This window comes from Dasypus novemcinctus, chromosome 10 (genome assembly GCF_030445035.2).
Source record: "Dasypus novemcinctus isolate mDasNov1 chromosome 10, mDasNov1.1.hap2, whole genome shotgun sequence".
NCBI classification, from domain to species: domain Eukaryota; kingdom Metazoa; phylum Chordata; class Mammalia; order Cingulata; family Dasypodidae; genus Dasypus; species Dasypus novemcinctus.
In genome coordinates this window covers 97,865,489-97,937,577 of record NC_080682.1, presented here as the reverse complement: position 1 = coordinate 97,937,577, position 72,089 = coordinate 97,865,489, and the positions used below count along the sequence as shown (strand labels likewise).

General features: G+C 35.1%; 1 protein-coding gene and 3 pseudogenes across 1 annotated transcript; all 4 read left to right on the top strand.

Moving 5' to 3' along the window:
- Nucleotides 1-33,852: 33,852 nt before the first annotated feature.
- LOC101421618 (olfactory receptor 52D1-like) lies at nucleotides 33,853-34,791 on the top strand (annotated as a pseudogene).
- A 1,781-nt stretch (nucleotides 34,792-36,572) lies between these two features.
- Nucleotides 36,573-37,243, top strand: LOC101419428 (vasculin pseudogene; annotated as a pseudogene).
- A 9,146-nt stretch (nucleotides 37,244-46,389) lies between these two features.
- On the top strand, nucleotides 46,390-46,988 carry LOC101422064 (olfactory receptor 52D1-like; annotated as a pseudogene).
- Nucleotides 46,989-55,899: 8,911 nt separating this feature from the next.
- LOC101422511 (olfactory receptor 52E2-like) lies at nucleotides 55,900-58,851 on the top strand. The gene is made up of 2 exons (XM_004469988.2): nucleotides 55,900-56,812; nucleotides 58,805-58,851. Exons 1-2 carry the CDS (start codon nucleotides 55,900-55,902, stop codon nucleotides 58,849-58,851), a joined length of 960 nt encoding a protein of 319 aa, XP_004470045.2.
- Nucleotides 58,852-72,089: the final 13,238 nt, after the last annotated feature.

Here is a 72,089-nt window from a genome sequence, read left to right as displayed (position 1 = left end):
GCTTAGGTGTGCATAAGGGCAACTCCTCTGATAACCTCCCACCTCTTTTTGGAGACTCATAGCCATATAAACTCATTTGTCCTTTCCATTTCCCCCTTGATTCAAGTCAAAAAGCATTTTTAACTCCTGGTATTATATGTAGACTGAGATATTCTGCTGGTCCAAGTTGACCCTTTTATTCAAGGTCATGTTCTACTTACATCATCAGATGGTACTTGGTAGTAATCCTTCTGGCACCAGGGAGGCTCATCCCCAGGAGTCATGCCCCATGCTGGGGGGAAGGCAACACATTTACATGTTGAGTTTGGCTTTGAGACTGGCCACATTTGAGCAACACAGAGGCTCTCAGGAGGTAACTCTTAGGCACCCTGCAGCTCTAGGCTTTGTTCTTATTTCAGGTGTACAGGCTCACAAGCATAGTCATTAATAACAAGGGCTCATTGTTGGACCTTCATTCTTTTTTGGTCTTTGCCGTTGCACTTGGGAGATTGTTGCTGTTTCTTTAGGGACTGTGATAGAGTGCCCCTGGCTAGGAACTCAGCACTCCCTCAGCTGTTGTTTTTAACGTATCCACTATGAAAATATCCAAACATTTTTATGTACCCTGGATATATGCCCTGGAGAACTCCCTGCCAACCATGTGTCCCCAGTCAATAACGCCCCACACCAGTATTCCTCCGCTGCCATTGTTGAACCTCTCTGTGATCCAAAACTTCCTGAAAAGTGAAGTCCAATATATTGCCAGGTTCCCATAACAGTACAATGGAATATAGTGATGAGTTTAAAGATTAGATATACAATAAATATTAATTTGGAAAAATTATGGTAAAAATAAACTGGGATATCAAAAAATTTAAAAATGAAAAAGCTTTGATTTGATATTTTGCCTTCCATCACTGCAATAAGTGTTGCCCTGTATGCAAATTGCCAAGGCAACTACTACTGTCTTTTCCTCAGTTTCTACATCCTATCTATTTATTTTCTTTTTTCTAATTATTAAGCTTATCTTCACAAGAGTATTAGATCACAGTAATTCATATATACAATATAGAGTACTCCCACATATCCAACAAAAAACCTTTTCTCTTCCACAGCAATAACCTTTTTACATATTCATACAATATTTACTGAAACAGATGTACAGATATTGAGATGATAGCTTTCAAACAAGGTAACATTTGTGTTTACATTATGGTTTATATTTTAGACTATACAATTTTCTAAATTTTTAATTATCTTATGTTTTACATTATGATTTACATTTTAGCCTATCAGCCCCTATATATTTTTGGTGTAATTTTATATGTCTTATATCCATCCTGGTGTACTCTACTATTGCCCACACAGTTACATTGGTTCCATCTATTCAATACCTATTTCCCCCTCCCCTTAGGGCCCACAGTGACAGTCAATCTTCATTGCTTGAAGGACCATGTTTAGAGATACTTGCAACAGTGTTGAGGGCTTGACATGCTCAACTGCCCTAATGCACTGGGAGCCACCATTTCTCTTTAGAGATACGGTTCCCTCTATTTGATGGAATCAGTCCTACCCAGGATGTGGATACCTTCACTCTCATTATATGGGTCTCTATCAAATGATATAACCCACTATGGCAAGATGAGCATCCACATATTCCTTAAGAGCCTGTCTTGCATCAGATTATCCCCTTTAAGCATCTTAAACAGGTACCTTTCCTTATTATATTTTTGAAAAGGTTTTCTCAGTATTATACTCTCAACCAAATACTTGACAATCTCCTATGTTTGTATGTTGCCCCACCCTCCCCCCAATTTCTTGGGCAATATTACCCATCCTCCCATCCCTAGATCCCCTCAAGCCTGCAAAACCCCACCCATTTTATCCCTTTCTTGTACAAATACTTACCTCCAGCTTATCATAGATTTCACCCTTGTATGTGTCAGCTTACATCCTTCCTCTACCCCCCAATTTCCTGTAAGCCTATCATCCAGTCTCTAGATCTCTGAGGCAGCTTGGTTTACTTATTTCATATCATTGTGGTCCTGTAGTATTTGCCCTTCAATGCCTGGGTTGCTTCACTCAACATAAAGTTCTCAAGATTCATCCATGTTATCACGTGTGTTTGTAGTGTATTTGTTCTTAAAGCCAAGTAGTATTCCATTGTATGTATATACCACATTTCATTTATCCATTCATCTGTTAATGGGCATTTGGATTGATTCCAATTTTTGGCAATAGTGAACAATGCTGCTATGAACATTGGTGTGCATATATCAGTTTGTGTCCTTGTTTTCAGTTCTATTGGGAATAAACCCAGCAGTGGAATTACTGGGTAATACGGCATATCTATGGCTAGTTTCTTGAGAAACTGCCAAACTGTCCTCCAGAATGGTTGGATCCTTCTGCATTCCCACTAGCAGTGGCTGAATGTTCCCATTCCTCCACATCCTCTCCAGCATTTGTAGTCTTCTGTTTTTTTCATAGCTGCCAATCTTATGGGAGTAAGATGGTATCTCATTATAGTTTTGATTTGCATTTCCCTGATAGCTAGAGATTTGGAGCACTTTTTCATGTGCTTTTTAGCCATTTGTATTTCTTCTTTGGAAAAATGTCTGTTTAAATCTTTTTCACATTTTTTAAATGTGGTGTTTTATGATTTTATTTTCAAGATATAGGAGTTATTTATATATGCAGGTTATAAGTCTCCTATCTGATATATGGTTACCAAATATTTTCTCCCATTGTGTAGGCTATCTTTTCACTTTCTTGACAAAATCCTTTGAGGTGCAGAAGGATTTAATTTTGAGGAGGTTCCATTTATCTATTTGTTCTTTTGCTGCTCGTGCTTTTGGTATGAAGTTTATGAAGCCATTTCCTATTACAAGGTCTTGCATATGCTTCCCTACACTGCTTTCCAAAGTCTTTATGGTCTTGGCTCTTATATTTAGGTCTTTGATCCATCTTGAGTTGATTTTTATATAAGGTGTGAAATGGTAATCCTCTTTCATTCTTCTACATATGGATATCCTGTTCTCCAGGCATCATTTGTTGAATAGGCCATTTTCTCCCAGTTGAGAGGATTTGGTGGCTTTATCGAATATTATATGACTATATATATGAGGATCTATATCAGAACTCTCAATTCAGTTCCATTGGTCTGTGTGTCTCTCCTTGTACCAATACCATGCTGTTTTCACTGCTGTAGCTTTGTAGTATGTTTTGAAGTCAGGTAGTGTGATTCCTCCAATTTCGTTTTTCTTTTTCAATATGTCTTTGGCTATTTGGGGTCTCTTTCCTTTCCAAATAAATTTCATAGCTAGTTTTTCTAGTTCCTTAAAGAATGCTGTGTTGATTTTTATTGGAAGTGCATTGAATGTGTAGATCAGTTTTGGTAGGATAGACATCTTAATAATATTTAGTCTTCCTATCCATGAACAGGGAATATTCTTCCATTTATTTAGGTCTTCTTTGATTTTCTTGAACAGTCTTGTGTAGTTCTCTGTGCATAAGTTTTTTACATCTTTAGTTAAATTTATTCCTAGGTATTTGATTTTTTTATTTACTATTGTAAATGGTATTTGTTTCTTGATTTCCTCCTGAGCTTGCTCATTATTAGTGTACATAAATGCTACTGATTTTTGAGCATTGATCTTATAACCTGTGGCTTTACTAAACTCATTTATGATTTCTAGAAGCTTTGTGGTAGACCTCTTAGGGTTTTCTATGTATAGGATCATGTCATCTGCAAATAATGGAATTTTGACTTCTTCCTTTCCAATATGAATGCTTTTATATCTGGGTCTTGCCTGAGTGCTCAAGCAAGTACTTCTAAGACAATGTTAAATAGAAGAGGTGAGAGAGGGCATCCTTGTCTTGTTCCTGATATTAGAGGGAAGGATTTTAGAATTTCATCATTGTAAATGATGTTGCCTGTGGGTTATTCATATATACTCTTTATCATGTTCAAAAAATTTCCTTGTATTCCAATCTTTTGGAGTGTTTTTATCAAGAAAGAGTGCTGTATTTTGTCAAATGCTTTTTCTGTGTCTATAGATAGAATTATGTGATTTTTTCCCTTTAATCTGTTTATATTGTGTATTACATTGATTGATTTTCTTATGTTGAACCATCCTTGCATACCTGGAATGAATCCCACTTGGTCATGGTGTATAATTCATTTAACGTGTTGTTGAATACGATTAGCAAGTATTTTGTTGAGTATTTTTGTGTCTAGGTTCATTAGAGAAATTGGTCTGTAATTTTCCTTTCTTGTGGTGTCTTTGTTTGGCTTTGGTACTAGGGTAATGTTGGCATCATAGAAGGAGTTAGGCAATGTTCCTTCTGTTTCAATTTTTGGAAGAGTTTCAGCAGGATTGGTGTTATTTCTTTCTGGAATGTTTTGTTGAATTCACCTGTGAAGCCGTCTGGCCCTGGGCTCTTCTTAGTTGGGAGGTCTTTAATGACTGATTTTACTCTTTACTTGTGATTGTTGAGATCATCAATTTCTTCTTTCATCAATATAGGCTACTTATGTGTTTCTAGGAATTCATCCATCTCCTCTAAATTGTACTTTTTGTTGGAATATAGTTTATCAAAGTATCCTCTTATGATAGTCTTTATTTCTGTGCAGTCAGTGGTGATATCTCCTTTCTCATTTTTTATTTTGTGTATTTGCATCTTGTCTCTTTTTTTCTTTGTTAGTCTCGCTAAGGATTTGTCAATTTTATGGATCTTCACAAAGAACCAGCTCTTGGTTTTATCTTTTCAAGTGCTTTCTTATTTTCTATTTCATTTAGTTCTGCTCTTATCTTTGTTCTTTCTTTCTTTTTTCTTCCTGTGGGGTTACTTTGTTGCTTTTTTACTAATTCCTCCAACTGTGCAGTTAGTTCTTCAATTTTTGCTCTTTCTTCTTTTTTGATGTATGAATTTATGGCTATAAATTTCTCTCTCAGTACTGCTTTTGCTGCATCCCATAAGTTTTGGTATGTTGTGTTATCATTTTCATTAGTTTCAAGGTGTTTGTTAATTTATTTTGAGATTTCCTCTTTGACCCACTGTTTTTCTAAGAGTGTCCTGTTTAATTTCCATATCTTGGTGGGAAATCTGGGCCTCTGGCCCTTACAGATTTCCAACTTCACTCCACTGTGGTCAGAGATATTATTTTGTATGATTTCGATCATTCTGAATTCATTGAAACTTTCTTTGTGGCCTAGCATATGGTCTATCTTGGAGAATGATCCATGTGCACTTGAGAAAAATGTATATCCTGCTGTATTCAGGTGTAATGATCTGTATATATATTGAGATGTTCTGTCCAAAGTTGAGAGTGGTGTATTAAAATCTCCCACTATAATTGTAGAGGCATCTTTTCTTTCACTTAGTTTTTCCCAGTGTTTGCCTCACATATTTGGAGGCGCCCTTGCTAGGAGCATAAATATTTATGTTTGTTCGTTCTTCTTGAGAGATTGTTCCTTTCACTAATATGTAGTGTCCTTCTTTGTCTCTCACAATAGTTTCACATTTAAGGTCCATTTTGTCGGATATTAATATAGATACTTCTGCCTTTTTTTGGTTATTTTTTGCTTGTGAGATTGTTTTCCAACCATTCCCTTTCAACCGCCATGAATCCCTGCATCTAAGATGTGTTTCTTGTAGACAGCATATAGATGGGTCATATTTCCTTATTCAATGTCCCAGTCTGAATCTTTTGATAGGTGATTTTAATCCATTGACATTCAGTGTTATTACTTTCAAGGAATTATTTTTGTTAGCCATATTTTCTTTGGACTTGTGTTTGTCATGTTTTGTTTGTTTTTTTCCTTTTCTTTTTGTCTTTTTTAAGCTCTTACCCTCTCCTCCAACTCTGCCTCTCCTGTTTTTTTTTTTTCTTTCTTTCTTCAGAACTTCCTTTAGTATTTCTTGAAGGGCAGGGTTCTTGCTGGGCATCCATTTCTGTTTATCTGTGAATATTTTGAACTCCATCATTTTTGAATGCTAGTTTAGCTGGGTAGAGTATTCTTGGTTGGAATTTTTTTTTCTTTTAGTCTTTGACTATATCATACAACTGCCTTCTTGCCTCCATGGTTTCAGATGAGAAATCAGCACTTAATCTTATGGAGCCTCCCTTGTATGTGATGGTTCTCTTTTCTCTTGCTGCTTTTAGAATTTTCTCTTTGTCTTTAGCTTTGGATAATTTGACAAGTATATGTCTTGGGGTGGGCCTTTTGGAATTTATGGTGTTTGGAGTGCGTTGTGCTTCCTGCACATGCACATCCATCTCTCTCAGTAGATTTGGGAAGTTTTCAGCCATTATTTCCACCAACACCCCTTCTGTCCCCTTTCCCTTCTCTTCTCCTTCCGGGAGGCCTATAATATGTATGTTTGTGCATTTTGCATTGTCATTCAGGTCCCTAAGTCCTAGCTGGATTTTTTCTTTCTTTTTATTGATCCGTTCTACTATCTGTTTAATTTCAGATGTACTGTCTTCCATGTCACTAATTCTCTCCTCTGCCTCTTCTAATCTGCTGCTATTTGCTGAAAGTGTATTTTTGATTTCTTGAACTGTGGTGTTCATCCCCATCATATCTGTTATCTTTTTGTGTATGTCTGCAATTTCCTCTCCAAATGTTTTCTTTATATTGTTAATCTCTTCCTTTACTTCATTAAGTTGGTCTCTAATATATGTTTAGAGATCTTTAATTACTTATCCAATGATCTGCTCCCCTTCCTGGTTTTTAGTTTGTTCAGTGGATTCAGCCATGTTTTCCTGATTATTGGTTTGGTTTGTAGTTTTTGTTGCTGTCTTGTTATCATTTTATCTTGATGGGTTTAATCAGTTCCTTAGCTTCTTTGTCTAGTCTTGGGGATTAATTAGTTGTTGTTATTACATAAGTGTTATGTCTTCTCTTTGTCACTTTGTTCTTCTTATTCTATTTTCTTGTTGCTGGCTAAGTTCACTTTGAAGGAAAATATTAGGGCCAGGGAAAGCAAAATGAGTAAGAAAAGAAAATGTGTAAAGTAGTATTGGTAATAAATGTTAACACAACAACAATGTGAGATCTGGGAGAATGGATATTAGACTCATGTAAGTTGGTAGAGTTATAACAGTAAGTAGAGTACCTATAACGAGACAGTCGACTGAATATGGGGAGGAATATAGTATGAATTAAAAGGCCAGTGTTTTCATGAGAGAGGGAAAGAGAAAAGAAAGACAATAATATCAAGAGTGGATCAAAGACAGAAAACAGAACAATGGTATTAGAAATTAAAAGCCAGACAATTTTGGGGCCAAAGAAAGGGAGGTGGAATGTAAGAGAGACAGTAGATGATTGAGGATAGCAAGATGTGGGGGAAAGGGGATAGTGTAGAGGCTAAAATCAATTCACACAGAAAAGAGGAAATGGAGGATGAGAAAACACAACAAATGTGAAGCATTCCCTGCAACACCTATTATATAAATAAAATAAAATATGAAGAAAAAGAAAGACAAGAAAAAAAGAGAAGAAAAAGGGGGTGGGAAAAGAAAAGGAAGTGAAAGAAGCAAGAAAAGGAAAAGGAGAAAAAAAAACCTAAATAAACAAAAAAGGACTTTGGAGGAGAAAATGGGAGAAAAGACCAGGAGATAATGCAATATTAGCAACCAAGACAAAAAAAAAGAAATGAAAAAAAGAAAAGAAAAAAGAAAAAAAAGTGCCTAGGGCTAGGATAATCAAAGACCTCAGATGGACCTCAGGGCTCAGTGGATTCAGGGATGGGAAGTCTGTGATATTGCAGACTCAAGGTGTGTGAGTCTCTGAGGCATGGGCCACCAGGGTTGAGGGGACACAGAACTGGGAACCACGAATCTGGTTAACAGGGGGCCTGGGAGCACCGCAGTGCAACACAGCCTTCAGGGATCCTCGCAGCTGGGTGGCAGCCCTAGGGGGAGTGGTCCCACCTGCAAACTCTGACCTCCGTGTCAGAAACCCAAAATTCCACCTCTCACAAGGATCTCTTCTATCACTGTCTCACCAAATCGACATGCAGATACCTCCTGCCCTGCAAGCCCCCAAAACAGCCTGCTGGGGGTGCTGCTGCACTACAAAGTGTTCAGGGACCGCCACGGATGGGCCGCCAGCCTTAGGTGGAAGGGTTCCTCCTAGAACTTCTGACCTCTGTGTCAGAAACTGAAAGTTCCACATCTTGCAAGAATCTCCTCCATCACTGTCTCACCAAATAGACTTCCAGACACCTCCCACCCTGCAAGTCTTCGAAACAGCCCGCTGGGGGTGCCACTGCACTACAAAGAGTCCAGGGACCGCCACAGACAGGCTGCCAGCCCTTGGTGGAAGGGTTCCTCCTGGAACTTCTGACCTCTGTGTCAGAAACCCAAAATTCCATCTCTTGCAAGAATCTCTTCCGTCATTGTCTCACCAAATTGAGACACCTCCCGCCCTGCAAGCCCCCAAAATAGCCCTCTCAGGCCTTGGGAACTCCCCAGCACAACAAAGCCTCCAGGAATCGCCACCGCCAGGCCTCCAGTCCCAGGGGGAAGGGTCCCACGTAGAACCCCGACCTCCATGAAAGACACCCAAATTTCTACCTCTTACAAGAATCTCCTCTGTCACCGTCCCACCAAATCGATGTACAGATACCTATTGCCCTGCAAACACCCAAAACAGCCCGGTCCAGCAAGACTCCAACTCCACTCAGCCGCCTCTTTGCAGGAGAGATTATAAGGTGCACTCACTCAGACGCCATCTTGCCCCACCTCCAGGCTTCATTTTTAAAGATATTTCAAACTATAGAGAGGTTCAACTATGGCAGGGGAGGAACACTGGTGTGGGGTATTATTGATAGGGGGCACATGGCTGGGAGGGAGTTCATCAGGGCATGTATACAGGGCACATAAAAGTGTTTGGATATTTTCATAGTGGTTACAATTAAAAATGACAACGGGGGGAGTGCTGAGTTCCTAGCCAGGGAAGCTCTATCACATTCCCCAATGGAACAGTAACAATTCCCCAAGTGCAATGGCAAAGACCAATAAAGACAGATGGTCCAACAATGAGATGTTGATATTGATGGCTATGATTATAAGCCTGTGTGCCTGAAATATGAACTAGGCCTAGAGCTGCAGGGTGCCTAAGAGTTACCTTCTGAGACGCTCCATGTTGCTCAAATGTGGTCACTCTCTAAGCCAAACTCAGCTTGTAAATGCATTACCTTCCCACCAGCATGGGGCATGACTCCCTTGTGCCGAGGAATTACTACCAAGCACCAGCTGATAACATAACTAGAAAAAGACCTTGAATAAAGGGTTAACTCAGACCAGCAGAATATCTCAGCCTACATGTAATAACAGGTGTTAAAAACTGCTTTTTGACTTTGGATAAAAAGGGGAAGTGGAAAGGACAAATGAATATATATGGTTATGAGTCCCCATAAAAGCATTGGGAGGTCATCAGAGGGTTAATACTTAATGCACACCACAGCAGGGTACCAGAGACAGCCAAAGTAGATAGAAACCCAGTTACTGGTTCTCCTGTGGGCTACAGAGACCCACAGGTTCTATGATCATGGCAGATGTCTCTGGAGTTCAGGGCCTTATCAATTGGCCCTACTTTGGAGTTTGTTTTCCTGAGTATGATGGAGTTGGACTCAGATATGATCTTTCTACACATGTCTCTTCTGTTTCTTTTACTAGGCCTGTGGTTGGCACTGAGGTTGGTGTATATCCAGAAGATCTGAATCTCTTGACTGTCCATGTGACAGCCAGGCCCTGAACCTCAGGAGACTTGCAACTCCTACTGTATGATTTATTGGAATTACCTTGGACAGTCAACAGGGAGGTTAAAAAGGACAACCACCACACCAAGGAGCCAAGAGTGCCTACAACTGCAAGCAGGAGAATTGCATCCATCATCCATGTGGAATCTAAACCCCTCTTGATATAGAGGGGGAGTGGACATAACCATCCCAGCATCCACAGAATGGAGGAACAGAGTGAGCTTACTGATATTCTACTATGAAACTATTGTGATTAGTAATGGAAGAATTTGTAGCATTGATGTGGAGAAATTGGCCATTGTAGCTGCTGAGGGTAGGGAGAGGGAAGAAATGATATGATGTGGGGGCATTTTCAGGACTTGGAGTTGTCCTGGGTGGTACTGTAGGAATAGATGCTAGACATTGTATGTCCTGTCATGGCCCACTGGGTGAACTGGGAAAGAGTGTAAACTACTGTCAGAGTCGATGGACCCGAAGGGTATCGGGAATGAGAGACAAAGAGAGACTGGGTTCAGGGAATCTGCGATCATTGATTCCTCAAGCTCATCAGACAAGTTAATTAATCTCAGGGGCTTCTTTATATACCCCAAGCAATTGTGAGAACCAGCAATTATTCTAGCTAACTATTCCCATTATCTCATTCTAAATAACACAGTGCACAGTGGATAAGATAGTTACCAAAGCTCATAATGTTCTATTATATTATTGAAACAAATATACTCATTAATCTTGTTGCCCAGGTTACTTGAGATATCAAGTCTGGGTTCTGCTGGAATGTTATGTTTCCCACAAACTACAATGTAAACCACTATCCATGTGGTGCAGCAGTGCTCCAAAATGTATTCAACAAATGCAATGAATGTGCCACAATGATGAAAGAGGTTATTGATGTGGGAGGAGTGGGATGAGGGGGGTGGGGGGCATATGGGGATGGACCTCATATTTTTTTAATGAAACATTTTTTAAAAATAAAGAAAAAAAAGTTTAAAAGCCTGGAAAACAGGATCGAGCACACACGAATAAAAAGCATGTCAAATCCCAGAATTGTAAAACCTACAAAGAGACCATATATTTTATTGACTCAAATGTGTTCTGCAGCCAACTCACAATAAGAGTGGGCAATAACAAGGAGTTTAGAAGATCCCATCTTTTGTTTAGACTGGTTAATAGGCTATCCAGCACTGTGGCTCTGATTGCCATCACTACCTAATATAACCCAGTATGGAATGTGTAAGGATGATTAGATGCTTCAAAGGAACACAGGTGGCCTCATATCAGTTAAAGGCCATGGCCAACATGATGCCAGGATTTATGCACTACAGAGTGTGGATGAAGAAGTTTTGGGCTAAATAGTTTTCTGCCAGGAAGATAAACAAGGGCTGGTACAAAGTGTGTTCTGCAGAGATGATGATTTGTAAAATGATGTTTCCCAGTTGAGCCACCAGGCACACTATAGAGGAGAAAGCCAATCCAAAATTGCATAGGCTCTAGTTCAGGTATCACAATTAGAATTCTGGGGTCTGCCTATGACTCCAGACTTTTGATGGATGCAATGGAAGTTAATGATATCTCTTCTCACCACTGATTCTGATAACTGAAAGAGAACATGAATGGGAAATGAAAAGGCCACATTGGTCACTAACATTTCATACATATAGAGCAATGAACAAATTAGTTCAGTAATTTACATGGAAATTTGATCAAATGATACTGCGGTTCTATGACCCACAAGAAAATAACAGAAGGAAGCAACCCTGTAATGCTTCATTCAGTAAAACCATATATCATGGTGAGAAAAGAGGAGAAGGTTTCAGGATTTCTTACTTGAATGGAAACCATTTCTCACTTAAATGGAAACCATGACCCTTGGTGCACTGATCTTTTGTGACATCCATGAGCTCAAGGCTGAGCTGCCTGAAAATCCACCTTCGGGCTTTATGTCTTCACCAACTTGTACATGCCAGCCCAATTGCTCTGCAAGTGAAAATTTCTGTTGTCATGTTTGCTCATAGACCTACGAAAGCCCTCATTTTGAGTTAGACTGCGCTTTGACACAGATAGAGGGTATGCAATTATCTCTGAGTCTGTGGCATTTGTTCTTAAGTGGGATTTGCTAGGGTAGAGTTTAGTTTTCTTATATTCACTCATCCCTTCACCAAAATATTCAACAAGTCACTGTGGTGCCATGTGATTGTGGCCCCTTGGGATTGAGTGGTAGGAGTTGTTTTCAGAAACAGCCAGGTGGTAATGCTTCACAAAATGAGTTTAGCCCCATTTATATTTAAGGTGGATCCATTTAGCGGAATAGGGAGGGTGGAATACAGACATTGGGCAAGATTAGGTGATTACATAGGATTAGGAAATTTTTAAAAAAGAGAGGTTACAAAGGAAAAGAATTTAAGGAAAAGGGACAAGTTAAAATAAGATAATGTGTAATGCAAATCAGAATCTGGCTAGATTTACACACACCTACATTTGGGTTAGTAAGATTTTATTTCTTCCCACCCAATGTTTAAAGTTCTTTAACTCCTCAAACTCTGCTCAATGTCACATATCTTCTGATTTGCATAATGGGATCCATTTTCTCTTTTTAATAACTATGCCATACCATAGCTCTGTATTCTATGCAATACTATGACTAGATAACTATAGTTTAAATTCTGAAGCTTCTTTGTATATAATGCTAACCTCCCTAGTTCTATACTCTTTTTCTTTGTATTTACTTGTTTTCCCTTTTGAGAGACGCAAGTAACAAATTTAAGAAAACCTTCCTCTCCCCTTAATTTCAATTGTATTAATCATTGTCTAATATTTGAAGTATTTCACAATTGTTCTGATTTATCCCTGACTAAATCACATTCTGAAAAAAGAAGTTTTCTCTAATCTGGTAGCTTCCATGCATCCTGGAAAGGGAAGCCCTTTATGAATAGTCATGGGAGTCTCTATTTCTGTTTCTCTCTGAAGAGAAATTTCTTAAAAATTGTTGGATATTGTGTGAGGGTATAAAAGTACTTTTTGGGGCAAGGATTCTAAAGTAAAAGAAAAATTGGTGAAGGAACACTGAGAAATTTTTGCTTAAGATCCTGTAACAATAACAATTAATGGTCTATGGCCAGAAAAATCAAGATATGGATTAAAGCAATCAGTATCAGTGTAAAAATAATTTATATGATATTTATATGTGTATATAAGGGTACATATTAGGGAAAATGGTAAAGTAAATGGAGGGCTATTAATTATGTGTATAGAGGATTACTAATTATGAAATAAAGAGAGATCTCATAATCTAAATAGATCACTAACTCCATGCTTATAAGTCAATAAATGTCTGATAGCCTAAGGAGAAAAATCATACTTGCCCCACTCCCTGATGGCAAAGCCTTAATTATATTACTTTATTTATTAGCATGTTGTTAAAATTGAGAGATTGAAAATTAGAAAGATGGTCTGGTCAACAAGCCAGGATCCCCTGTTTACCATTTAATGGATTTTGAAAAGTCATGTACTTACTGTCCGGGTTTGAACCTTTTGTGGATGCCAGAAAATTCTGTTCTTAAGCTAAGCCATACCTGTACATGTAAGCCTATTTTATGTAGGACCTTTTGGTTAGATTCAGTCAAGGGAACTTTTGATCAAGTTGCATTTGACTAAATTGCTTCAGTTAAGGGCCTTCGGTTAGATTGAGGAACCCAATATAGGTACTAATCCTCTTACTGCAGTCTTATATAAACAGAACACAGAGGGAAAAAGCTGCCATTTTAACATGCCTTATGAGAGAGGACTCAAGGACGGCACAACAACAGAAAGACAAGGAAACACCAAGAGACGAAGAGAGACCAGAGACTGGAATCAGTGGAGCAGCCAAAACTCAGTCATTGAGGCCCTCTAGAGGCTTGGCATGCAGAGCAGTTCAAAGCTGAAAGAGAAAGTTCTGGAGGAGAAGAGAGAGTCAAATGGGCCACCATTATGCCCTGCTACATGCCTGATTGCCTCAGCTACAATTCGAAGAGATATCATATTTGATGATGTCTTGATTTGGACATTTTCATAGCCTCAGAAGTGTAAGCTTTTACCTTAAAAATTCCTATTAAAAAAACCCAGCCCATCTTAGCCACATTTTACTACCCTGTAAAATAAGGACAAAAACCTTACTTACATTACTGTTTAATGAGATCATATGTAGAACAAATCATTGGCTGGAAAAGTTCAAATACTCACTATATGGTAGCACATGAATTTCTACTTATTTTGTCAAGACAGAAATAGGTAGTAGAATATGAGTTAATGTAAAAGACATACACACATACCAGTGAAATTCCTGATAATAGAAATGAAGAAATTTCCATGAGAGGATGAAAATTCCAGAGTCAAATCACTTTTCTCCATCTTCTTTTTTATACGGCTGCCCATTCCTCCAAGCATGCATGCATGTTCACAGGTGAAATAAGAGGTGATATGCTGGCTACTTTGTAGACATACTTGCAGTTAAAAAATGTCACATGATTAAAAAAACATCAACTTTATATTTGCAAAAATTATTCTTCCTTTACAAACTTTGTAGGGACAAAGAAGTGCATCCAAATGATAATAAAGTAATTGTCTCATTCCTACATATTGAATGGGAGAGGAGATAACAGGTGATTTCCAAGAGGGTCAAAAAAAAAAGTAGTTTGATGTGTCTTTGACCTAACATGGAGAGGACTGAGCTTCCATTAAGAGAAGGCCTGATAATAAAACTTAGTAAGTTATATGATGGTTTTATCTTTCTCCTACTTTCCTCATCAAATAACCGTTTTACCTTCCTCTATCCCTACATACACACACACACACAAACATCTCTAAAGAAAAAGGCTACATATTGCCTCAAAATCATCCTTTCTCATTTCAGTAAACCAAGGAGCATTAGGGTTCATGGAGCTCCAGGTGGCTATAAATCAGATGCCTGGGAACCAGCTTGCCTATGTCATTAATTACTTGGAAGCCAGAGATACAAGATGAGATCTAAATACCAACGAATTTTTTCACATCTAAATTATATTTATCTACCACCTATACTTTATTGATGAAAAATTCTAAAAGCAGAGAAAAAAGATGTCTTTTTATTTTTTGATTTAACAATCCCATTTTATTCATTTCCTCCTAAAACAAACTGCCATGGCATTCCCTTTTCTATTCCCTGTTCTCATACTGTGTGCTGAGTAACCTACTTGAGTAGGACTGAGGGCTGGTCTGGCATGTGAATGGGCAGGTTGCTTCAACTTGTTTCCATCAAATTTTGTGCAGTGAAATAAATTAATGGAAGTATGTCTGGACTTTTCTGGGAGCCTCTGATGATCCCTGAACATTATCATCATTCTGAAGCCCTTTCAGCATCAACATCCTTCTTATTCCCAGATTTCCTCTCAAGTAGGCCTCAGCCCCAGAACATATGTTCCAAATGCTCTGGTTTCTAGAATGAAAGAATCTCCCAAGTTTGAGTACTAGGAAATATGTGGTTTTGGGTCACATTCAGATAAAGCAAAGCCTGAGGTTTTTATGAGTGTAACAGGATATGAAAAATTGAGATTTTCTTAGGTTATAGAAGTGTAATTATCTTTTAGACCCTCTGTTTCCTGGCAAATCCTAGAACTGAAATAGAATAGTAGGAGCTATTTTGCTGATAAATATAATGGCAATCTTTCTCCTGCTTTTGCTGCTACTACTACAACTATGTAAATAATGCTTCCAATGCCTAGTACTTTGTAGTAACGTTCAGTTTTAAATGAAATTTAAATATTTATTTATTCAGAGACACCTTTCTCTAAGTTTATTCTGTTATTAAGAAAAAAGATAATTCATCTTTATGTTCTCTTTTCATGACAACAGTTGGCACTAACTTCATGGCAATGCTGTGTATTATTCTATTGATGGTCACAAAATCTCCAGAAGTCAAGTTTCATAGAATATTTTCTGCAATGAATTAATTACCCCTTTAATCTGGCAATATTTCAAATGTTAACTATTTTTCTGACCCCAGAATTTCAGTAGTTAACTCATTTGCTTTAGAAAACCAATAATTCACTGATGGTAATATGAAGTTGGCAAAATACCTACTTCCAACAGATTCCCAGGTAAATAGGTTTTAAATCATGATAACTAAAATATGGGATGAATTCCATGTTTATATTTTTTCTCTGAGTTTGTCTCAACTTCCTTATACTCATCCTCCAGTCTTCTGTGAGGTCATCATTGGCTGGTTTATGTCCAGAAGTTTAGTGTTGTTGTGCTTTCAGTCACTGTTGCTGGGAAAATATAATTAAAAACGAAATCTTCTCCTTACCTAGAAATACCTCCACAAAGGTGGAAGTGAAAGAAAAATCATATTTTGAATAAGCATTAAACCAGAATGCATTGCATCACAGGTAATCCACAAAGACATCACAAAGACAGAGAGAGAAATCATCATCACCATTTTTATGGGTCAGAAGTGGGTACAGCCCATTATATAAACATTCTTAAGATAGAGCTTACCTTTATGACTGGAGGTAGGTTTACAATTTGGACCCAGGAACCCCCAGGAAGTTACGCTAATCTCTTTCCAGAAAACTCCGATAGGGGCTATATATTCCTCGATTATACTCAAAATGACAAAGACAGAACTTAAAATTACAAGCTTTTAAAGCAAATACTAACAAATGGTACAAAGGAAGTTTCTTCTTTTTTGTGCAATGGGAAAATTAATTTTCAAATTTCTCTTTTTTTGCCCTTACACTGTCTAGCACCAGAATCATTTTCCCAGCCTAGAACACATAATTTTTTTTCTTGTCAAGGAGAGAACAAAATATATTCATGCACTCTGTGTTGTCTTAATTTCTTCCCTTTTCCTTATTCCTTTCATTTTCCTCACAAATTTATTATAAGGCCTGATATTTCTCCCTTTTTCCCATGTCATTGTCACACTTTTTTCACTATTCATCCATATTTCTCCATTGGATAAACCCAAATAGCCTCACACTGTGACATATTATTAAACTGTTGAATGCCCAAGATAAAAATGATAATTTTGAAAGCCACAAGGAGAAGTAATATGTCACATGCAAGGGAGTCTAGGTAAGACTAAATGCAGATCTTTCATCAGAACCATGGTTACAAGAAGGATGACATATTTAAAGTGCTGAAAGGAAGGTATTGCTAACTATGAATTCTATATCCAGCAAAACTGTCTTTCATAAATGAGGAAGAAATTAAGACATTTCCCAAAAAACAAAAGCCAAAGAAAAATATCACCAATAAACCTGCCCTATAAGAAATGGTAAAGGGAATTCTACAGGTTGAAAGAAAGAGACAATAGATCGAAATAAAATTAAAAGAAAGATTTCCAGTGAAAGTTATGACATGAATAAATATAAATATCCCTTTAATTTGAACTTATAATTGGCACTAGTTAAATACATATCCCAGAGACTTAAATCTTTGGTCTGTTCATATGACAGTTAAGACCTAGAACTCAGCAAAGTTGCAATATTCATTCTCCAGTTCATTGGACCAACTCAGGACTACTAACAAAAGGATGATGATGGACAATGGTCATCCAAAAAACAGAAAGTATCTACAACTGCAAGCAAGACAGTTCTATTCCTCTGCCCCATGAAACCTAAGCCCCTTCTCAGTCAGTAACATAGTGGACATCACCATCACAAACTGAATATAACCAAAAAGATGGACAATAAAGAGTGTTTGTCAGGGTATTGTGATAATGGGACCTCTTCCATAACTGGTGGGAACATAAAACAGTTTGGTAAATCTGTAAGACATCTCATAAAAAATATTAAATATAGAGTTACCATAGCCAGACTTCCCACTCCTAGGCATATGCATAGGGAAAGTGAAAACATGTGCTAACAGAAAACTGGGACATGAATGTTTACAACATTATTCATAAAAACCCCAAAGTGGAGACAACATAAATGTCCATTAATTTATGAATGAATAAATGAAATGTGATTTATCCCTGAAAGAAATATTATTCAGCCATAAAATGAATGAGGTATTGGTAAATGCTATGATACAGATGAACCTTGAAGGCACTATGCTAAGTGAAAAAAATCAAACCAAAAACAAAACCAAAATAAATCCATATCATATGTTTCCATTTATAAAATGTCTAGAATAAGAAAATCCATAGGTATAGAAAGTAGATTAGTGCTTGCCAGTGGCTGGGGAGGGGAGAATGGGAGTGTCTATTAATGAGTATGGTATTTCTTTTCTTTTTAGATTGCTCAAAATTTCTAAGATTAGAGAGAAGTTATTATTGCACAGCTTTGTGAATAAACTAAAAACCACTGAATTGTCACTGTAAAATAGTGAATTTTATGGTATCCTTGAATGGTATCTCAATTTATATTAAATAATTATTCACTTCAGACTCTTTCCTGAGAATCTATTTAACCACCTCTATTTATGAGAAATCCACATAATGGATGAAATATTTTGACTATAATGTCAAGATGGAAGTATAACAAAGGCCTTACTTCATCCAACAAAATTTTACATATGAAGCAACCTGAGGAAAACTTAAATCCAAGTTGATTAGATAAGCCTATCACAGCCCTGGAAAATGAAAAATATGATCTCCTTTAAACTCTAAGCTATTGACAGTCATTCACTAATGGATTTATTCATTTAATATATTTATTAAACACATAAAATATTCCAGACATGATATCAGTCAATTGTGATAGAAGATCAGGCCAAATTTTGAGATGGGGTTAGATGCCATGCTTGGAAGTGTGATAATCGTGGACAATGGCCATAACTGCTAATGGGCATGAAGTTATTTTTGGTGGTGATGAAAATGCTCTGAAATTAATGTTTGTTGATTTTTGCAAACCTCTGTAAAAAATAGTAAACATTACTTAATTATTTGTCTAACACAGTTGAATTTTATGGTAAAAAATTTTATCTCAGTAAATTTTTAAAAGATTACTTTAAGAGCCATTTTTGCCCTGGTCACTCATGAATCTAGAAGATATACAACATATATTTTTTGAATGAGCAAATGAAACCATCTTCACATATCTACCCACCTCTTGTCTTATCTACATTTTCATCTGCCCCCTTTTCTCACTTAATTCCAGGCTGAGCTTTTTACTAGTGTTCAACCTCTTCTATTTATTTCAGGTTGCAACTATTATAGTAAAAAAAAAATCTTCAGTCCCTTTTATCACTGGTCTTGTTAAATTGTTAACAATTTAAATCGTATAAAACTACAGAAGGATGGCTACGGCTAGCACTCTAAACCAGAATGCACAGGAGGATTACTAGTCCTGAAATTATGTAGTTAATCAATCACCAAGTATACATAACTCCCTTTTCTCCTAGTGATTCCATACAGCCTCTTTGTGTCAGATGTTCTTGCTTCTTCTCCTCAGAGATTACCATGTTGACACTCCTACATAAAGAAAGGAAAGTTTCAGTTGCTTTTGGGCTCAGAACCAATTTCATGTGCATGATTATTAGTGTTGTTCAGAAATGGAGGGCTGGAGAAAAAAAGCTACCCTGAGTGACCCAGGCCAAACTTTAAAGACTCACCCAAATACAACCTTCTTTTCCAAATGACCTAGATTCAAGTGAGGAGATATAACATTTAACCATAGGAAAAAAAAAGTGTCTCATTCTCTGTGGCTGAAATGATGAAAAAACTAGGCTTTAGAAGGCAAAGCCTTTTTTAAGGATCTCCTAGAAGAGTTAGTTATCTCTCTGTTTGAAAAGATTCACATTGTATAAATCTACACAAGAAACTATACTATGGATATTTCTTTACCTCTGGACTCAAATACAGGTTGGCATTTTCAGAGAGTTGATGTTACAAAATTTACATCAAGTGTGCTGGTATAAAAAATAAGTGTTTTTGGAAAGCAGAATGTGTATATCTGCCAGTGTGTCTATTGGTCAATTCCGCTTTTGCAATTTTATTTTTGAGGTACTGGGGTTTGAACCCAGGACCTCATATCTGGGTAGCTGGCGCTCAACCACTGAGTTACATTGGCTTCCCTGAGTTATTTCTTTTCATTTGTTTTGCTTGTTTGTTTTTTCAGAAGGTACAGGGAACTGAACCCAGGACATCCCACGTAGGAGGTGGGGCTCAATCGCATGAGTCACATCTGTTCCCCTCTTGCAAACTTCTGCATTGCATTTATGCATCTCACATATGTTTAGTTGAGATTTAATATGTGATAGCCACCTGTCTTCAAAATTCCCTGTGGGTTGTGTGAATACTCACCAATAGAATCTTACATCATATAAATCTCTTTTGCACAATCTAAGTCCTAATAATACTATATTTTAACTCATTCTTCTGAAGGGATTTTCTTTATGCTCTTTTTCTCTTTCTTTGGAGATGATGGATGATGGATAGATAGATAGATAGATAGATAGATAGATAGATAGATAGATAAATTTAAATCCCATGGCCTCAAGCCATTATTCTTCAGATTCCAGTTTAATTGAATCTTATTTAACAAGGCTTTCTCTGACACACTAAATTTAATTTGAGCTCCTGCTATCATCGCTATAGAATTAATTCTCCATTCTACTCTACCCCCCATTAAATATCTGTTTTAAAAGCTAACTTACAGGGGCAAGTTATTTCTGCTTTTTCAATAGAATAAAGTCATTTCTACCTCTGTATATGCCTATAAATTATTTCCTTTTCTCTGATATTTGGAGGTCAAAAGTGAGTTTATATATACTGGCAAGCATATTTGTGGATAACTAAGTGTAAGTTATTATGAACTTATAGACTTATAGAAATTAGTTTGAGACATGATTAAAAGAGATTCCCTCAAGAATTGATATCAGCACTACATTAAATCTTCTGCCTTGCCAGTGAAAGAGGAAAACAAAACACTTGTAACAGATGGTTTCTCTATAACCAAATAACTTTTAATGATTTGAGTCTTTCTCTTATTTAATCTTCCCATTCCCTGGCTCTTCTCTTTCTTCATCTAGGCTTCTCTTCCATGAACCCTGGAACCTATTTAATGAAGCATGAATGAATCTGGTTTTAATGAGTAATTGGTATCTCTGACATCATTAGTCAATTAACCAATCTAGTACATGAATTCTGCAGGTGCCAGAATATGAGTTTTTTAAGAACAAATCAAGAAACACAATAAAGAGCATCTACATAGTGAAATGATCTAAATCTGCAGCATTGTATATAAGATAGTGAGTAGGGTTAACATCAAGAAATGCATTCTCCTGAATGATAGGCATCTGTTTGTTCAAAAGAACAAATAGTAAGTGCCTATTGAAAGGGTAATTGATTAAAAGAAAAAAGAATAGTGAAAAAAAAGTAATGTCAAACTTTACTTCTCAGTAGTTGCAAAGGAAGAGTGGTAAAATTAGAGTTGGAAGGCAGAGAATATATTAATCCATTTCACATTAATGTCACTACAAGAACATCAAACATCATGCTCACAGGCAAAACATTCCAACTGACCTCATACTTTAATCATATGTAGGCCAATACAAATAATCATTACCCACAATTCATATATAACTTCTGAGACTGGTTTGTCTTGATTTAAAATTTCTTCATCTTATATCAGGAGGCAGAGAACATTGATTTCTACTTCCAAGGCCATTTAGAGTGTGGATTCTGCAATCGTCTTTCTAAAGCAAGGGTCCTTTCAAAGGCCTTTGCCAGAACACTGCCAGAAATTGAAAAGTCATTCATTAGAGATAAATGAAGACTGAGATTTCAAGGGGAAGCAATCCAAAAGCCTTTCTCCATGCAAAATAGTGTCTGATTATCAAAGATGTGGGAAAAAAAAAAGAGAGAAAGAGAAGCTCAAACCTCTGATTTTATGGAGAGCACCCCACTCCTGTGTTCTGAGTGATTTTCTGCATCATTTACCTCGGGGAATCGAAAGATATACCACTTAAGTGCCAATTTATCAGCAGTAATAAATCCGAGCTTCAGTATTTATTGTGCACTTACCATATTCAAAACTGGAGTAGGCACTTACACTAAAACAGTATGTAAGTTAGAAGTAGATTTTTGAGGCTGCTATCATTTGAGTAGAGCAAAGGGAAAAGAAACAAAATACCATGTTATAAATGATATTATGAAAGGTTCGCAACAAGATACAGATTTTAAAATGTCAACTCATAGTATTATTATTTGCAGTTGATTTAGCACCCATGTAATTGATAAAAAATTAGATATTTGAAAAGTCCTGAGAGAAGGGAATGAAGCAAAGAAGGTCAGGGCATTCTCCAGACAATTATTTATTAGTGACATTTTCTCGATATAGGCAGAAAAATAAAGTGAAATCATGAGAAAGCTGATTATTTGGAGAAATTGACCTTATTTCTGCATTTCCTCTCTAGCTTATTAAGTTTCAAAACACTGACCTTCTTCTCTGTTCCTTATAGTTCCTGCTTCACAGCAATTTTTCTTGCTACTTTCACTTCCAGGAAATTATACCCCAGGCTCGGAATATTTTAAACTCCATATTTCAGGTATCAGCTTAAATGTGTCTTTCTCATCACACAACAGAAAGTCCACATGTAACAATTCGCAATAAGTCAAATTAGATGTTTCATTTTTTGATTATAGAGTGCAATTTCTTGAGAAAAATATCTGATCTGCACATTCTTTACCCTAATTTCAGGATATATGGTTTGTTTCACAGTAGCTGCTCAATAAACATTTGTTGTGCACAATTAAGACTATAGAGAGACTATTGTTTTGGCAGTGAATGTACAAGTTGACTGATACAGTAACATTAATTTGGTATGCTGATTGATTTTACCAATTTCATCATAGAAAATTAAACAAAATCGATTTATGGTTTTGAATTGTTTTTAACAACAGAAACTTAAAGGCCTCCTGAGCAAGAGCTCCATGTTTTCAGCACCTGATTTGATCACTTTGACCTAGCAACTGTACCTTCAGAATTACCAATACAAAGAAAAGAAGTAAGAATCATGCCACATCTGAACGCTTCTCTACCCTCTCCTGTCACCTTCTCTCTAATGGGCATCCCAGGCCTGGAGCACCTGCATGTCTGGATCGGGAACCCCTTCTGCTCCATGTACGTGGTGGCTGTGGTGGGGAACATGAGCATCCTGGCAGTAGTGTGGGCAGAGCGAAGCCTCCACGAGCCCTTGTTCCTCTTTCTGTGCATGCTGTCAGTCACTGACCTGGTCCTCTCCACTTCTACCCTGCCCCGCATGCTCTGTCTGTTCTGGCTTGGAGCCCATGACATTGCCTTTGATGCTTGCTTGCCCATATGTTCTTCATCCACAGCTTTACTGCCATGGAATCGGGCTTCTTCCTGGCCATGACCATTGATCGCTATGTGGCCATATGTCATCCCCTGCACCATGCCACCATTCTCACCCACACTCGTATTGTCATAATGGGTATAATTGTGGTGGTTCAAGGTGTGGCCTTCTAGTCTCCACATCCCATCCTGCTCAAACAGCTTCCCTATTGCAGAACACGAATAATTGTCCACACTTACTGTGAGTTCAGGCTGTGGTGAAGCTGGCTTGTATGGACACAGGGGCCACAAAAAGTTATAGCCTCAGTATGGCTACCATCATAGGTTCATGTGATGCTATTCTCATTGCTATATCATACACCCTCAATCTCCGCTCTGTATTCCACCTGCCATCCCGAGAAGCTAGCTTTAAGGCTTTGGGCACATGTGGCTCCCATGTCTGTGTCATTCTTGTCTTCTATTCCACAGCTGGCTTTTCCATTTTCACTCACCGTTTTGGAAAAAATGTGCCTCCACATATCCATATTTTTATCGCCAATAAGTACATTTTGGTGCCTCCTATCCTATTGTGTATGGAGTGAGGAATAAGAAAATTCGGGAACATGTTCTTAGGTCTATAAGTCTCCAAGTTGCCTGAGTTTAGTAGGAAAAATAAAATAAGTGGTTTAAATTTAAACGGAAGTACATGATATGAAATATCATTTCTCACTCCCACAAGCTGAATTGCATTACCATCTGCAAATTTATCTACCATTATCTGTAGATTTCCAGAATTACAAATTAACATGTAGCTTCAATCTTTTTCCCTTTAGTGAATATTAGAGAAGAGAGTGTTAATATCTTTCTTGCTACCTTTAAAAGATGATTACCAATAGGGAGTTAATAGGAAGAGACAACAGACTCCAGCACCTACAATCTGATTTATTGTACTCACCTCACTCAGCTAAGATGGAGTTGAAGAAGGACAACCACCACACCACAGAGCCTAGAGTGCCTACAACTGAAAGCGAGAGGATCGCATCCAGTACCCATGAGGAATCTGAGCCTCCTCTTGACATAGAGGTGCAATGGACACAACCAATCCAATGTCCACAGAGAAAAGGTGGCATTGAAGTGGGGAAAGTGGACATGGTGGCTGATGGGTATGGGGAATGGCAGGAAGAGACGATATGTGGAGGTGTCTTAGGGACTTGGAGCTGCCGTGGATGGTGCTTCAGGGGCAATCACTGGATATTATAAATCCTCACAGGGCCCACTGGACGGAATGGGGGAGAGTATGGGCCATGATGTGGACCATTGACCATGAGGTGCAGAGGTGCCCAGAGACGTACTTGCCAGATGCAATGGATGTGTCATGATGATGGGAATGAGTGTTGCTGGGGAGGAATGGTGGGGTGGGGGTAGTGGGGTTGAAGGGGTCCTCATATATTTTTTTGTAATGTAATATTTTTACAAAATCAATTAAAAAAATTTAAAAAAAATACTTTCATATATATATTCTCCCAGATTTTGTCAAAAACATATTAAAATATATATGTAAATAAAACTGGGATTGTACTAGGCATTTTTTTATTTTTTAAACAATCAATTTTATTGATATATATTAATAAAGCATACAATCCATCCAAAGTAAAAAAAATAAAAAATAAAAATAAAAATAAAAATTCTCTGGAAACCTAATGCTTTGTAATATGGACTAGGCAGTTTGAAATAATCTTGCTCCATATATGTGATTGTGATTTTATAGAACAGGTGATAAATATCAAGCTGCTTCAAATGGAATCGAATTTTAAACTTATTGCTTATCTGTGTAAAATCCATGTAAAATTTTTCTATACATAAAGAAAGTAAAACAAAAACATAAATTAATTAATGTGAAGGGTCCTATATTAGCTATAGGACTGCTCAAGTTTCTAGAGTAATTTTAATAGATGTGGGGTATATATCATATTTAAAAAGGTAATATCCAGATTCTACTGAATGCCAAAATTGAGGGCATGAATTTAGAATTTCATAACTAATAGGACAATTTATTGAACGTACAGGCTACCATTTACATTGAGTCTGCCCTGTTGACTAGGTAACATGGAACTCAGCACCAAGACAGGTGACCTCAAATCTCTTACTAACAACAAAGTACAGTTTGCCCCTTATTTATTGCCCTGATATGAAAGACTGGAATCCATTGTTAGTTCATTTTGTGCAATTATTACCAGTTACCACAATTATCCACTTGTCATGTTTGTTTTGGAATATTATCTAAGATCCATAGACTGCTTCTTTTCATGGAATTCATCTGCCAAAGGGGTCTTTGACACTTGTGCTTGGAAAATTTTTCCTCTCTTTGCTTATTTCTCATGAAACTCACACACAAAGACTAGCATCATTTTAGCGACCAATTATGAAGTCAATAATTCAACTATAAGGAGATATGATGTCTTCTGTTTTAGAGAATTAAGCACTTTTCTCATGATTCTCTTCACATAATGAACTCAAGATCAGGGGGATTCATAAGGAATATATTAATGAGATTTATTGTCACATGGTAGATTTGAAGTTCATGCAGTAAAGTAAATTGTATATGCCCTAAAGAAGAAATGTCTCAGATAAGGTATGTATTCAAGTGTCTTCAACATAGAGGTACACAGGCAAGAAGGAACGTTTGTCAATTGTAAGTTAACACACACAGGGAGCAATTAAATAGTGAAAAGAAGAATAAAGGGCAACTCAAAAGTGCTGAAACTTTTGCTACTATATCACAAATATCTTATTTAAGTGACTCATTTCAAATATTTTACTATTGGGATTGAGACCATGGTGACTCTCAGGCAGTGCTTGAGTGACAGAATTTTCTCTTCCTGGTCAATCTTGTGTTTTAATCAGTCTTCTCAAATCTGAATTAGCTTCCTTTCCCACTGTAGCTGTCCATTTAATTGTGGACTGAGGTCTTCAAAGTATAGGAAATTTTATTTCAGAAAATTTCCCACAAACCACTTGAGCAAAGGGTAAAAGCTCAATGCAGTAGTAATGGTGAAAATATAGTTAGTTTATTTTTTAATTTATAAACTTACATTAGAATATCTTTCTATGTGTGTAGATATATATATATATGTGTATTATATATATATATATACACAAATATGTAATATGTATATTATATATAACGTGTTTGTTTTTGGCCGGACAAAAGCAACCAGGCCCAGATTGGAAAAAGCATTCCACCTTAAGAAGCCTATTTTAACTTACTTTCAAAGGAACTAAATGTGTTTTTATAGGGTAATAATTCATCTGTAACTTCCAAAGCACTGTTACACATATTTATAATATCAACTTTTCTAAATTCATTGAAAACTCTGATTCTGTGTTGGTAGATTGAATATTATGTACCCTCATTTAGCCATTTTCTTGATATTGATCCACATTCCTGTGGGAATGTGTGCCCATTTTAAATAGAATACCTGAAATATTATTTTAGTTAAGGTGTGGCCCAACAGAATAAGTTTGAGCCTCAATCTGGGTAACAGGGGCCCTTTGTAAGTAAAATAAACTCAGGTTTACACAGAGAAAGCCATGGAAAGGAATAGGAAGCCAAAGTCAACAGAGCTGGAAGTCAACACTAACCACAAGAGAAAGGAGAAGACATCACCATGTCATGTGAGGCAGAGATGCAAGCCAGGGAACCCCAAGGATTCCCACAGAGCAAAATGAGAATGTGACAGGCTTTGGGAGAAAAGGTTGCCTTGCTGTCATCAGGGGTATGGACTTCTCCTAGCCTCAAAATTGTGAGCCAATAAATTCCCGTTGTTCAGTCAGTTATCAAAGACTAAAATTGTATTTTAGCATTTTTAGGCTATTTAACATACAGATATATGTAAACATGTATGTATGCATTTTTATTGAGGTACAATTAAATACAGTGTAATGAAGAGGTTTTACATGTAAAGTTTGGTATGTCTGGACAAATACATGGCCTACATAACCCCTACCCTAATTACAAAACAGGGCATTTACATCACTCCCGGGTAGTTTCCTCCCCTTTCTCTCTGGCAAGTTTATGTGTGGAGCAGTGCATGCTTTATGCAGTGGGAGAAGTTGGTGCTTTTTTTTCATGAATTTATTCACAATTTCTGCTTACCAATTTACACAAAGTTAAGAGAAAAAGTTGAATGCTTTGTTTAGATTATACCTATTTGATCTTCTTCCTCCAAAAAAATGCTAGTCTATCTTAATTCTAACTTAATTAATCTTTCTTTCTTTTCTTTTTTGTTTTCTCCTTCTCGTTCCTTTACCTTCTGTTTTTACTTTTTATCTTGCCTTTTTTGTCTTCAATTGTTTTTATTTTCACCACCAGACAGGGTTTAATTTTTTTTTTTAAGCTGGGAGGCTTATATTTTGTTGCCTTCATTAAGACAAGTCTCTTCCTGGTTGCTCAAACTAAAAAATAATTACATTTTATTTTAATTTAGACTCCATGACACTTTTCTGGGTAGTTCCACAGTTTATGGTTAAAATTCCAGGCTCGGAATTAGAATGTCTGGGCTCAAATCCAGGAATCTTCCCATGAATAGTTTTATGAGTATTTGATTCTTGATGTATAAAAATGAATAATGATATTATCTACCGCATATGGCTGTCTGAGGATTAAATAATCTATGTAAAAACCTCAGAGCATTGGTAAAGCAACAACACTCAAGAAACATGATTTTTATTCTTCCCTCAGAACTATGATTTTCTATGATATCCATCCTTTGCTTCCTTAACAATGTTTTAAGATATGCCCATTGAATCTTATATTCTAAATTTAAACTCCATAAATATTTTATGTTTTTGATGTATATATGTTCCTCAGAACTAGCTTTTTTTTTTCTATTGAAGTTTCTGTTTAATCATGGTGCATGATAACAAAATCAAAGGCCTTTGGAAGACAGGATACTGTGGCATAGAATAGAATAATGATACGAATGTAGACACCTCCTTTCATCTCTTCTATTGATACAATCCAGGCATTTACAATATGTGCTCTATATATTCATTTTAAATTGGATTGTATTGACTTGGACAAAATTGTCTAACCCTTCAAATTTATGCTTCAATTTTCACTAGATCAATCTCCACTCATTCTTGGAAGGAATCCACACAAAGAGAGCTTAACTAATTAACTTTAATCCTTTAACACTGGATATATCTCCTTTCTGTAAAAATTTGACTCTGGTAGACTTTACTAACTGAGCAGGGTCTCTGAGCTCCTTTGTTTAATCATGTGAACTAAGGAAGTGTGCTTAAATTAAAATGCTGTGGGCTACTGTTTAAGGCAAAATGTCAAAATCAAACTTTTACGATATTTTTCATTTTTAATACCCTAATTTATTTTTACTTTATTTTAGGTTTCTAAATTAGTATGTATTCTATTAGTAATCTTTAAACCTATCACTACTATTTAATTTTCCAATTAATTGAATTTTGAAATATAATAGGCTTCATTTTTTAACACGTTTTGGACAACAGAGAGGATCAACTATGGCAGGGGAGGAATGCTGGTATGGGGCGTTATTGATGGGTGACACGTGGTTGCGAAGGAGTCCTCCAGAGCATGTATATAGGGTATATAAAAATGTTCAAGGGAAAGCAGACTTGGCCCAGTAATTAGAGTGTCCATCTACTGCATGGGAGGTCCACAGTTCAAACCCCGGGCCTCCTTGACCGGTGTGGAGCTGGCCCATGAGCAGAGCTGAAGCACGAAGGAGTGCTGTGCTATGCAGGGGTGTCCCCCGCGTAGGGGAGTCCCATGCACAAGGAGTGCACCCCATAAGGAGAGCCGCCCAGCACGAAAGAAAGTTCACCCTGCCCAGGAAAGGCACCGCACACAAGGAGAGCTGACACAACAAGGTGACACAACAAAAAGAAACAGGTTCCCATGCCGCTGACAACAACAGAAGTGGACAAAGAAGACGCAGCAAATAGACACAGAGAACAGACAACTGGAGTGGGGGGGGGGGGCTGGGGAAAGAAATAAATCTTAAAAAAAATGTTCAGATATTCTTTGGTATTTTTATAGTAGTTCCAGTTACAAACAACAACTGTGAGAGTGCTGAGTTCCTAGCTGGGGGAGCTCTGTCACATTCCCCAATGGAACAGCAACAATCCTCCAAGTGTAAGGGCAAAGACCAGTGAAGAAGGATGGTCTACTGATGAGCCCTTGATACAGGTGGCTATGCTTATGAGCCTGTGTGCCTGAAATTTCAACTAGGTCTAGAGCTGTAGGGTGCCTAAGAATTACCTCCTGAGACCCGCCATGTTGCTCAAATATGGCCACTCTCTAAGTCAAACTCACCATGTGATTGCATAACCTTCCCCCACCATGGGGTCTGACTCCTCGGGATAAGCCTGAGAGATTACTACCAATCACCAAATGGTGATTCAACTGGAAAAAGACCTTTAATAAAAGGGGGAAATGTAAAGATAAAATTCATATGGTTAAGAGTCTTCAAAACAGAGTCAGAGGTCATAGAGTGGTCATATTTACCATGCCTCGAAAGGATCCCAGAGACAGCCAAAGTAGATGTGATCCCAGGTACTGGTGCTCCTGAGGGCTATGGAGACACACAGTTTCTGTGGTCATGGCAGATGGCTCTGGAGTTCAGTGCCTCGTAAGTGGGCCCTACTTTGTAATTTGTGTTCCTGAGTGTGATGGAGTTGGACTCAGACATAACCTTTCTACACATGCCTTTTCTATCACTTTTACTGAACTTGTGGTTGGCGCTGGGGTTGGTGTAAATCAGCAGACTTGAATCTCTGGACAGGCCATGTGCCACCTGGGCCCTGAGCTTCAGCAGAGTTGCAACTCCTACACTCTGGCTCAAGGAAGGTAAGATGGTCAACCACCACATCAGGGAAATGAGAGTGCCTCCAACTCCAAGCAGGAGAATCGCATCCAATAACCATGTGGGTCTAAGCTCCTTCTAGGTTTAGAGGTGAAGTGGACATCATCATCCCAGCATCCACAGGCTGGAGGAATAAAATATGCATTAGAGTAGACTTAACTGGTATTCTGCTATAGAAATATTGTGACTAATAATGGAAGAAACTATAGCATTGATGTGGAGAAAATGGCCATGGTACTTGCTGACAGCAGGGAAAGGGAAGAAGAGATGTGATGTGGGGGCATTTTCAGGACTTGGAACTGTACTAAATGATATTGCAGGGACAGATGCAGGACATTATATATCCTGTCATAACCCACTGAGAGTACTGGGGGAGAGTGTAAACTACAAAGTAGACTCTAATCCATGCCATGCAGCAGTGTTCCAAAATGTATTCACCAAATGCAATGAATGTGCCACAATGATGAAAGGGGTTGTTGATGTGGGAGGAGTGAGGGTGGGATGTGAGGTATATTGGAACCTCTTATATTTTTCAGTGTAACATTTTTTGTGATCTTTGTATCTTCAAAAAAAATGTAAAAATTAGAAAAAAAAATAGACAACAGATAATATAATATGTGCTATCAGTTAAATACTGGCATACATGCTATCCTTTCTATCTGAATTACTTTTTACTGCCATACAATGCTCTCAGACCCTTTCCATTCTTATTCATTTTTATGGTATAGCTCAATATCAAATGAAAGAATTCTCCCCTAACTCTTTGAAGTAGAAATTTTATCCTCTTGTTTGATATATATTTATATGTTAATAAAAGTATAGGAAGTAATAGCTATCTATTTATCTATTGACTTTCTATATAAATGAATTGGAATAGATTATAAATATGACCATGAGTATTTTAACATTGGAGTGGAATGTGACACTAAAGGGATGTCTAATTTTCCCTTTCTAACATTGAGAAGGAGATAACTAAAAGGAAAATACACTGTAATACTTACAAATAAAAAAATTTAGAAAAGACAATAGCGCTATATTATTATGAAAGACAACTAACTAACTAAGAATCTAACCAGGAAGCTGAAAACCTTATACCTTAATATTTAGTACATTAATGCAATTAATTATTTATACAAGTTACAGAATTACTAAGAGATTTGACAGTGAAGCCATCCAGAGATTAGAAACAACTTGAAGTGATGCCAAACTTTAAGCCAGTGAAACACAGAGTTAGTAGTAGTTTTGTCAGATATCAGGGGTGTGAGTCACCCAGTGGTAGTTTGGACCATGGAAGTCAGCTATGGTAGAATCTGGAGCCATAAAGAAGCTGTAGCTGGACAGAGAGAGACAGACACTAGCTTTCTCTTTCTTTCCCCTAATATTCTTCTGTTAGATTCTTCCAATAACCAAACCCAGAACAAAGTCAGATGATCTGTGATCCTCAGAAACATAGTCTACAAAGTCCATCCCTCTTGCAATGCATAGAAAAGGAGACTGTTTAGGGATATGCCTGAAGGAAAACAGATCTAAGCTTGGCATAACTTCACAACTAAAATATGACTAATGAAACACTTACACATGGGATTAACATACACCTCCTACTTGATTAAACAAGGAAGACCCTTTGGGGTTCAGGAATAGGAACCTGACTAGGAATGGCCTGGAGCTGTAGCATTTTTTGGAAATAAGTCTAGTTCAGGATAAGTTATTTAAGAATATACGAGTGCATTTGACAATATTAATGTGTTCACACCCAATTAAATTGTATTTTCATCCTTTCACAATGTCCTCCTTTCTTGCCACATTTCATTATGTCTGTCGTAAGGATGTATTCCATGGCACTTGCAAGTGCTTTAGCCCAAGAGATGTCATGAATAAATTTCACAAGATGCCTGGAGGCCAGAGCCATCTCCCCTTGGTTTCTAAGCATAGAAATCAGGTGACACAAGTGATGGAAAGACTGAATTCATTCAAAAGACCAAAGTGTACCTGGAGGGACTGATAGGAATTAGTGTGTTTATAAGCACACAGCCTCCTCTTGAGAGATGTTCTCAACAATTTCCTTGTAGGCCTCCGGTCTCCCAGGATAAGAAATGTAAGAGGACCTGCTGTAGTTATAGTCAACATTCTGCTAAGTCTCAGAATGGACAGGAAGACAATGCATCTGCAAAGGTAGGAAAGCCAGGTTACAGGCAGGAGTATTGTAGATGAGGTGGGATAGATGGAGACTCTATGTCAAATGTTCGGTAATGAAGGCTCAGCCCTTGTATTTCCCTGAAAGATTGTTCAACATATTGATTTTACAGACGTAAGTGTAGAAGGATACCAACTAAATGTTCAAGCCAAGATTTACATATTGTTGATGACTATTACAGTGTGAGCAAAACCCAGGATCAAGTACCAGCCTGCAAAGGTTAAAATCTTGTTTTTCTTAGTATATCTAGTATTACCCTATTACACTATTTCAATACTTCCTATTGCCTTAGCTCATCATAGACTGGAATTTGAACCAAAATTATTCATTAATTTCAAATTTAGTTTTGTTAGGATACCTTTCCAGATTCTCTCTTCACATATTCAAAGGTACCCTTCCTTCACAAAGATAACCTGATATTTGTGAGCTCTGAGTTGCATAAAAAAGTTTGTAAGAAACAAAAATTAATGTCAATTTATTGTGAATTTGAGAAATATATTATTCTCCTTTTGGAAGATTCTGATTAGCCATTATAAAAAGTACCCAAACCTCTTAAGCTGAATACTCATGTTTTCAAGACTTAGTGGGGAAGTGGATATAGCTCAGGTGATTGGGTTTCCACCTACCACATGGGAGGTTGCTGGTTTGGATCCTGGTGCTTCCTAAAGAAGACAGCGAGCTGGCATGATGGACAGATGCAGCAGGCTGACACAACAAAAGACACAAGAAGTAAAACAATAATGAGAGACACAACAACACAGAGAGTAGAGGTTCTCAGTGCCTCCTAAAGAAGACAGCAAGCTGACGTGATGGGCATGTACAGTGAGCTGATGCAATGAGAGATGAGGGGAGGAAAACATAATGAGAGATACAACAAAGCCGGAAGCAGAGATGACTCAAATGATTAAGCACCTTCCTCCCAAATCAGAGGTCGCATAATCGGCTCTTGGTGCTTCATAATGAAATAAGGAAGATGAACAGACACAGCAAGTGAAAACCAACAAAGTGATAGAGAGAAATAAATAAATAAAATAAATCTTTAAAAAAATAATAAGATTAAACCCCGCCCCCCCCCAAAAGATTTAATGACTTAACTTGACTCTACTTTGTAAAAATGGTGATTTCTTGCCATTTAATTTAGTTGACTTTAGGAAGATAAAGACTCTGCCTTTATTAATTCCACATGTTACATTCTAATATAGCATCAGCTTTATTCACAACTTTCTTCATTCTGTTCAGTCAGTCATTTAACTCAATGTCTCCTTGACATCATATCTATAAGCTCTATCATTGTGAAAAGGTAAGAGAGGTTAAATATATATGTTGCTAATCGTATCCATGATGATTTGTTTTTGTTTTTGTTTTTACTTCTCAGATAGTTGAAAACTATATCTCCATCAGAAACAAAATATCTACTTCCTCTGTAACATTTCTAAAATGCATCTAAATGCCTATATTCTGCTGAGGAGCACACTAGGGGGAAAAAAGCAAGAATGTTACTTAAAAATGCAAAAATTTACAATTTCAGGATACTTATTAATTAACTTTTTTTATCTGAAAAAGTGCCATTCATCTGTTTGATACACTGAAAGAGGATACTAAAGAGAAAAATCCATCAATAGCTGATGGTATGTTATTGGGATATGAGCTTTTATTCTAACCCATAATAATGATGAAGCTTTGGGATTTACATATTTACAATTTTGGGGTTTTTTAATTAGGACAGAATTATGGAATATCTGTTATTTGCATGATGATAGCTTCCAACTTGACCAGTTTTCAACCTGCCACCTTCCTGTTATTTGGCATTCCAGGGTTGGAGGCTTCCCACATCTGGATAGCCATCCCTTTCAGCCTTGTCTACCTGCTGTTGCTGATGGGAAATGCTGGCCTTTTATTAATAATCAAGACAGACCCCAAAGTACATGAACCTATGTACCTTTTTTTATGCATGCTCTCTTTGGCTGATTTGATGCTCACTTCTACACTTCTCAAGAACTCAGCCTCTTCTGGTTCAATGACGAAGAGATCGACTTTAAAGCATGTCTCACTCAAATGTACTGCATTCATTCTCTGTCTACTACGGAATCTGGATTTATCTTGGTCATGACTTATGACTACTGTGTGGCTACCTACCACCCTCTAAGATATTCCATTATCTGGACACCCACTGATTTTAGGTCTGGGTTTGACCATTGTCTTCAGAGGTACTATCCTCCTCAGCCCACACCCCTTCTTACTGAGATGGCTTTCCTACTGCAGAACTAATGTTATCTCTTATACCTACTGTGAATTCATGGCCCTGATAAGGTTGGCTTGTGCTGAGACCAAGATCTGTAAAGCCTGCAGGCTAATTGTGGCCTCCTTGACAGGGGGTCTGGATTTGATATTGATTATCTGCTCCTATGTCCTTATCCTTCTCACTGTCTTCAATCTCCCATCCAAGGCTGCCCACCTTAAGACTCTAAGTACCTGTGTCTCCCATGGGTGGGTCATCTTGGTGTTTTATACACCAGCCTTTTTCTCCTTTCTCACTCCCAGGTTTGGCCACCACATTGTTCCACATATCCACATTTTTGTGGCCAATATATATCTTCTTATTCCACCCATGATGAATCCCCTTATTTATGGTGTTAAAACCAAGAGGATCAGGGAGGGATTCTTTAAATTCTTATCAATCAAATGTGTTTAAGTTTGGTGGAATTTGTGTTTCCTCAGGTCATCAACAAAGATAAAGGGTTTTGTTAAAGGAGGAGAAATTGAAAATAAATCAGCATTACTTTAGAGTGGGAAACTTTTCAGTTAAACTTCAGATTCAAATAATCTAGTAAAGCACAGCACACTGACTCCTATAAGCAACCGCAAGTGCAGAAGATACAAAAGAATTAGAAAAAAATTAGAGAAAAATTTAGATATTAGCATTCATCATTCTCAACCTAGTATTTGGTATTGACTTTGGAACTTACTAAACTAAAACTGAATTTATATTGAGAGCTTAACCATAACCATAATTGTTTTTTGTTGCCTCTGCAGATGATGATTCCCAAAAGCATAAGTTTGCGAGCGGAGGTATTAATCCCAATATACATTTTTTCACTAAAGACTCACTCTCTAAAAACGCAACATTTGTTCTCAAGTTATTATCAGCTAATCATCAGTGAAATGAGAGTAGAGACTAATATTTGTAGTCAGAAATACCGGAAAAATATAAATAAAATGATACACATGTGTGGGAAACTAATTTATAAGTATTACAACAGATTTAAAATTAAAATTAAATTCTCTCCTACTCTACCACATGGCATTCTCCAAAGGTAAGCATCAGCAATGAATTCTCAAAACCTGGGTTTTACAACTAACTTGAATTTCTATCATTTCTTTTATAAATTTTCAGAGAATGTACTATGTTTTTGATAATACAGATTAGATGACATTTCTTTCTCAGTTGAGCAATATATTTTTAATATAATGATATATTTTGAGTTTTTCATATTGGTTTATGAAGATCTATCTCATTTCTTAGGATGTCTGTATTATGAAGAATATATTGTATTTTATTTAAGAATTAATCTGTTAAATTAAATGTAAATCGTTTTCAAATTTTCTTACCAACAATGCCACAGAAACATTTTATTACATGTGTTTGGTCTCTACATTTCTGGAATTTAGATTAAATTCCTAGAAAAGGCATTGGTGAGGCAAGAGGTAGGGGTTATTTAAATACGGAAATATTTTGCAAAACTGCTTCCAAATTATTACAGCAATTATATTCCCACAAAAGTCAAATGTAAGACCTGCCTGCCAACAATATACATTACTATACTTATTAATTGTTGGCAACCTGATATATAAAATAATAGCAATTATTTTCTATCCTTACATTTTCCTATTTTCTAATCATGTAAGTCATTTTCTTATTAAATTTTTGTGATTTCTATGTATTAAGGAAGTGATCCTATGGTCTACTGAAAGTCTATTTTTTCCTTTTATCACGAAATTTAAACTTACATGTATTATATATTTTTTAAAGTTGTAAAGTTTCACTTTTATACAATCATTTTTCACATATGAGAACCTTAAATTCCAATTATATTATAGACTGAAATACCTATGAAACACTTTCAAATGCTGAGTAGAGATATCAATCACATCCCCCCAAAATAGTGAAAAAAAAAAACATTAAAAACATCACATCAAAATGTAAGTGAAAATAACTCTGGAAGTTATTTGACAAACTTGGTTAACTTAAATTTACTTTTCCAAGGCCCACCAAAATAGGGTTTCCATATATGGGAAAACCTTTTATTAGATCATCATGTCATGCAGATAATAGGTAGGCTACCTACCCCCAGCTCAGGGTTTAGAAATGAAATGTGCCTTTGCACTGAGTAAAGGATGGAAAAAAATAACTCCCTCAGAAATTATAATCACAAACCCAACTCATCGTGAATTCTAGCATAAATTTATGTGTGGATGCCTGGCAACTTCAATGCTTCAAAATCAACTATCAAAAATGTTAGTTCATCAACAAATTCAGTGAAGGAATGTAACTGCTCAAATTCTTCACCCATTGACAAACTTAATCAACAGCCTTGTCTAACCGAACTTACATGGATGTGCACTGATGGGAGGAGTCAATTTTTGAAAACAATGAAAAAGGACAGAATAGAAGAGGAACATGAAGATGAAAGCCACGCTTGCTCAGAGAAGGATGATGACTCATTTGATTTGCAAAACAGCAGTAGTACTAATCAAGAGAGGGATATAAATGGAAACTTTGATGAAAATGACATTCCACAATGTTTGGGTGATTTTTCAACAGATCAGTCCATCTCCAACCTTTCACAAACTGATGTTCTTTCAAGTCCAACTGAGGCAGAACACAAGTTGTTAAAGGAGAAAGGCTGGCAGGAAAACAGTGAAAATGCAATATGTGCTCCATTAGCTGAGGATTAAATGAGAGAATTTCAAGTTATTAGTGAACAGTTACAGAAGAATGGTCTGAATAAGAATGGTATTTTGAAAAATGGCCTGATCTGTGACTTCAAGTTTGGACCCTACAAAACAACACTTTCAGACCCACTATTATGAATGATGAAACAGAGGCAAGTAGCAGTGTCACATCAGATGATGATGATGTGTGAAGGATTTCCTAAAAGCATTAGAAATTTTAGTGTGACACATCTCTCATCTCTCTTAAGTTTGGGGGTGAATTGTAAAAATGAAGAACTATAATTTATGTAGTAAAATGCCCCATTAGAAGATAATTTTAAGGGGAGGCTTCAATATGAAAAAAACCTCGAGTATTGTTTTGGGCTGTATTGAACATTATTTCTTTGTAAATGAATGTTGTCGAAATGAGGACTTAGGTTAATCCAGCATTGACTTTCTTCATTACTGCAGCATTCTTCTGACTAGCAATGTGACAATGTAACAAATGAGATTTTCTTATTTAATAATGAAAAATTGTGTATTGTTTTGCAAAACTTCATCTTAAAATGGCCATGTCTTAAGAAAAAAGGCAGTCTACACTGTTTTGCTTGCAGATTTATATTTTTTTCATACAATGGAAATCCTTAAATCCACTTTGTGCACCCTCCTTCCCCCCCACAAAGGAATATGTAGGATGTTGGATAAAACTGTAGCACAGTGTGCTAAAATATTAATTTCCTGTTCTCTGCTGTCATACTAGTCACTCATTAAAACATAAATTGCTCTTTTGCCATTTGTACAATAGTAATGTTACAGGAAGGACTTGCCACACTTTCTTACAAATTTAAGTGTTTTATTTGGGGATGTTGTCAGACCAGAATTTTCAGAGTTGATGGAAAGATATTTGTGGGAAAACTTATTTTGATAAATTGCACCTGGAGACGAACTAATCACATTGCCTGGATCCATTTAAAACATGGAAACAAGCTGGATGTTCAGAATCTTGTCTTTCTTCATAACGTTCAAGGTATTGGCCTTTAAAACCAACATACTTTACTCATTAAAACAGAAACTACTTTCTTCATTAAAGATTGTGATTACTGAGTTTTGAAAAAGAAAGCTCTGGAAAACAACCTTCTCATTATTAATGGCTTCACAAGCATATTTAATGAACATCCACTCTATTTTGATTTGCACATTGCTTTCAGCATCATTTGACTTACTGCTAACTAGACAAGTTATTTCTTGGATCTGTGTATTTGTATTTTTATTTTTCAAGCTTTTTTCCCCCCATTTGCTTTTAACTTCCCCCTTCCCATCCCCATGTTTAAATATATATATATATATATATATATATATATATATATATATATATACATATATATATATATATATATGTATTCTGCTTGTGAATTACAGAATATAATCTAAGAGCAAAAATGTTTTAGGTTTTTAAGTCAGGTTGTTCTAATCATAAAGGTTTGTGTGTGTATGTGTTTTCTCAGAATACTTCAATGTTTTCACTGTTTCCAGTTACCAGCTTCCACTAGGAATCAGATTTTTTTTTGTTCCCACTGAGACTGGCAGTGGAGAGAAAATTAAAACAACAGTGCGCTCACACCCACAAATTTTTGAGGACAAATTAGTGTTAGAAGAAAATATTAAATTTTTATTGCTAGACAATTTTTTAAAATACGCTTTTTATTATATGTCACAATTCAGTCTAATCATTTAGAGTTAAAGGTAGAAGTAGCCATAAGCGAACCTAAAGCACTCATTGATTAAGCTATGTCAGTAATACTGATTTGAATGGCTTTGGAACTCTTAGATTGCACTTTTGGCTAATAGATTAATGGAATCTATTACATGTAAAATGTTTTCAAAAGCAAATGAAAAGGGATTTGAGAAATGTTGTTTTTTCTCACAGGTTTACATTTAAACTTTTGTAAATTGCTTTTAGAAAGATTATTTTCTGTCATATTCCTCATATTCATATGATTCTTTCTGCTTTAGCTTCCATTTACCAACATTTAACTAACGTTTATTGTCATTCATGCATTGTAAAGTGGGATGTGTTTAGCAGTTTGAGAACTCTTAGAACTAAGCAAACATAATTTAAAATTGCTGTCTAAATTATGGGCAGCTAGTACGTAAAGTTTGGACCATATTGTTTGAAAGGCTGCTCATAGTGCAGAAATCTGTGTGGAACTGCCGAACTCAGAATAGGTCCCTGGGCTTGAAGATCTAAAATAAATTTTGGCTGTTTCACACTCAGTATCTCTGCAGCTAGTTTTTTGCTTATTTTTTTAAAACCACTTCATTGAGGTATACATTGACTTACAGTATACCATGCATTTAAAATTCATATTTGAATTATATAATTTGGTAAATTTTGACTTACATATACACCCATGAAACCACAATCACAATCAAGGTAGTGAATGTCATCAATCACCTCCAAAGTTTCCTGGTGTCCATTTGTAATCCCTCCCTCTCATTACTTCCCCTTTTGTAGAAATTGTGTGTGTGTGTGTATAAAATGTAACTAATGAACAAAATTCTCAAAGTAATGAATTTAAAATAATACTGAAAAATTGTCTTATTTGTTTGATTTTAAGATAAGTGTTAGAATAATCTTAATTTCTGTAAATATATTTCTATTCTAGTTGATATAAATATAGAAGTGTTAACTTAAAAAATAAAAACAAAAGTTGGCAGACATGTACTAGTGCAAATAGCTCTCAGTATAGAATTTTATACCCAGAGAAAATAAAACCCAGGAGTAGATCGAACTAAAAATATTTTCATAAGAATATAAAACACCTAATTCATTCTGTCATAATCAGACCTTTCTTAAATGAAATTCTAAAGAATTTAACACAGAGAGAAATGTACTAATCCCAGATGGAAAATCTGAAATGCAGGAAAAAATAATGAACAAATAAAGCAATAATGTGGAGATTTAAACATATACATATAATTTAATATAAATTAAAGCATACCACAGAGACCTTAAATAAGTAAATAAATATGTTGACTTAATAGAGAGAAGATTAAATATCAACATAAGAATGGACTAAGGAATAAATATAAAGCACCCCTCTAGACTTATAATGCTCATTCTTTAATAGAACGCATGGAATATTTATAAAAATTTCTCATACACTATCTAGGCCTCAAGGGAAATCTAAACAAATTTGTAGGGATTCAAATTATGAAGAGTTTATTCATGACCAAACCATAATTAACCTAGATATCATCAATAAAAAGATATCATTGTATTTGTAAATTGAGAATATCCTTTTATATAAGTCATGTATCAAAGAAGAAATCATAGTGAGGATCAAATTATTTGAACTAAAGTTTATTAAATTGTATATAGATTCTGTGAAACAAAACAAATATAATTTGTGTTAGCAATAGGGTTAGCCTAAAATATATATATATATTAGAAAAGATGAGACTAAAAGTTAGTAACTTTTTTCTTGAATCATGCATTTATGGAGAAAGTAAATTAAAACAAAGAAAGTGTAAGTAGTTATTTTTAAAAGTAAGAGTAGAAACTAATGTTATAGGAAATAGCCAATTATACCTTGTAAGAAAAACAAAAGCTAGATTTTTAAATAATAGTAATAACATGTATATTAATAATAATAACAGCAGTAATTCTAAATCCATTGCAATATACCTTGAACCAACCAAAGGTGGATTTCTGGTGGATTCCAGAATCAAACGTGATATGCAAACATACCAAACTCTTATGAGTTATTGCCAGAAAATATCTTCATGACATCACTTTAGGAAATAGAAATATTTGTAAACAGGATTTAAAACAAACACCAAAAAATTAAAGGGAAGTTTGATACACTCACCTTTTTTAAAACAAAGGACTATCTGTCTGTCTTACAAAATCATTAGGAACATAAAAAAGACGATCCACAGCCTGGGAAAATATATTCGTGGTGCATATAGCTGACAAAGGACTACACTTAAGAACTCCTGAAAATCAGCCAAGACAAAAAAAAAAAATGGTTATAAGGGTGTCTGTCATAAGGATGAGATCTGGGATGGTCCTTATAGAATAGATACAATGTCCGAATAATTGTGCCCCCTGTAAATGTTTACCTAAGGGCACTCACTCCAGGTACAAATGATGAGCCCTGTTGTGGTTATTGGTCAAATACCCCTCGCCCCCACCACCACCACTCCAATCATTGCTTAATGCGCTCATGGAAAAAAGATGGAGGTTGTGTGTTGGCTCAACAACACTGACCTTCACTCACCAAGTCTGATCTACATAATGCTACTGCAGAAACTAACAGCAGAAACCAAACCCGAACACTTTATAGTACGCCTTTACAAAGTGAACTAGCCAGCCATGTGATGGCAAGTAAATAGAGTTTAATCACTTTTATTGTAAAAGGAGATATGTTTTATTCTGTCTAGAATAGGATGCACTGGATATGGATTCGGTTTTTCTTCTCAGAATGATTCTACCAAAATCTCCATTGTCAGATTACATAAACCCTCATTCACAATTAGGCAATATTGCTTCTGACTAGAAGGAACTTTCAACAGCGAATGAAACGATGGAATAGTTTCTTGCCTGAGGAATTCCTTTATCTTATCACACACCTTATAACCCTTAAACAGTCACCTCGATAGAAACATAGAAAGGAGTATTGAAGATTTAGTTACAGTGCCAATTGGGTTCTGAAATTATACAATAAATTATTCGTAGTAAAAATAAATACAGCTCCTAATCCTCATGATAATGCTACTATATATAAAATATGGGTTCTAACACCTAAGTGTAAAATGATCAGCTATATAATCACACTTTATGATAGCTGGTGATTGTTACTTTGTTAACTGAACTAAGTTCTCTTTTATGGGGGATGTAACCCCATTTGTACTAACAAAGGAGGAAAATTAAGGGGCAATTTTTAATTTGAAAGCCATGTTCTTAGGTGGTCTTCATCAGTGCTATTTAGAAATAAGAGAAGAGCATTTACATATTTTAAGATAAAAGAACAGCTTATTACTTTACTTCCAATTACCTTGAGATTCTTTTTTTTAATCTTTTCTAAATTCATTTTTATTGAGGTATATCATTCGCACATGAACATACATAAACAGTAAGTGTTTAGTAAAAGTTGTGAACTTACAAAATAAACATGCATAACATCATATAGGGGTCCCACGCATCAGCCTACCTCCAATACCTTGCATTATTGTGAAACAAACTTTGTTACAAACTATTCAAGATAAGGGGAAAAATATGTTACTAACTATATTCCACATCTTACATTTGGTGTATTCTTTCCCCAATACACCCTATTATTTTTAAAATATATTTCTATTACAGAAGTTGTGAATTTCTTACAAAACAATCTTGCACATGTGTAGAATTCCCATTTTAAAAAAAACCTTCACCAATACACCACACCATGGTGGAATATTTGTTACAGATTTTAGATAATATTATCCAGCTATTACCATCAACCAAGGTCCACAGTGTATACTTAGCACACTTTTTCCATACATCGCTATTATTAACAGAGTACATCTTTCTCATTGATGAAAGAATATTACAGTATTGCTATTAACCACAGTACAAAAGTCACACCAATTGTATTTTTTCCATGCTTCTTCTCATTCCCACCACTCTGCAATAACTTACTGATATTCTACTATAAAAATATTGTGATGAATAATAGAAGAAATTTTAGCATCAAGGTGGAGAAAGTGGCCACCGTAGTTGCTGAGGGCAGGGAGAGGGAAAAAGAGATGTGATGTGGGGGTATTTTTGGGATTTTGAGTTGTCCTAAATGATATTGCAGGGTCAGATGCTGGACTTTATATATCCTGCCATAACCCATTGAATGTACTGGGGGAGAATGCGAACTACAGGGTAAACTATTATCTATGTAGTGCAGCAGTGCCCCAAAATGTGTTCACCGAGTACGATGAGTATGCCACAATGATGGCAGAGTTTGTTAGTGTGGGAGGAGTAGGGTGGGGGGGTGCAGGGTATACAAGAGCCTCTTATATTTTTTAATGTAACATTTTTTATGTGATGTATGTATCTTCAAAAAAATACAACTTACATAAAGGATGTGGAGGAGTGTGGGGAGTGGGTTATATGGGAATCTCTTATCTTTTTTGTATTTTTATGTTTTTTAATGTAACTTTTCTTGTGATCAATTAACTTTAATTTTTAAAAAAACATCATGTCTCAGAGGGGAACTATCAGTACATCTTTCCTTCTTAAGATGCTGAATTCTCTCTATGCTGTTTAAACCTGTCTGATTCTAACTCTTGAGTTTGGGAAACATTCAGGAGAATTTGCTGGTATTATCATCATCATCCATTAAAATTTCATATTTAATATTGGCAATGTCACTCTGAGGTTGATGCTATGATCGAGGATTACAGTGACTAAGATGAGAGTAGGAAATGGGTTTTTCTCCTCCATCTTGCACCTTATTCACTGCATTGTGTTAATTAGTGGGGCCTCAGAGATGGTGTCATAGGCATAGGGGGGTACTTTTTCACACCAAAATGCTTGATCCCCTTTGCCCACACCAGAAAGAAATGCCATTTTGCTCAAGAAAATTCAGATTTCTTTATTCTCCCTGTCTACAGGCTAAAATTTAAGGAAAAGAAGAAATTAACAGATATGTTAGGACAGACTGGAACTTGTACGTGCTATTAGTACTTCTTTTCTTCTAATAGGAATTTCATGCTTTAGTGGTCTAACTTATCTGTTTTCTTCTTTACCTTTCCTTACACATTAAAAAAAACAGGTGGTTAATTCATAGAGAAAAGTGGCAAAAGTCACTATGAAAGTAAAAACCTTTGGTTTGGAAAAAGAAGTAGTATAGAAAAGAAGCAACTTCAATTGATTTTTTCTTTAATTTGTGATACTCTGCATCCCAATAATGAGTGAACATTTCTTTTAAACATATCTGTTCTCCCTTAAGAACTATGTACCTGATTATGAGCAAGTTACTTAATAGTCTGAAAGTTCAGTTTCCTCATGTATGAAACAGAAATGTCTCAAAGATTCTGTAAGAGTATTGTATGACAAATGATTTCTTCAGTAAATGGTGTCAGAGATTAAACACGTGAGGGGTGATCCAATCTCTGTTTGTGATACACTCATATGTTCATTCATTGTTGTCCTGATATCCTTTAGTTCTCTCACTGTATTTTAAAGTGGCATTTTGTTGATATGGCAATTACCCAGTTACTGCAACTCTTAAATCACTTTGTAGAACCTTAAGGGAGAAGAATTTCCCAGTTTTACTAGTTGTTCAAAGGTTCTGTTTGGGAAAGTCACCATAGAATATCTTTCGCCAACCTCTTGGTCTATCATACTTCTTTTAAAGAAAAATGGCATTGGATAAGCTGATATACATTATCCAATATGTGGTAAAATATTAATACTAACTTGTATTTCACATAATTTTGTTGTAGATACTGGACTGTTGATATCTTATTGAAAATGTTCAAAGCCACATTGACCCATAAAATTTTTAAAAATTTAACAAGGAAATTTTAAAAGACCTTGGACTGTGCAGTCTCATATTTTTCCAGTGTAATCAGTATGCACTTATTCCCCAAAAGTACAATGAAATGGTTATAATCATTACCCTAATTCCCGTAGATTATTTAATTGTTGATCTATATAGATGGAGCTCTAGTGACCATAAAATTCTCCAATGTTGTGATGTGCAATCTCAGTGAGAATGCTCTTGAGGAATAGTGAGTGAAACCGCCATCCATGATTATTTACAATCATTCTCATGAGACATTCGTTTTGCAGAAACCTCCTGACAGTTTTTGGCACCAGGACAAGTAGTGGGAGGGAACTAGTCTGCCTTATTAGCATTCAGAGAGATGAGAGCTACCCAAGCAAAAAATTTTGGCCAGATGAAGAGGTAGGAAGACTATGTGAGACAATGGCATTGCCACTGAGAGTTAGGAAGGAGAGGAATTGAATTTTCTTAGCAACCCGGGCATCGTGGTTATCAAACAAATTGTCTCCAATCATGGGGAAGATACATGATCAGGGAGGTTTTCTGTTGTGCTAGTCTTGAACAATTTAGTATCTACGTTGTAGGGCAGTCTACAGAGTCCCCACAATAGATTGTGTTGGCTGAAACAAAGGCAGCACTTGGTGAATTCAAAATGGAAGCTCTTTATCAACACTAATGGAAATATTTTATATGATAAGCATTTTTCAGCGCTTCCTTGTATGTACTGGGTACTTTTGAAGATTTAAATACATTTAAGACTAAGAAAAATAATGAAGGAAATTATTTAGACTCTGGAATATTGTACATCTGGCCACTCCTTTAGATGACTTATTTTAGAGAGATATCTGATTGGTTGGTATGTGCTTTGTAAACTGATTGCAATATAGTGAGACTAAAACTAATTGTCTTTCTTTACAAATCTGACCATATTCTCATAAATGAAATTTTGCTACATATGAAGAACTTGTTTAAAATAGAATATTAATGTATCTTTTATAATGGCTTTACATGTAAATGTACAATTTTTGAACAAAGAAAGCAAAATAGGGGAATATATGATTTTGTGACAGAACCAGAGGAATAATTTTTCTGGCTCTCATTCAATTAATGAAAATATAAACAAAATAAGCAGAAACTATATTATCAACACCATTGTTTATATATGGAAGATATGGAGCAATAAATCTCAATTTAGGCACAGTTTTTTATCTCTCTGAAGGTAGAGAATACCGTGTCTTTCCTTTTTTGATTTTTGATTCTGTAGAAACTATTACTGGCCAATTCTGTGCCTTCTTCTCATCCATATCTTAATCTTCAGCCAAGTTTCTTACCACCAAAATGCCATTAGACTATCACCAAACAGTCTAGGTGCAAAAGAAGAGTATAATTATGATTTAATTTACCTATTGAAAATGCCTTTGCCAATACTCAAAATAGAGCTGGTTCAGTGACTAAAAATGCGAGCACAAAACAGAACTAATTTCCACCCAACAACTTTCTTCCTCCTTGGAATCCCAGGGCTGGAAGAGGTGCATATCTGGATATCCACACCCTTCTGTCTTGTCTACCTTCCTGCTCTGATAGGGAATTGTGCTCTTATTTTCATCATCAAGACAGACTCCAGTCTGCATCAACCCATGTATCTCTTCCTCAGCCTGCTAACTCTGAATGATCTGATGCTTAGCACTACAAACCTTTCCAAAATCCTCAGCCTCTTCTGGTTCAATGACAGAGAAATCAACTTTAAACTTTGCCTCATTCAGATATTCTTCATCCATTCTCTGTCCACCATGGAGTCATAATTCCTGTTGGCCATGGCCTTTGACCGTTATGTGGCCATCAGCAACCCTCTGTGGCACTCTACCATCTTGACACATGGAGTGATCATGGCTTTGAGTTTGGCCATTGCCCTTCGTGGAGTTATTCTGCTGACTCCTCATCCTTTTTTACTGTCAGGCTTCCCTACTGCAAAACAAATGTTATTGCTGACACGTATTGCGAATGTATGGCCTTGATCAAACTGGCTTGTGCCAATACCAGAATTCACAGATTGTATGGCTTAATTCTGGCTTTCCTTACTGGTGGACTTGACTTCATGTTGATCATTTGCTCTTATGTTTTCATGCTTCATGCTGTATTTCTTCTCCCATCAAAGACTGCTAGAGCTAAGACTTTGAGCACTTGTGGTTCCCATGTTTGGGTCATTTTAGTGTTCTATATACCTGCCTTTTTCTCCTTTATTACACACAGGTTTGGACATAGCATTGCTCCTCACGTCCATATCTTTACAGCCAATACCTATATTCTTATCCCTCCCATGTTGAACCCCATCATCTATGGTGTCAAAACCAAAAATATCTGGGAAAGGTTTCTTAAATCTTCAAAAAATAAACATATTTTAGTCAGCAATTAAAATTATACAGCCCCTCCAGGAAGATAGATTATTCCATGAAACCGTGCCATTGTTGAAAGACAAATAATTCAACATTAAGAAGACAGAACTTCCAGATAAGCATTGGGCTTACATTTATTCAAAAAGTTTGATAAATACATGGAATAGACTAGGTTTATCAAATAGGAAATAGGAAATATTTGTAAGAAACATTATTGTTTTTAAGTACAGGCTAATTTCTTAATTATTGTGTACTCAATAACTAAATTTTGGTTCCAGAAAATTAGCCACTCATTAAGTATTTTTTGAAAAAAGTTCATTCATTTCATCATTTATTGGTGCAGACATAGACATTTCAATAGAGATGCAACATTTGCTCTCCTCTTTCTAGCAGTTAATAATCAAGGAACTGAAATTAGGAGAATAATATGGGGTAAAGAATGTACCTAAAATCAGGATTATTGTTCCATTGTCAAGAAACTGGGGCCATAACTGAGGCTTAGCTTATATAATTGTTTTTTATTTTTAAAAGAATTGATTTTGTGTAATTAATGTAGAGATTTTATGTTAATATATGTCACTTGAAGATTTTAGTAAATCTTTTGCTTCAGGAATAATTTATCCCTTATATAGTTTTAATGTGGAGAATAATTATAAAACAAAGTAAAATAAATGGAAAAAATTGTGGGGGTTTCCTGAATATATGCACACAAATTTTCCATTCCATAAGAAAATTTTTCAAATAACCATTTAAATCTAGGGTCTTAATTTTTAAGGGAAATGTTACGTCTGTTTTCACACTGGTTTTATATGAAATAGATCATCTTACTTTCTTCACAATGATTAGGACTATAATTTTTTTTATTGTATGTTTTTATATTTCCTTAATTAGTGAAAAATTTAATATAGAAAAGATAAAAGGAAAAAGGAAAAATATTATTCTGACAAGAAACAATGGATATTTTGTTAGTCTCATTGTCATAAAATTACTTATACATCAAACTTACAGGCATACATGAATGATAAAATTTCCAATGAATGTAAAGTTCTATACTTACTGCTTTTTAAACTAGATATTTACATGGGTTTCATTTTCTTTCTTCTTTCTTTATATATTCACAAAAACCTTTCTAGAGCTAATCAGCGTGAGACACTTAGGTATCATTTTATACCTTTCATTTTACTAATATTTTATAATTGACATATACAATATTAGAGTCAAGACTGAGTAGCTAGTTTTAAAAGTTAATGAAATAGAATATATATTTAAAATGGGACAGTATACATTTAATAAAATTTTACTTGATGACAATGGATAACAATGGATATTTATATATAAACAATGGATATAATATAATATCAATATCTCATTAACCCCTTGATTGTCATAAAATATTACATGACAAGAACATATTGTAACTTAACTAAATTCTCTGTTTATAAGCATTCAATTTATGTTTTTACTTGTGCTATTACATATTGATACACTAACTACTCTTAAATATTTTCTCCCACTGTTACGGAGGAATTCTGAATTGTTGGATCACTCAGTTGAATGGTATGTGTATTTTGATGCTTTTAAAAATGGGTACTGCCAAATCACTTGAGATTATTAAATAAGAATACATCTCCACAAACAATGTAAAAGAATACACTGTATCCTAAAGAAAAATATTTGTTTCTTAAGAATTTTCCTCCATAACATGTAAACTATGATATTCAATTTTCACTTGCAATTTCCTTAAAAGTACTCCCATGTGCAAATATTTGTATGTACAGGCTATTCAGGATAATTCTTTATTAAATTGTTTGTAGATACACTTTCACAATTTTTTTCTGTTTATTTGAATTGTTTTCTGTTCAATGCATCAGTGTTATTTGACTATTGAGGTTAATATGTTTCTAGCTACCATCTCCTCTTCAAGATATCTATTATTCAAATCTGCAGTTTAGCTGATTGAAAATTAGCTAGCTAGTTACCCAAGTAGATAGAAAAATATATATATTGAAAATTATTTTATATATTCCATATTCAGCAATATAGAATATTATGTATACTAGAATATTTGCTGCATTTTATAATTTAAAAATTTTATTATATTCAATCTGGCTTTTATGTTCCATATGCATGGAGATATGATTTATTTTGTTCTAGATGAATAACCAATTCTTAGACAATATGAATTAAATAAACTAGTTCTATTCTATTGAATTTTAAAAAATTTGATGCATAAAGAACTCCCATGTACCCGAGGACATATTAAGGGCTCTTAAATTTTTTTGCATATATCAATTGGTCTATACTTAATTTCATATCTTGTATGTTTTACTATTTCATGATAAGTGAAGATTTTGCTAATCTTATTTTTAAAAATTATCTGAATACTTGTACAAAGTATGTTCTGTGAACTAGCATCATCAGCATCACTTCAGACCTTACGAGGTATGCAGAATCACAGGCCTCACCTAAGTACCACTGAATTATAGATCTGTATTGTAAAGAAGTTGAAAGATGATGTGTATGTACATTTATATTGTGAAACATGGATATACATCACTCCTAAACATTTAATCTTCCATAAAGATAGAATTAAAGAAGCAAAAATTATCCAAAAATAAGAGAGAAAAAGGGCAAAGATATGGAATATAAACAGGTGGAATAACCAGAAAACAGAATAATGTGGTAGAAATAATTCCAAATATATCAGAGTTTCTAATGGGAGTTAGTCACAGCTTCTTTTTATTGGTTGTAGGAACACTTTATATATTATCCATCTAATCTGATTGAATTATATTATTGTGAATGGATTATTTTACTCCATGGTTTTCTTTCATCCTAATACTAGTGATATTTATGAGCAGAAATTCTTACATTGCCCAAATTATATTTTTCCCTTTTATTTAATCTTTTTTGGGTGTTATTTAAGAAATCATAGCCTACTTCAAGTGAGCATATTTTCCAATCTCTTTTTACTAGAGTCTATATATTTTTAAATTAGTTTTACATTTATTATGAAATTGATTGTTTTGGAGAGAAGGTGTGATATGGGCTGGCATAAACATCATATCTAACAACCTACTACGCTTTGTTTGAAACTCCATCCTGTACATTCATTTTTATAAATCATATGTAGATTTCTTTTGATTCTATTTTTAAATTGGTCTACTTTGAAATCCCTACACTGACACATAATTTCTAAATACTGCTGCTTTTTAATGGTTCCATTATTTCTTATTGCATGTCCTCTAAGAATCTTGGGGTAAAGTTGTTAATATTTTGCCATTCTGTGTGATACTTACTTGAGATTTATGTATTTATGTTTTCAATGTGATTTCTTGGATTAAGGAAATCCCCCCTAACTTCTACCTATGCTAAGTTTTATAAAATGTTTAATCATGAATGTCTACTAGATTTTATTAAAATTTTTCTTCATATATTTAGGTGGTTATATGTTCTTTTTTCCCTTTCTATCATATTCATTGAATATCAGTGTTAAACCAAATTTGCATCTGTGAAATAAAGCAAAATTGGATTTAATGTTTCATACGTTATTTATAATTAGATTTATTTGACAATGTTTTGTTTAGGATTTCTGTCTACCAATGACAATTGGTTTTGTACACAATCTAAGCTGGCATATGCTATTGCCTGTCATTTTACTTTCTTCTGGATCATATTAAACATTAAGAACTCTGCTTTCAATAATTTGTATTCTTATTTTGGCAATGTAATGTTTCACTCTCTGTTTTTAATATCTTCTCTATCAATTCTGGAATTCCATTGAGTATTTGTTGCTAGTTTTTATTCAGTATAATATATTTTATTTTATTCCATATTTACAATCTTATTTTTCTCTACTGCAATGTCAAAATTACTTCATTTCTATTTTTCAGCCCATAATTCTCATTTTCTGATTATGATAAATTTTTATTCCATCTATTAGATTTTAATTACCATATTAATATTTTTTATTTCTAGAAACTATGTCATTATTTTTATTGTTACCCATTTTTACATTTGTGTGTATTTGTATAGCTTCTGGTTACAGGCTGAGTCTTCTGATTTATTATTTTATTTTTACTAATCTTCCAAAATAGCTATTCTGTATTGCTTCTGATGATTCCAATATCAGAAATATTTGACAAATTATACTAATTATTTTTTGTTTCTATAGATTCTTACTCATGTGGACTTCTATATTATGCTTAATAATTTTTCATGTGGTTAATATTTGGCTGAACTCATCCATCAATCGTGAGTAGCCTATGTTGCTACCTACATACTGTAAAGTGGTTCTATATACTTTAGCAGGTGATTGGTCGATTGGTCTTAATAAACGTTAAGAAACTAGACATTTTTGCATCATTTCTGTACTTTTTAAATATATTCATTCAATGAAAATAAACTTATGGTTGTAAACTCTGGGGAAATTACTATTTTTTCAATATTTTTCAATCTTACAATTTTAGCCCAAAATAAATTAATAGTGGCATCTTTCCTCAAATTCAGTGGTCAGATTTATGGAAGGGAGTGCATCATCTCTTTTTTTCTTTATTTCTCCTCTCTTTCACACATTTCTTCCATTCAGCCGATTAACATTTTCTTCACGTTTGGGTTAACAGGAAGGAAGACTGAAATATAAGAAGTGAAATATTATTAATTTAGAGCTCTTTGACCTACCTGAAATTGCTCATTTTCCAAATAATTATTATCTTTTGAATTGTGAAGTGAGATGTCCCTGGTCACAGCAGTATGGGATTTTCTGTATCTGCGGCTCAGCAAATCTCCAACTGGGTTAAACACCTCTTTTACAGTTTCCCAGTTACACAAAATCTTTTTTATTATTTGACTATTGTAATTAATTTCCCTTTTTCTTTTATGTACATAATAAGCTTTACGTTTAAAGAAGCTTTAGATTACAGAAAAGTTACATCAGAAGTATAGGGAATTCCCATATACTCCCCTCCCCCTCCCACATTTTTCCATAATAATAACTTCTTACATTACTGTGGTAAGTTTTTCAATTGATGAACAAATATTGGAGCATTCCTACTAACCAAGGTCTGTAGTTTAACATTATCGTTTACACTTTGTAATCTCAGGGGATTTGCAAACAACACCTCCTCTCTAGTTCATCAAATTTGCCCAGGACAACTAACAAAATGTTGATGATTCACAACACTCATCCCCAAATAGGAAAGAGTACCTATAACTGAAAGCAGAACATTTCCTTCCATTGGCCCCATAAGATCTAAGCACCCTAAATCTTTATGAGTATTTCTCTTAAACACACCTTTCTGAATAATTTGCACTGGGGAAGAACATTTTCAACATTTTTCCCATGGGGAAGATATTAATATATCCAAATAACATTTCTTCCAATTCTGTAAACTCTCTTCAAGGGTTTTTCTCAATAAAATATGAGACTTGCATTCCACAGTCTAGATGTGGGTAATAGGAATATATTGTTAAAGAATGTAGCATAAAATTAAGTGCGATAATTTCATATACAGGAGATCTTGGTTCAAACCTTGTATCCAACTTTTTCTGTGTAACTTTGGTCACATTATCTAATATCTATCTTCATCTGTAAAGAAAGGATCATAGTAGTACCTAGCTCACAAAGTTGTGAGAATAAAATGATATACTATATGCAAATCTTGTGTCACGGTATAGGTATATAATAGTGTCCCAGTACATTTCATCTATTATTTCTTTATTATCATTAATATTATTATTGCTACATAAATTAATTAATATTAATTTATTAATATTTTTAATATTTTAATAAGATTAATTATTATTATTGTTACATAAATTAGTGTAGCTATGCCAAACTTGTTCATGCCATATGCTTACTCAGCACAAATAAAAGTTGTATGGTATACTAGAAAATTTTGGAGATACATATGGAATAGTTCAAAATTAATTGAATATTCTATTTCTTATATAAACTTATGATGATGAAGATAAAATTAAAATATCAGAGAAGATGTTCCATATTGAATATATATAAACTTCCAATTAAATGAGAAGTAATGAGAAATTTGTGAATATTTTCATAAATGCAACTTGTTCTACATCAGATTTAATGTTTTAAATATTTATATACAATTTCCAAGCACAATTTTATGGAGATATATTTAAATTTTTGAATTTTTATGAACTATAATGTAGAAAATTTATTTCTATAATAGAAATATAAAATATGCATTTTATAATAATTTATAAATTCATAATTACACTTGGATTTTCTAAGAGCTTTTTTTTGATATTCATTAAAAATAAATTATGAGGAAAATTTGTCAAAATTAAGGACACTTTTCCTGGATCTGTACTTCCTGGGAGACTTCATCTGATCTTCCTGCTCCCTTATTATTCTGTACAGTTGCATTTAGGCTGCATGTCATGGTTTTAGGGCACCTGAAACAGAAAATGCTCTAGATTTTTAAGAGTTTCTATCAATAGTTGAAATAAACATTCACAAGATCAAACTCTTAGCTTTGATCAGCTTGTCTTGATCGATCTCAAGTACCATTTTCTCAGCATAATAAAAACATCTTCTTTACTCTCAGATGTGTCCTTTTTTGAATAATAAATCATATGACTAGTCTAACCAGGAAGCATGGGATTAGATTCAGTTCTTCTTGACCTGAAAGTAACATCCCCATCAGCTTCAGTCCACCTCAGGCTGTGCACACCTACCTTGAGGAATGAATGTGTCAATCTCATTGGATGGCTTCATGACTCATTTGAAACAGATGGAGTTTTATGTGTATTTTTCCTTTTTGAAGTGTACGGGTATTTATCAAATATTGTCCTCAGCTTTGATGCTTCGATCTAAATTATGCAAGGATGTGAAATTTCCTCTCTCCAACCTATTATAAGTCTAAAGTGCCATTCAAATCACCTTCAACCTCTCTTTAAAATTGTAATTTGTTTTCCCAATTATTTAAAATATAAGCAAAATCTTACACTACTTTTTAAAGACCTCTGGATAAATTTATGATTAAAATCCTTTCTCTATTATTATTTATTTAAAAGACACCAGCTAGACAGTCCATCTTTCTATTCCTTGAAATAGTTAAGCTCATACCCATCTCAAGTAATTTTCATTTATTTTTCTTTAAGCTTTTGGATCAATTTTCTATGTATTTTCACGATTGTCTTTTAAAATCTTAATAATTCTTAAAACATAATTTAACAAATATTTATTGAATATAAAATTGTGACATTCCAGACAGACATATATATATATATATATATATATATATATATATATCTGTATTGCATGGAGAATATATAATATCAGCATTATGAAGTTAGAAATATATATCAATATGCATATATGTATATAGGTACATATTGATGCATATATACAAATATAATATACAATTGTGTGTATATAAGAAAGAGTGCATATATATGTATATAAGAATTTGTGCATATATGTTTATATATTCTTTTATATAATATATATGTGTCTGTACAGATAATACGTATATATTAATATGTATATATCACTATAGTGTGTATCAAACTATTTCATTGTTTTTGATGTTTATATTTATATTTATATCTATATCTCTATGCCTATGTCTATATTTGTATCTGTATTTATTTTTTGTATTGATTCATTATGAGATATATGTATATTTGCATGTGAGTAACAGTGTGATTACAAGTTAAGTCTGACAATAGAGCAGAGATCCAATTTTGTTCTTTATTGATGTTTCCTCATCTAAGTCTCCTACTTAACTGCACCCTTGATTTGAACTGAATTAATGTTGTCATCAGAGGCCTGAAACTTGGGGAAAATTGTTTCTTTGATAAAGCTCCTTCAGTGTCTCTCAAACTAAATTTCAAATCTACCTGACAGCAGGTGATAAAGAAAATTCTTATTCCCTCAGGCATCATCCAATTCCCAGAAGGTGAAGGAATAACTGTAGTAGAGTTTGGATCCCTGAGACTGCCCCAGTGGGGCTATAAAATCTGCCATGAACCTGCCATGCAGAGAATGATTCAAATCTGGATTTTATGGCATTCATTCAGCACAACATACTTGATCTTGAAGAAAGAACAGCTAGTTCATTTGTATATGCCCCAGCATAAAGGGAGAGGAAGGCAATGATGGGAGGACTAAAGCATCTGAGGTAAGGAGGAGTTTCCTGAAGATAAGGGATAAATATTCAGAATTACTGTGAATGTATGATATTCAGCTATGCTTGAAATTGACCGAGAGCAGGCAACAGAAGCAGAAAATTTGGTACTGAAGGTAAGTCAGGGCTTCCATGGTCAGCCACAGTTTTGAAGATGGTTAGGTACTGCATTTTTGTTTGTTTGTTTTGTTTGTTCAATGTTCAAAAATTTGTCATGGAGGCAAAATTCTAAGGTGCTAAAATTTAAAAAGCATAGAAATCTGAAAAACTTATTTTTCCTTCATGTGTTACTTCAAAGTTTATCTATTGAATGTTTATGTCATATAATAAGTCTTCAAAGTTATTTGAAGGGATAACTTTTATGGAAAACATAGATTCCTCCTCACCATCACCATTGCTTTGTTAAGATGTGATTAATCTCTTCTACTTATTGGGAACTTTACTCATCCTGTTTATCAAGGGTATGATGAAAACAACTAGTATCAGTCAAAATACTCTAGAGTTTAGAACCCAAAAGCAGGGATGTCAGCAGAGAAGATATTCTACTCTTCAACCAGCCCTTAATTAGATTAATAGCTGACACCAAGGAATGCAATAGTTTTAATTTCCAAGAAGCTTATAAAGGAGGATATAAAAATGAATAAATTCTGGTTGTGTTTTTACATGATTCTGTTGCAGATTTATCAGAGTATGGGCACATTTGACTTCACTCTGAAATATTCCAAGAGCAAATGAGAGAAAGTGAACAAGAATCTCTGCATGTAGTATCACCATGCTTGACTTGAATGCCACTTCATTGGCCAATCCCAGCACCTTCATTCTGATAGGAATTCCTGGTCTAGAATACTTACATATTTGGATATCCATCCCTTTCTGCTCAATGTATGTTGTAGCCCTCATTGGGAACTCTGTCATCCTTTTCCTCATCAAAACAGAGACTGCTCTCCATGAACCCATGTTCTATTTTCTTTCCATGTTAGCCATCACAGACCTCATCTTGTCAACCTCTACCCTTCCCAAGATGTTGGGTATCTTTTGGTTCAATTACCATCAGATCAACTTCCATGCCTGCCTCACTCAGATGTTTTTCATTCATGCTTTCTCTGGTGTGGAATCAGGGCTTCTTGTGGCCATGGCACTGGATCGGTATGTGGCAATCTGCAATCCTTTAAGACACTCATCCATTCTTACAAATGCTGTGGTGGGCCAAGTTGGCATAGTGGCACTTCTGCGGGGGTTAGTGCTGATGTTACCACATCCCTTCCTGGTAAAGAGATGGTCATATTGCCAGACTAACGTGGTACCCCACACATATTGTGAGCATATGGCTGTGGTGAAATTGGCTTGTGCTGATATTTCCATCAACAGTCTTTATAGTTTGGCAGTCATTATTTTGATTGTTGGAACTGATGTGACATGCATCTTTCTGTCCTATGTACAGATACTCCACACTGTATTTAGTCTCCCTTCTAAAGATGCCAGGCTGAAGACCCTCAGCACTTGTGGATCTCATGTTTGTGTCATCCTCACCTTCTACATCCCTGCACTTTTTTCTTTCCTCACTCACCGTTTTAGTAGGCATATTCCACGTCACACCCACATCCTGCTTGCCAACATGTACTTATTGGTACCCCCTATGCTGAACCCTATTATCTATGGTGTAAGGACCAAACAAATCCGAGAATGTGTTATTCAATTATTCATGACTAAAGTCAGCTGAAAGTTTTGAGTACTGTCTTTCTTATTCTCAATTTCCTAGGATGCTATAATAGAAATTTCTTTAATTTTGAAATCAGCCAGACCTTGAATTAGAATATCAATTCTTCCACTTACCACCTCTGTAAGTGGAATTTATATACACTTTCTTATAAATTGATAAAATAAGCATACATCATAATTTAATGATTACAAAGTGTTTTATATAAGTTTTAGCACATTTAAGCATTTAAGATTAGATTATTTGTTTCATTACTTTCCTGTTCATGTAGTTATTTAGTGTCTTTATAAAACATATTTATTATTTTATCTAATAAGATTAACCAAATAGAAATATCCTCTGATTGTGGCTATTTTATGCCATAATTTTGAAGTAGATAATCCTGACAATAATCAGAGTAATTCTATGATGGTTTTGTACCATCCCCATAACCAGAGGGAAAGGGGTAATGGGAAGTTTCCAAAATTAAAAATGTGTGGTAATCCATGTGACTTTTACTCTACAACTGATAAGGAGGATATAATGTGGTGACTCCATGGAGAAGGAATATGGGAGCTAAAGTGAGTTATTTACACTGCTGGTGTAAGCATTGTGTATCTTTCTAACTTGTGGAAAATTCCAAAGAATCAGAAACTATTTTTCAAGAGTATGAATAAGCAAATGTAACAAATGGTGTCCTTAATTCATTAATTTATATATTAATTCTATTAATATTTAGTGAGCAGATATTATGTGCCATGTACTTATCTGAGCATAAAAGATACAGCAGTGAACAAAACAAGCAACATTATTTCCCATGGTGACATTTAAACAAACTAAAGAAAGATGTTAAATAAAAATAATTGATAACGTTTTATGGCATTTTCTTTTCTAATAGTATTTAATAATTAAAATTTCATTCTAATAAATATTTTAGCTGCATTGCATATATTTTGATTACTGATTTTCTCTCTACTTGTTCTATTGTCTACTAGGAAAGAAATCTTGAAGTCTCAAAATATAATTGTGGATTTGGCTATTTGTCATTTAATATTCTGTCAGTTTTATTCATATATTGTGAAGCTTAGCTATTAAGTGCATATGCATTCATACCTGTATTCTTGGTGAACTTTCTCTGTTATTATGATAAATTATCCTTCTTTTTCTTTGGCAATAGTCATTATTCTGATTTCTACTTTGTCTGATAGCAATACAGCCATTCTAGTTTTCTCTAAAGCATTTTAATGGTAAATATTTACCATCTATTATATTGTAATCTATCTATTTATATTTAAAGTGGGTTTTATGAACTACAAATAGTTGGATCCTGTTTTTTAAATTGATTTCATTATCTCTGTCTTTCACTGGTATGTTCATATCTTTTGCATTCCATGTAATTAATGATATGTTTGGATATAGGCCCACCATCTTAAGGTTTGTTTTCTATAAATCCCATCTGTATTTTTTGATTGATTCTTTCTACTTTGTATAGCCCCTTACTGCCTACATTTGGAATTGAATAGTTTTAATTAATCTATTGGTTTTGGCTTTATTTATTTATTTAATTTTTAAGAACTGCACAAGAGCAACCTCAAATTTAGTATTATTGTTATTTTTGGTCACAAAAACTTTATTATCTTATGAATTTTAGGATGTTTAGCAGTATCTCTTTTCTCTCCCTGCTAGATGAAGGTAGAAATGCAATGTTCACTCTAGAGCAAAATCACCCCTGACCAATAATCACTCCTGTAGATATTATAAAACATACCTAATCTTTTCAAATCTACTTAGAAATTAATTCTTGCCATTTCAAGTGAAATACAAAAATCTAACAATTATAGTGCACTTTGTCCTCTCCTGTCATATATATTACATTTTCATGCATGGAAACCCCACCAGACAATATTATTCACTTAAAAAGAAAAATTAGTCTATTTTTAACCACGTTTTTACATTTGTACTTGCTTAATCTGCAACATAGACCTTCAAATTTTCCACTGGAGTAAGCTCTTTTCAATCAGAACTTAAAAATTTCCTTTTTGCAGGTCTGCTGGTGATAGTTTCTCTTAGATTTTCCTCATCTGATAACATCTTTATTTTAGTTTCCTTCATGATGCATATTTACTCTGGATAGAGAATATTGGGCTAACATTTTTTTCAGCACTTTAAATATATTTTTCTATTGTCTTCTGGTCTGTACAGTTACTTCTGAGATATCTACTGTCATTCAAATCATTATTTACTTTTATGTAACTAAATTATTACACTTTTCTCTTCTCCTGCTGGAAACCCAATGGCATGAATTTTGGAGATTTTCATATTGCTTCCCATTACCACGGGAATCTTTTTGTTATTTAATATTGTTTCCTTCTGTTTTTCAGATCATACAACTTCTATGAATCTACCTTAAACTCTGTCTTTCTGTTCTGCTATTGAGCCCACATAATTTCAATTACCATGATGTTCATGTCTAAAATTTTGGCATGTTTCTTTATTTATAAGTTTTATTTCTCCATTAAAGACTTCCATCTCCTCACATATTTCTATACTGATTGTCTATACACCATGGACAATGACTATAATAGCTGTTTGAAAGTCTTTGTATAAATTTTTGAGCACCTGGGTGATTTGCGGGGTGGAGTTTGTTGAAAGCCTTTTCCCTTGATAATTAAGCTACATTTTTCTTTTTTCTTTGTCATGTGTTGAATAAATATTTTTATCACATCCTCAACTTGATCCTATGTAGACTGGTTTTGGTCAGGTATATTTAGCAGGCAATCCATCTGATTAGGTTCAGACCACAAGTTTTATCTCACCTTCTTCAGGGATGGTTTCAATGAATGCTCAGTTTTCAATGCCTCTGCTAGGCTACTTTGAGGCTATCTAATATTTTTTTCCACTCATAAAATGACAGAGAATGCTAGGACAATTTGGGGATGTGAGAGTTTTTGTAGGTCAATAGACCTAATGACTTTTTGTATGCTTTATTCCCTACTTTAAAAAATACAGAATGAGCATGTATTTCCTGAATAAAAATTTACTATGTGTATAACATACATCTCACATAGAATTTTAATACAATATAATACTAAACACCATCACAAGTTCTGCTTCTGCAATTTACACATTTAGGTTAAGTATAATACTTTAGGGAAATCTTACAAAATATCCAACAAGTTGTTTAATTCTTCATCATCCTGAACTTCTGAAAGCTTGGATTATATTATTTCAAAGGAAAAACTACTTATAAATCTCATATCCCACCAAATTAATTCACTACCCAACTTTACAATAAGTTAAAAATAAAAGCTTTCCTGTAAGCCCTTACCAATGGGAAAAAGTAATACACACATCTTCCAGGTGGTGATGAAATAGAAATAAAAATCACACATAAACCAGCACCTCATAAAACCAAAACTTCCTTTTGAAAAATAAATTTCAGGTTGTCTTGCCCTCTCAGTAAACTGTCAATCAGAATTAGATCCCCTTTCCCAATTTAGGTTATACAGCACACAGTATTTTTAACATTAATATATGACTGACATGCTACCATCAATAAATACCTATTTTTAACCAAAATTATTCTAGAGGACTAGAAGAATGGATACAATGCCATATTGAAAATATTTATTTAAATGTAAAATAAAAATATCTATGCTGGCCCAATATTAATTTAAATTAAAAAGCTAAACATGAAGTATTATTTCAAATCTACATGCATCAAGATGCCAGTATATTATTAAAAAGATGCTTCAGATGTAAATGCTATACACAGCAAAAATAATTTTTTCAACTTTATTTAAAATTATTAAATTACCCCAAATATAATATTAGAAACATGGAAAGATCTTAAGATTTTTTTTTGAAGTAATGGGACCCCAGATTGAACTCCAGTCCTCATGTGTGGGAAACTGTTGCTCAACCACTGAGCCACATGTGCTCCTCTGAAGTGGATTTTTTATTTGTGTGCTTGTTGTTTGTTTTTTTTAATTTTATTTTTAAGTGGTATTGGGGACTGAACCTGGGGCATCCCAGGTGGGAGGAAGATACTCAACTGCTTGAAGAACACTTACTCTCAAGAACTTATATTTTACTTGCAAAATGTTCCATCTACTAAAAAAACTTCTTGGAAGATGGCATCAAAGTAAGTAGGCAGGGCTCAAAACTCACAAAAAGAACTTGAGGGAGGCTAAAATGCTATCCAATAGAGTTGCTTTGGGTATCTGCAGACCAGGAGACTGCACAACATCCAGGAGTGAGATGGATGGAGAGACAAAGAGACCAAAAAGAAAAAAACTATTAGTTACCCCTGTGGCTGGAAACAGCACATATATCCCACCCTCAAGGCATCAAGGCATATAACCTCAGTAAAACCCATTGGTTAACTGCATCCAACTTAGTGGGAATTAAAGTTCTCCTCTCTGGGTGGAAAAAGGATCTGGCAGAGGGTAAAGAGTGGCTTTGCTTCATTGAATTTGGCTACCTGAGCCCCTTTGAATCTTAAAAACAAGACCCCAGCCAGTACTGAAGTGGCCCCAGGGAGATGGGAAAGATTATCTGACCAGGCACACTCAGCTGCCATGGAAGACAGAGGAACCACATCATCTAGGAGGTAGGCAGAGACAAGTGCCTCACCAGTCTAGGAAAGAAGGAAGCCAGGAGACATAGTCAGCAAACTGTTAGAAGACCAACTAGCCTGAGACTAATGGGGCAGGTAGAGCCAGATAAGTTTCCAGAAGCCTACATAACATTTGGAGTGGTTTGTAACTCAGTGTAGGACTGCCTTCCTCCTTATATGTGGCCCCTGATTCAATTCCCATTACCTCCTAAGAGAAGGAATCCATAGAGTGATCCACAGGGTTGTGAGGTACCCAGCTGGTAACTTATGACAGGGAACTCATAGACAGAGATTTCTTTTGTTGTTTATTTTAGGGCTTTCAGGCTCTTATTTTTAATTGTTTTAAAATCATTTTAAAAATTATTTTATTATTAGTTTTTTCATTATTTATTTTATTCACTAAAACCAGGTATCTTATCTGTGGAGGGAGGTGGCAGGGTAATTGATTGTTGAGCACTGGCAGCCTGAAATGGTTCCTCTGGGCCTGAGAGGGAAGCTTGTCTTTCTTGGGTGTTTTTTGTTTTCTTTTTTCTTATTGTCTTCTCTCTTTCTTTCTTTTTTCCTTCCTTTTTTCTCCTTTGGTTCTTTATTTCTTTTCTTTCATTTTTCATTCTTCTATTGTTTTTCTTTCACTCCAACTTTTCTTCTTTTGCCCTCATTTTCTTCTTCCCCTTTGTCTTTCTTTTTATCATTTTTCTGGTCTTTTATTTTATTCTATTTTTTTCCTACTTTTCTTGTTTCATTTTTTTATTTCCAAATTTTTTACTCTTATTCATTTATACTTTTAATGATTTTTCACTCTTATTACTTATTTATTTTCCTAGCTTTTCTATGTTTCCCTTACTTCTTTTTTCTATTATTATCATTATTTTTCTCTTCTTCTTACTTTCCTTTTTTATGACCTTAGTATTATTTCAAGGAAACACAGACAACTACAAGGATATAGAATAAGAGGAAACTTACCACACACAAACACTCTCACAAAAATACAAAATAAGGCCCTACAGTAGAGAGAGAAGCTAATCATCTGAATAAGCCCATCAAGATAAACAGATGCCTAGACACCAACAAAAAATTACAAGCCATACTAAGAAACAGAAAGACATGGCCCAGTCTAATAAGCCATCTAAAAAACAGGAGGAGATGGAGTATGTAGAATGACTAATCAAAGGTGTCCAAACAAATGTCAAGAGTCAACTTAATGAACTGAAGGAAAAAATTAAGAATATAAAGAAGACACTGGGAGAACATACTGAAGAAAACATAAACATATGCAAAAAAATAACAGATATGATGGTAGTGAGTGGTACAATGCAAAAAACCAAAAATATTCTGGAAGTACTTAAAAGTCAGATATGAGCAGGTAGAAGAAAGAGTTAGTGACATCAAAGATATCATATATGAAATCAAGTAAATAGTAGAATATATAGATAAGAAGATGGAAAAATCAGCAGGGACTCCGGGAATTGAATGACAACACAAAATATGCAAAAATCTGCATTCTAGACATCTCTGAGGGAGAAAAAAAGGGAAAGGGGCAAAAGATGTGTTGGAAGAAATAATAGCTGAAAATGTCCAACTTTTTTGAGGAACATGGATGCACATGTCCAGGAAGCACAATACATACCAAACATTATAAATCCTAACAGACCTACCCTGAGACATATGCTTATCAAATTGTCAAATGCTCAAGACAAAGAGAATACTGAAAGCCACAAAATAAAAGAGATCCATCACATGCAAGAGATGCTAGATAAGATTAAGTATAGATTTTCCATCTGAAACAGTGGAGGCAAGAAGGCAGTGATATGACATAGCTTCTTTCTTTTAGCAAAGAAACCATACGCCAATAATTTGGTATCCAGAAAAGCAGAAATTGAAAAATGAGTCAGGGTTTAAAATATTCACAGAAAACAGGATTTAAGAGAGTTTGTTGACAAGAAACCTGTACCTCAAGGAATTTTAGAGGGAATTTTGCACCTTAAAAGGAAAAAAAAAAACAACAAACAGCAGAGAGAGGGTCAGAGAGGGTACGGAAAGGAATATTACGAGTAAGAATAGCTAAAAAGTTAAAAAGAGAAATAAAAACACAATATGACATATATAAACCTAAAGAACATATGAATAATGTAAGTTGTGTCTTGGCTGTAATAGCACTGGATGTTAATGGAGTAAACTCTCCAGTCAAGAGATGGAGATTGGCAGAATGGATAAGGAAATAAGACCCATCTATATCTTATCTACAAGAAATTCACCTTAGACACAGGGACACAAGAACCTTGTAAGTAAATGATTGGAAAATGATTTTACATGCAAACAATAATCAAACAAGGGCGTGGATGTGTATAATATTGGACAAAACAGACTTTAAATGCAAAACTACTGTAAGAGACAAAGAAGGGCACTATATATATTAATGAAAAGGATAATCTATCAAGAAGAAAGAATAATCGTGAACATTTATGCACCTAACCAGGGTGTTTCAAAATACATGAGGCAAACATTGGAAAAACTAGGTGGAGAAAGAAATGCACTCACAATTATAGTGGGGAACTTTAATACACCATTATCCCACTAGACAGAACATCTTGACAGGGGTCAATAAGGAAAAGAAACCTTGAGTAATACATTAAAGGATCTAGACCTAATAGACATATATACAACATTACACCCAGATACAGAAGGGTACACATTCCTCTCAAGCATATGTGAATCAGTCTCCAAGACAGACCACAAACTAGTTCACAAAACAACTCTCAATGAATTCAGAACGATTGCAATTATATAAAGTAATTTCTGTGAAAGCTGGAAATCAGTAAGGGACAGAGAACTAGAATAGGAACAAAGATAAGGAAAATAAACAACATACCCTTAGACAATCAGTGGGCCAAGGAGAAAAGTGCAAATGAATCAGTAATTGACTTGAAATGAATGAAAATGAGAACACAGTGTATCAAAACCTATGGGATGCAGCAAAATAAATACTGAGAGGGAAATTCATAGTTATAAATGCCTATATTAAAAAAGAAGAAAGAGCTAAAACTAAAGACATTACTTCACACCTAGAGGAATTACAAACAGAATAATAAACTAATCCTAGAGCAAACAGAAAGAAAGAAATATTTATTTTGAAAAAATGCTGCATCCTTTCTTTATCAAAAGATAGGAATAGAAGGAAACTCTTTCAATATGATATAAGGTACACATGAAAAACCGACATCTATCATCATATTCAATGGTGAAATGTTAAAATCTTTTCCTCTAAGATCTGTAACAAGACAAGAATGCCCATTGTCCCCACTATCATTTAACATTGTGTTAAAAGTACTTGCCTGAGCATATAGGATGATGATGGACAGCACCCACTAAAGAAAAACAGAGAGTAAGAGAGTATTTACAACTGCAAGCAAGATAGTTCAATATTTCTGCCCCATGGGACTAAAACCCCTCTCAATCAGAAACAGAGTAGACATCATCACTCCAAAATTCTCAAGATTAAGGAATGGAAAAAACATATGAGTCAAATGCAAGTATGGACTAAGGTAGACATTATCATTCTAGCAATGGAAGAACTCGTATCATTGATATAAAGGCACTGGCCACCACAGGTTCTGCGGGGAGACAAAGGGAAGAATAGATGTAACACAGAGGCATTTGGGGAACATTGGAATTGTCCTGCATGACATTGCAAAGGTGGATAAAAGCTATTATATTTTGTCAAAACTTATAAAATTGTGCAAGGCAAAGTATAAACTATATTATAAACCATATTCCATGGTTAATAGCAATGCTTCAAAATGTATTTATCAATTTTAACAAATGTCCCACACTAATGAAAGATGTTGTAAGTGTGGGAAAGTCTGGGAGGGGGAGAGTGTGGGGTGTATGGGGATATGCTATGTTTTTGATATAACATTTACGTAATATAAAGTTTCTTTAAAAATAAAAATTTAATAATTTTTTTAAAAAGCTTTATTTTCCCTTCTAACACACAATGCCCTTTTGTTAAAGCACAACTTTCTTAAAAATATAAATATAAATCTGTAGATAATTAGTTTTATTTTCTCAACCATCATAAGATGGACTTTCTATATCTGTGTCCTGAAAGTAATGAAATACATCTTCAAATTCAACCAAGTTCTAAAAGGCAGAGAGCAGGGCAAGATGGTGGTTGAGTGAGTGCACCTTATAGTCTCTCCTGCAAAGAAGCAGCTAGGCAGCATTGGAAATTCTTTAGGACCAGGCTGTTTCAGGGTTTTGTAGGGCAGGAGGTGTCTGGACATCGATTTAGTGGGACGGTGACAGAGAAGATTCATGTAAAAGGTAGAATTTAGTCTCTCTTTCACAGAGGTAGGGGCTGCACGCAGGACGCTCCCCCCTGAGGAGCATGGCAGCGGCAATTCCTGGAGGCTCTGCTGTGCTGGGGAATTCATAAGCCCTGAGCAGGCTATTCGGGGGCTTGCAAGGCAGGAGGTATTTAGAAACCGATTTGGTGAGACAGAGACGGAGGAGTTTTTTGTGAGGCATGGAATTTTGGGTTTCTGACATGGAGATCAGCTCTTCCGGCTAGAGCCCCGCCCCCTTGGACTGGCTGCTGATCTGTGGTGGTCCTTAAATTGGTTGCAATATAGAGGCACCCCCAGCAGGCTCTTTTGGGGGATTGCAGGGCGGGAGGTGTCCTGAAGTCGACTTGGTGAGACAGCGACAGAAGAGACTCTTGTGAGAGGGGGAATTTTGGGATTCTGACACCGAGGTCAGAGTTTGCGGATATGAACCCCCCCATAGGGCTGGCACCCTTTTGCAGCGATCTCTGAGGCTGTGTTGCACTGCGGTGCTCCCAGGCACCGGATTTGAGGTTGCCAGGTCTGTGTCCCCTAAACCCTGGTGGCCCACACCCCAGAGACTCACACCTCTTGAGTCTGGAATATCACAGATTTCCCATCGCTGAATCCACCATGCCCTGAGGTCCATCTGAGATCCTTAATTGTACTAGCTCTCGGCATTTGCATTTTTTTCTTTTTTTTTCTTTCCTTTTTCTCTTTTTTCTTTTTTTTTATTGTTTTGGTTGCTAATATTGCATTATCTCCTAGTCTTTTCTCCCATTGTTTCCTCCAAGGTCTTTTTTCATTTATTTAGAGTTTTTTTTTCTCTTTCTTCTTTTCTTTTTCTTGCTTGTTTCCCTCCCTTTTCTTTGATGACCCCCCTTTTTTTTCTTCTCTTTTTTTCTTTTCCCACTTTTTCTTATTTTATTTTATCTTAATTATACAATAGGTGCTTCAGGGAACTCCTCACATTTGCTGGGTTTCCTCATCCTCCATTTCCTCATTTCTATGTGAATTGATTTTGGCCACCTACACTACACCTACACCCTTTCCACTACATCTTGATATCCTCCATCATCTACTGTCTCTCCTATATTCCACCTCCCTTTCTTTGATTCCCAAATTGTCTAACTTTTAATTTCTAATACATTTGTTTGGTTTCTGTCTTTTATCCACTCTTAATACTATTGACTTTGTTTTCTCTTTCCCTCTCTCATGAAAACATCAGCTTTTTAATTCATACTATATTCCTCCCATATTCAGTCGACTACTTATAGGTACTCTACTTACTGCTATAACTTTACACAACTTACATGAAACTAATAACCATCCTCCCAGATATCATATTGTTGCTCTGTTAATATTTATGACCAATACTACTTTACACATTTTCCTTTTTCACACAATTGCCTTTCACTGGCCCTAATATTTTCCTTCAAAGTGAACTCAGCCAGCAACAAGAAATTAGAATAAGAAGAACAAGGTGACAAAGAGAAGATATAACACTTATGCAAGAACAGCAGCTAATTAATCCACAAGACTAGGCAAAGAAGCTAAGGAACTGATTAAACCCGTCAAGATAAAATGATGACCAGATAGCAAGAAAAAACTGCAAACCAAACCAGTAATCAGGAAAACATGGCTGAATCCAATGAACAAACCAAAAACCAGGAAGGGGAGCAGAACTTCGGACAAGTAATTAAAGATCTCAGAACATATATCAGAGACAAGTTTAATGAAGTAAAGGAAGAGTTTAACAATCTGAAGAAAACACTTGGAAAGGAAATTTCAGACATTCACAAAAAGATAACAGTTATGATGGGAATGAACACCACAGTTCAAGAAATCAAAAAACACTCTCAGCAAACAGCAGCAGATTAGAAGAGGCAGAGGAGAGAATTAGCGATGTGGAAGACAGTACATCTGAAATCAAACAGATAGTAGAATTGATCAATAAAAAGATAGAAAAAATACAGCTAAGACTTAGGGACCTGAATGACAATACAAAACGCACAAACATATGTATTATGGGCATTCCAGAAGGAGAAGAGAAGGGAAAGGGGTCAGAAGGGATGTGGCAGTAAATAATGGCTGAAAACATCCCAAATCTACTGAGAGAGACAGATGTACATATCTAAGAAGGACAACACACCCCAAACATCATAAACCCCAACAGGCCCACCCCAAGACATAAACTTGTCAAATTATCCAATGATCAAGACAAAGAGAAAATTCTAAAAGCAGCAAGAGAAAAGAAAACCATCACATACAAAGGAGGCTCCTTAAGATTAAGTGCTGATTTCTCATCTGAAATGATGCAGGCAAGAAGGCAGTGGTATGATATAGTCAAGGTGCTAAACAAAGAAAATTTCCAACCAAGAATCCTCTACCAGCTAAACTAGCATTCAAAAATGATGGAGAGTTTAAAATATTCACAGATAAACAGAAATTGAAAGAGTATACCAACAAGAAACCTCCCCTTCAAGAAATACTAAAGGGAGTACTGCAGGATGAATGGAAAAAAAAAAAAAAACAGGAAAGGCAGAGTTGGAGGAGAGTGTAAAAGCAACAAAAAAGAAAAAAAAAGAATAAAAAAACAAAATATGACAAACACAAGTCCAATCAAAATATGGCTAACATAAATAATTCCTTGAAAGTATTAACACAGAATGTCAATGGATTAAACTCACATATAAGGAGATTCAGACTGGGACTTTGGATAAGGAAATATGACCCATCTATATGCTGTCTACAAGAGACACATCTTAGACCCAGAGATTCATGGAGGCTGAAAGTGAATGGTTGGAAAACAACCTTACAAGAAAACAATAACAAAAAAAGGCAGGAGTAGCTATATGAATATCAGACAAAATAGACTTTAAATGCAAAACAATTGTGAAAGATGAAGAAGGATACAACATATTAGTAAAAGGGACAATCTAGCAAGAAGAACGAACAATCATAAATATCAATGCTCCTAACAAGGGTGACTCCAAACACATGAGGCAAACACTGGAAAAACTAAGGTAAAGAATAGATGCATCTACAAATATAGTGGGAGATTTTAATACAGCACTATCAACTCTGGACAGAACATCTCAAAAGAGAATCACTAAAGAAACAAAATATTTGAACAGTATATTAGAGGAGCTGGATCTAATAGACATATACAGATCACTACACCCAAATACAGCAGGATATACATTTTTCTCAAGTGCCCCTGGATCATTCTCCAAGATAGACCATATGCTAGGCCACAAAGAAAAGCTTAATGAATTCAGAAAGATCAAAATCATACAAAATAATATCTCTGACCACAGTGGAGTGAAGCTGGAAATCTGCAAGGGCCAGAGGCCCAGATTTCACACAAAGATATGGAAATTAAACAACACATTCTTAGAAAAACAGTGGTCCAAGAGGAAATCTCAAAAGAAATCAGTAACAACCTTGAAACAAATGATAATGATAACACAACATACCAAAATTTATGGGATGCTGCAAAAGCAGTACTGAGAGGGAAATTTATAGCCATAAATTTTTTCATCAAAAAAGAAGAAAGAGGCAGCAGACTTGGCCCCAGTGGTTAGGGTGTTCATGAACCACATGGGAGGTCCGCGGTTCAAACCCCGGGCCTCCTTAACCCGTGTGGAGCTGGCCCATGTGCAGTGCTGATGCATGCAAAGAGTGCCCTGCCATGCAGAGGTGACCCCCACATAGGGGAGCCCCACATGCAAGGAGTGCATCCCGAAAGGAGAGCCGCCCAGTGTGAAAGAAAGTGCAGCCTACCCAGGAACGGTGCTGCACACACAGAGAGCTGACACAACAAGATGATGCAACAAAAAATGAAACATAGATTCTGGTGCTGCTGACAACAACAGGAGCAGACAAAGAAGATGCAGCAAATAGACACAGAGAACAGACAACCAGGGTGGAGGGGAAGGGAAGAAAAATAAATAAATAAAATCTTAAAAAATAATTAAGAAGAAAGAGCAAAAATTGAAGAACTAACTGCACATTTGGAGGAATTAGTAAAAAAACAAAAAAAAAAAAAAATCCCACAGGAAGAAAGAAAGAAAGAACAAAGATAAGAGCAGAATTAATGAAATAGAAAATAAGATAGCACTTGAAAGGTAAACAAGACCAACACCTGGTTTTCTGAGAAGATCAATAAAATTGACAAACCTTTAGTGAGACTTACAAAGAAAAAAAGAGAGAAGATGCAAATACACAAAATAAGAAATGAGAAAGGAGATATCACCACTGACCCCACAGAAATAAACACTATCATAAGAGGATACTTTGAAAAACTATATTCCAACAAAAATGACAATTCAGAGGAAATGGACAAATTTCTAGAAACACGTAAGCAGCCTATATTGATGAAAGAAGAAATTGATGATCTCAACAAACCAATCACAAGTAAAGAGATGGAATCAGTCATTAAAAACCTCCCAACCAAGGGTAGCCCAGGGCCAGATGGCTTCACAGGTAAATTCTACAAAACAGTCTGCAAAGAACTAACACCAATCCTCCTGAAACTCTTCCAAAAATTGGAAACAGAAGGAATATTGCCTAACTCCTTCTATGATGCCAACATTACCCTAGTACCAAAGTCAAACAAAGACACCACAAGAAAGGAAAATTACAGACCAATTTCTCTAATGAACCTAGACACAAAAATGCTTAACAAAAGACTTGCTAATTTTATTCAACAACACATTAAACGAATTATACACCATGACCAAGTGAGATTCATTCCAGGTATGCAAGGATGGTTCAACATAAGAAAATCAATGTAATACACCATACAAACAGATTGAAGGAAAAAAAACCACATGATTATATCTATAGATGCAGAAAAAGCATTTGACAAAATACACCACCCTTTCTTGATAAACACACTCCAAAAGATCGGAATACAAGGAAATTTTTTGAACATGGTAAAGAGTATATATGAAAAACCCACAGCCAACATCGTTTACAATGGAGAAATCCTAAAATCCTTCCTTCTAAATTTAGGAACAAGACAAGGATGTCCACTCTCTCCCCTTCTATTTAACATTGTCATAGAAGAACTTGCTTGAGCACTGAGGCAAGAACGAGATATAAAAGGCATTCAATATGGAAAGTAAAAAGTCAAAATTTCATTATTTGCAGATGACATGATTCTATACATAGAAAACCCTGAGAGGTCTACCACAAAGCTTCTAGATCTCATAAATGAGTTTAGTAAAGTCACAGGTTATAAGATCAATGTGCAAAAATCAGTGGCATTTCTGTACACCAATAATGAGCAAGATCAGGAGGAAATCAAGAAAGAAATAACATTTACAATAGTCAATGAAAAAATCAAATATTTAGAAATAATTTTAACTAAAGAGGTAAAGAATTTATACAGAGAGAACTACACAAGACTGTTCAAGGAAATCAAAGAAGGCCTAAATAAATGGAAGAATATTTCCTGTTCATGGATAGGAAGACTAAATATTATTAAGATGTCTATCCTACCAAAACTGATCTACACATTCAATGCAATCCCAATAAAAATCAACACAGCATATTTTAAGGAATTAGGAAAACTATGAAATTTATTTGGAAAGGAAAGAGGCACTGAATAGCCAAAGACATATTGAAAAAGAAAAATGAAATTGGAGGAATCACACTACCTGACTTCAAAACATACTACAATCAACAGTAGTGAAAACAGCATGGTATTGGAACAAGAAGAGACACACAGACCAATGGAAATGAATTGAAAATTCTGATATAGAACCTCATATATATAGCCATATAGTATTCGATAAAGCCACCAAAAACTCTCAACTGGGAGAGAATGGCCTATTCAACAAATGGTGCCTGGAGAACTTGATATCCATTTGTAGAAGAATGAAAGAGTATTACACCTTATACAAAGTTCAACTCAAGTTGAATCAAAGACCTAAATATAAGAGCTGAGACCATAAAGCCTTTGTAAAGCAGTGTAGAGAAGCATATACAAGAAATTGTAATAAGAAATGGCTTCATGAACTTCACACAAAAAGCACAAGAAGCAAAAGAACAAATAGATAAATGGGACTTCCTCAAACTTAAAGCCTTCTGCACCTCAAAGGAGTTTGTCAAGAAAGTAAAAATCGAGCCTACACAATGGGAGAAAATATTTGGTAACCATATATCAGATAAGAGACTTATAACGTGCATATATAAAGAACTCCTATATCTTGAAAATAAAAAGATAAGCAACCCATTTAAAAAATGGGAAAAAGATTTAAACAGACACTTCTCCAAAGAAGAAATTCAAGTGGCTAAAAAGCACATGAAAAAATGCT

Coding starts and splice junctions, on each gene's coding strand:
- LOC101422511 (XM_004469988.2), top strand. CDS start 55,900: ATGCTTGACTTGAATGCCACTTCATTGGCCAATCCCAGCACCTTCATT. Junction 56,813..58,804: donor GACCAAACAAATCCGAGAAT/GTGTTATTCAAT, acceptor TCTGCAACATAG/ACCTTCAAATTTTCCACTGG.